This window comes from Littorina saxatilis, linkage group LG17 (assembly GCF_037325665.1).
Source record: "Littorina saxatilis isolate snail1 linkage group LG17, US_GU_Lsax_2.0, whole genome shotgun sequence".
In the NCBI taxonomy this organism is placed as follows: Eukaryota; Metazoa; Mollusca; class Gastropoda; order Littorinimorpha; family Littorinidae; genus Littorina; species Littorina saxatilis.
Genome location: NC_090261.1, coordinates 11,112,585 through 11,167,505, shown reverse-complemented (window position 1 = coordinate 11,167,505; position 54,921 = coordinate 11,112,585). Strand labels below are relative to the sequence as shown.

General features: G+C 40.1%; 1 protein-coding gene across 24 annotated transcripts; it reads right to left on the bottom strand.

Moving 5' to 3' along the window:
* Positions 1-613: 613 nt before the first annotated feature.
* On the bottom strand, positions 614-52,607 carry LOC138953803 (MAP/microtubule affinity-regulating kinase 3-like). Of its 24 annotated transcripts, none has more exons than XM_070325710.1 (24): positions 52,102-52,607; positions 51,808-51,978; positions 48,408-48,461; positions 45,576-45,624; positions 44,318-44,383; positions 43,775-43,845; positions 42,996-43,052; positions 42,517-42,652; positions 41,157-41,257; positions 40,198-40,317; positions 38,158-38,257; positions 34,616-34,699; positions 33,105-33,226; positions 31,218-31,419; positions 25,269-25,417; positions 23,942-24,055; positions 22,046-22,162; positions 19,506-19,744; positions 16,969-17,121; positions 13,967-14,197; positions 13,226-13,237; positions 10,957-11,031; positions 9,549-9,617; positions 614-6,318 (listed from the first exon to the last, which is right to left on the bottom strand). In XM_070325710.1, the coding sequence occupies exons 1-24, from the start codon at positions 52,162-52,164 to the stop codon at positions 5,982-5,984; spliced, it is 2,892 nt and encodes a 963-aa protein (XP_070181811.1). In that variant the 5' UTR covers positions 52,165-52,607; the 3' UTR covers positions 614-5,981. The 24 variants fall into 24 exon arrangements, with proteins under 24 accessions (XP_070181811.1, XP_070181814.1, XP_070181827.1 ...); XM_070325713.1 differs by having other exon boundaries at positions 31,230-31,419; XM_070325726.1 differs by having other exon boundaries at positions 31,326-31,419.
* Between the last annotated feature and the right edge of the window lie 2,314 nt (positions 52,608-54,921).

Here is a 54,921-nt window from a genome sequence, read left to right as displayed (position 1 = left end):
TTTAGCAGTTCTGTTTTTTTGTCAATTTTAACGCGGGAACCTTGATTTTGCGAATTTGATTTTGGGGGGTGTTTGTGGTATAGGTTCCACTGTATCGACACTACGTCATTTAAACTCATCTGTTTTCTGAATAAGTTAGGGGAATAAACGGCCTTTCCAGTCATATAATTGGTTTTACGATAAACGGCTTCATCAGAAAGGTCTGCCCTCAAGCGCATGTGTAACGGTTTTTTTTATGACGAGTAGTGTAGGTTAGTTGTGTTTATCAACACGGTTACGTTTACGCAACATTCATCAAATTTAAAGCTTGGATGCTAAAATAAGTTGCGGAAAGAGTGAATGCATGGGACTTGAATTAAAATAAAACACACTTTGTTGTGTATGGAAAAGAAAAAAATAAAGACAGAAAGAAAGGACATTACTGGGCTTACATTCCATAATTTGCAATTATCTTTTCAAACTACTGAAAACGTATGAAGAAATTCATAGAGGAGAAGCTTTCAAATAATGAAGAGCAGACTGATAAAAACTAGCAATACATGTAACTGAAAAGTTTCTCTGAACACACACACACAGAGACAGACAAACATCCACACAACCAAATGAACAAGTCTCACTTTTTTTTAATTGTTTTAATTGGGTTGGCATTATCTGTATTCAATTCTTTAAACATTTTATCTATCATTCATCTAAAAACTTTGCTCATGATGTCATCATCACAAGGAGAGATGGGGGAGGGGGGAGGAGGTTTGGGGGAAGGGGGGAGGAATAGACGAGAAGGAAGGGAGAAAGAGAAAGAGAGACACCAGAGAAAGGCATCTTAGCGCCTTCACCCAGCGATGAGCACAAGAAGAAAGTCTTCCAACAGTTCATGACCAAAGAAACCTGTACATCAGGGAGGGGGTTACAGCTTGTTAAATTACTTCTTGTTAGACTGGGAGAGAAAGATTCAGAAGGTTTAAGGAAATGGGGGTGGGGGGAAGGGATCGGGGAGAATTCTGGGTAGAGTCAGAGCAACGAAAAGTCGCTTACGTATGTGCACACATTTTTACCTGCTGACTTGACAAGAGAGAACAAAAACAGGGCAAACTTCTTACTTCATGGGGGTGGGTGGAAGGGATCGGGGAGAGTTCTGGGTAGAGTCAGAGCAACGAAAAGTCGCTTACGTATGTACACACATTTTCACCTTCTCACTTCACAAGAGAGAACAAAAACAGGGCAAACTTCTTGCTTCAATTGGGTTTTTTTTCTTTTATACATTACTAAGTCCCATTATCACACATACAAACGACAGACCCAAGTAAATCTGCATGAATAAGAAGTCAATAAATATGACGCTTGAAGTTAATGAGGAGCCAGGGAGGACAGATGATAAAAATTGCAATAAAGTCGGCCAGGGCTGATGCCTGAATTGCTACTGTTACCTTATTCCCTCCCTTATTTAGGGGGCAGATTACCATTGAAATGAATATCTTGAACGCAAACCGCCACACCAATACATTGGCAGGCAGTGCCAGATTAAAGGGGAGCTACCCACTGAAACGTGTGCGTGGTACTGAGTACACCATAAAGGTCACAATGTGTTACGAAATATCCAGCATGCAAGCACCGAAAATAGTTTTATTTTCGTTTCTGCTCCTCAACAGAAAAAGAAGTCACTTTGCAGCACACTCAATAATTAGCCCGTAAATATTGAACTCTGCAGAGACGTACACAACACAGTTATGGTAAGATTAAAAAATGGTCGTCTTTAAGAAAACACGTTATTCACGAAGATAGGAGTAAATTACAAATAATACTTGAAACACCCTGATGCTTTCATGAGGCTCCCAAAATACCAGATGTGTTTTCTGCATAGGTAGAAGATACAAAGTTCAAGATACTGGGATGGAAACATTTACACCATTCTTTGCTGCTGGAGGCTGCTTAAAGGAAATATTAAAAGAAACAAAAAGAAACTATACCTAATATGACCTCAATAAATGAATAAATTTACCTAATTTCATCATTACAATAAATCCCACATCTAACTGAATAAATTATGAAAAGCTTTTACATATTTGTATACAATAAAATAACAGTCTGCATTCAATTCAAAAGGTTCAGACGTTTTAAGGTGTATTTGCTGAATAAAATAACCATCCCTCGCTACCCATGAGAAGAATTTTCGTTTTAGTTGATGCTTCTTTTGAATATCCTAATCTGATCTCTAAAAGAAGCTACATATATATAGCTGGCCTGAGAATAACATCTCGCTCCCCAACGACCAAAAATGGTTATGGGGCTATCTTTATCTTTTTACCTTATAGCTACACTAGCACACATTGCTGAGAAGTACTTCTCCTATACGATCATTTCGGTAACACCAACAACTATTCTATGTCAACAACTTGCAGGCAGGAAGGAATGGCAAAAAAGTTAAACCACCTGGCTTGTTTGCTAGCTTTGGAAATAGATGAGAATCATGCACAATCTCTGTATCCAAGACTGAAAATAACACCTTTGTTCAAAATCACACATGCACACACACACCTCTCAAGCTTGGCACTTTCACTTCTGTCTTTTGTAACTACACAGTATCAAAGTGTAGCTGTCTTCCCTATCGTTTTGCATTCTCCTCTCCCCTCACGTCAGACGAGAAAGATCAAAATCATCCATACACTTTTATCCTGATGAAATCGCAACCAAGTCCACACCTGATTCCATCCAAAGAGTACAGTTCTTTGCATCCAACCTCACACAACCACAGGCCAACAACTTGGCAACAAAAAAAGCTGACGACAAAACAACTACAGAAAATCGAGACTGGTGCAAAACTTCCTATACATAAAATCAACGGAAGAAAACAGCGATTAAAACTGAATGATCAAATGCAACACAATAGTCTCCCTTGATGGCCATAAAGCAAGACTGGAGGGTGCGCCTACGACGGTGAAGTTCTCAAACGGAAAATTTGTGACAGCGAAGATGATGAGCGGCGGATGTGCTTTCTGTACAGTTAGAATATTGCAGCAAGGTCTGGCCACCCCTTATGTACACCTCTGCTAGGGCCTCAAGCATCTTCATACATGTCTCCTAAACTGGCAGTCACAAGTGTCTCTTTATAGAACAATGTACAAGTCTTGCTTCCCTCGCTGTCTCTCTGCACTTATTCAATCACACTCACACACACTCACACACACTCTCTCTCACACTCTTTTTTTTCTCTCTCTGTCTCTCACACTCTCTCTTTCAGACACACATGTACACACACATTTACTCTCTCTCTCCCCCCTCCAAGTAGTTCTCACTCATCTCTTGTTTTTTTTCTCTCCAGTTAATCAAATCTTTCAGTACACATACATGTTTGTCACATTTTGTTAGTATCCTCTCACCACAGGTAACAAAAACAGCACACAGTTCTCTTTCAGTATTTAACCAAGCACTCCCTAAATTCAACACCAAAAATAAGCATTAATTAGTAAAAACAGTGATGATGATGTGTTCTACACAAAACTTCAGAAAAAAAAGTTGAAATGTGTGAAACCAGCTCTGGTTACCCCAACCAACGTGTGCTCGAACATTTTATGTTCAGAACATATAAGCTAATGTGAACTGGCCACAAACTACAGTGGTGAGGCACCCGTTAGAAAGCAAGATAACAATAAACCACTAATAACGTTTTGCTTAGATACACATAAAGGGTTAAATGAAATGAAACTGCTGAAAGTGCCATCTTTCCCTCAACAAACACAAAGCGTTCTGTTCTGGTAAGAAAGAAAATCACACATTCTTCTCTTCTTGCAATGCCCAGAGCTGGAAGCAAACAGTAATCTTGAAAATCTGGCATATAGCGCAAAAAGAGAATGAATGAAAACAAGAGTGCTGAAGGTAATCCCTGATCTACCAGCACTGCTAGTATGACTGGAAATGTATCAAAATAGTCCTTGTTCAAGTTGCTTCTTCCAAGAAACAATAGCACAAGAACTCCAACCAAACTTGATGTCAATTGTTCTTTTCTTACACTGATGTGTAACGCTTCAGGATAAGGGAAAATAGCTTGAAAGGAAAGTAAGTAAAGATCACTTCAGCTATCAACACCTTTACATATCTGTCTTGTGAATAAAGGAAAAAAAGGTACCAGTAATGGACAAGATAAAAATGAAGCTTGGGAGAGGTCTCCTCACATGTCAAATTTACTCGCACTATTGTACACACACTACTCTTCTAGAAACACGCATAAGGAACCTGCTCATTCTCAATGCATGCGCTCACTTGCTCTGAAAACTTGATGAATGATTCTCTTTGATTGTGAATGGTGTGCAATGCATTTTAAGACACAGATATGTACAAAGGAAGAATCGGGAGCTGAGTTTGAAAGGGGGTCACTTTTTACATCCAATCATATACACTCATTGTTTATTCTGTACAATTTTACACGGTTTAGACGGACGCTCTTGCACAAGTTTCTGCAGAGCCCCCTCTCACAGACTGAGTGAACATCTGACAATAAAAAACACTATATATAATACAAAGGTCCCCTAGAACACACATTTTTTTTCCACGAACAGTGCTCCAAATCCTCAACAGAATCTGACCCTTCAAAGTTCAAATCCTTGGACAAGATAAGCGGCTGAAACTGGTGCAGTATCACAAGATAGCAACGCAAAAACCTACCAATAGTACAGTCCTCTGAAATTTGCTTTTCAAACCCATTGACCGAAAAGGCTTCCTACATAGACAATGAGACCTCTGCATAGCTGTTATCAAAGCCCCTGGTAATATAAACTCTGTATCTCTTGAGGGCCTGAAATAAATACTGCAAAGCTTCCTTCTTTTCCATTCCCTTTGCCCGCACAATGAAACTCCAAGCTGGGAATGCAGAGAGGTAGACAACATGACAAACTCAGAATGGCCTTCCTTTTTCTTTAGCAATATCTTAACTTCACAGCTTTTCAGTGGACGCAGAGCACAGTTTTTGCTCTGTGAAGAGAGCACAGGCTGTGACAAGCAAACGTACAGGTTAATTCCTGCTACAGTTTTGCCTGCCACTTTTTAGTTCTCTTCATTTAGCCTCCTGCTGGAATGCTTTACAGACGATTCCAGCTGGAGGCCCCGCAACATACATCAGGGATCCCGAACCAACCTGACTGCCACCTGCCTCAGTTAGGTATCAATCAACCTCAAGCAAACCACAGGTTAACAATATTTTCATTTCATACACTGGACCAAGCTGAGCTTTCTGGTGGACAGGACTTTATTGTGGTTGGCTCTCACGTCTCGCTGAATGACTGCAAAGTCTTGGTGCAACCTCCACTGTCTTGCCTGTAAGGACAGTGTTTGATACCGCCTCTAACAGCCTCCACTGTCTTGCCTGTAAGGACAGTGTTTGATACCGCCTCTAACAGCCCGCACTAACACCCAGTTTGCAGCAGACTTCTCTCAGGGTATTGTGCGCACACCACACAGTTGCTGAAACCACTGAGACAGTCCGAACGTTCAAGGAAACTAAGAGGAGCCACACATCATTCATCACCTGTGTAATGCAACTGTCATTACGTACTACCATGTTTTCAAGTTACGGAAAGTCTGCTAGGTTTTTAACGTTCAGCCACCGTCATAACAAGCACCATAGTGTACTTCTTCACAGCATGACTGTCGGTCCTATACCAGCAAGACTTCAAAAGAAAAAAAGGTTTTTAACTTCCAGCCATCGTCATAGCACATCATATCGTCACACAATGGCTATCTGTCATACACCTCCAAGATTTATTGTAAAAAAAAAAAAAAAAAAAAAAGGAAAAACTATGTAGGCTTGCAGCGATAGAGCATCGTCATCAGTCATATGCCACCTCAAGAGTTAAAAAAAGGACGCAGGTTTTAAACGTTCAGCCACCCTCATAGCTTCATCTCTTACAAAAAGCATCGCCGTCAGTCATATACCACCACAGAGTTACACAAAACAAACAAAAAAGACGCATGTTTTAAACGTTCAGCCAGCCTCATAGCTTCAGCTCGTTGGCGATTTTGGAAGCAATGTTCTTGAAGCCTATGGAGGTGCCTGAGATGCGTTTAAAGCGCACGCCGTTGAGAGAGAGGCGCGGCAGCTTGCACACTTCCATCTCCCACTGCACCAGGCTGTCTGTGTTGGGGTCGCCGTGCACACACAGCAGGAGGAATCGCTCGCGCTGCTCGTAGTCGCAGTTGTTGGAGTCGAGCACCTTGCGGATCTCCTTCATCATGTCGTTGGGGTCCATGGAGGAGGTGGTCTTCATGCTCCACGTGAAGCGCAGCGACCGAGGCTTGTTCATGTCCGGGTCTCGCTCGTTCATCATCGACCTGCACGGATAGAGAGGAAGGGTTTGAATAAGCTGCCACGTCATCTGGGCTAAGGTACACAAAGCAAAAGTGGAAGCCCCCCAAAAGGGCGGGAGCCAACCGCGGGGTCTGATTGGTTGAAATGATCACAAATCTCAATGTCAACCAATCAGACCTAGATACTGTATGCCCTGAAAAATTAAGGCAGAAAGGAAATCGTAGAGTTTTAAGTATACTTTTCTGGCGAGAGGGTATGCAAAGAGAATGCTTAAGCTTAAAGAGCCTGCACTTGAGTGTTGGAAAATTGACTGTTGAGGATCTTTTCCTTCTTCTGAAACAGGACAGCTGTTTTGTCATGCATTTCCTTTGCATGGTTGATTATTTTGCGGGAGTAATATGTTTAGTTTTCATTCATTCCTGTCCAGTGTAAGAAAAGAGCCATTTTAAAGAAAAGAAGTAGCACCATACACAAACTGAAAGATGTGCATTGAGTACAGGATATCTGTGAGATATATGGATACATGCATATTTTGCAGTTGCTTTTACAATCCAAAACCAAACCAAGTTCCATTTGGCAGAAGATATGTATTTTATATGTACATGTACTATGGGGAAATAAATCAAAGCTTCTTTCTTGTTCAAGGTTAGCAGGGTATCCATGTTATTTCTAAGCCAACATATGAATGCATGCATGCAATCCCTCTGTATTGAATATTATTTTGTCCCCGTCTGTCCCCAAACTGTTCATGCTTCCCCATGTGCTGGAACACAGCTGGAGTAAATGTAACGATGACATGACACAGGGGTGTAAACAGTCTAAAGATATTAAATGCGGTTTAGAACGCTGTTCTTTGTTATCCCTTCTAACCGAGCCTTCAGCGATTAGATTCTAATGTTATTCCTTACTTCTCTTAAAACACAGAAGAAATCACACGAGACAAATGTTCCAGACATAATAATGAATATACATAATTATACATGATATAATAAAAAGAATCATGTAATCAAAGGCAGAAAAGGAACAGGATTAATGGAATATGTATCGATTGGACATTGGATTTCCCTTCTTTGAGCCATGTGACGTCAGAGGCCTACAAAACTTTATAATTGGGCGTTTCAGGTTGACCAAAACTTTAAAGGAACTACAAAACACACGTACGTCATGTGTTTGATTGCATGTGTGTGTGCTGTTCAATGTCAAAACAACAACAAAGTCAGTACATGACGTGTGTTTTGTAGTTCCTTTGAAGTTTCGGTCAACCTGAAACGCCCAAATATGAAGCTTATGTGTTTGATTGCATGTGTGTGTGCCCGGGCTCGTTCAATCGTCAAAACAACAACAAAGTCATAGTACCTGAAAGGAATTCGATCGATACATAAATGTTATTTGCGTTTTTGACCAAAATATGACATTTTACACAGATCTCGACAGTCATTGTTCACCTTGATCGCTAGCGCGGTTTCGGAGGAACACTGACTGTCTCCATCTGTGTAAAATGTCATATTTTGGTCAAACACGCAAATAACGTATAATATCTATGTTTTCAAACTTTCCAGTTTCTCATAGGGATGGAGGGTGGGGCAGAAAAATAACAATAACAAGTTGGAGAGACAGAGAAATAACAGAGTGCAAGGATTTGGGTGTGGTAAGAATATTCACAAAGTGCTGCTGAAGGGAAGTCATGGACTGCATGTGCATATGACACATGAATGAAGTGGGCGGGGGGTAACTCTGAACTCAAACATGAATCACTTAACAGACCAATCACAAAACATGGTCACTTATCACAGGTTGAAGACATTGAAACAGAGACTATGTCAATACCAGCTTGCCTTGCCTTGCACTTCTAACGCTGAATTGCATAGCGTCTAATACCTCACCTGAGCTAAAAAATACTCTTCTGGCTACAAGTCAGAGAAAGCTGTTCATCAAATTCTCTAGTTGAAGGCCATGCAACAAAAAGTCACATCTGCGCTATACGTCACAGTTGTTTGCACCCCCTACAGAAGCCTGTAACTTGACTTGTGACGTGAGCGAATAAGTTTTAGAAGCCACCCCCTTCAGCTGGTAACTGCTCACAAGTCATGCATTTCAAAAGCGTTCATGCTTGCAAAGGTTTGGAGCTCTGTCAAACACGGCTAGTTGGCTGGAACTCCAAGCTGATCAAAGCGCTCTGCATGCACGCATGACTAGGACTAGAGCTAACAGGACTAGCATGAGTTTACTGTACGATAAAGATGATTTCATGAGGTATGGCGCCAAAAAAAAATAAGGAAATGAATTGAAACAGAAAACTGGACTAAGAAAATCAGTCTTCTCAGTTTTTAAACGGGAAAAACTGGCCTCAGAGAATCATTTACAGTTTTGAAACTGGACTCGTAGAATCTGTTTCATCTCAGTTTTTAAACCAAAAAAAATGAAACTCAGAGAATCAGTTTCCTCTAGTTTTGGTTCAATAAAACAAAGTCCAGCTCAGCTGAAAACTTCAACAGAAAAGAGGGTCATAGGCTTTTCCACAACGTGTTATCGCACCAATCCCCACATTTTGCGTTTATTTGCTTGACCATACTTTCTAGATCAAGGGTGCATATTTATATCTCTCCCAATGATCATATAGGTTCGCTCCAGACTGTATTTGTATACTGCATGCAGCACAGAGGTCACTGTGGCATCAATTACAAGCTTAACTTTACTGCTCAGCCCCAAAATAGAATCACAGCACAGGAGCATTCACTCTACTGCATCACAGCACTGACAAACAATAGCACTGACAAACAGCATTATGGAAGCCAGGGCTAAAAAGCAAGCTGTTGTGACATGCCTCTGCATATCCTCAGGATATAAGTAAACTTTTTCCATAAATCTGAGAAACATTTCTTCCCATGGTTTATTATCAAGGTACATTTGGAATGTTGTCCACTTTAGCAAGAAAATGTACATCTGTTGTCCACTTTAGCAAGAAAATGTACATCTGAGCAGGTCAAAGATGCAAAAGCGCAAAGTCATGGGGATGGGTGGGCGGGGTCTATATAAGGGCGGGGCCTGTAACTGTAAGGTGGGCGGACTTAGCAGTGTGGGCAGAGATCTGATAAAAATAAAAAAAAGTGGGCGGAGCTCTGATGAAATAAAGTGGGCGGGGCTGTAACAGAAAAGTGGGCGGAGCTCTGATGAAATAAAGTGGGCGGGGCTCTATTAGAATAGTGGGCGGAGCCTTGAGGGGGGGAGAGGGGAAGCATAGTAGGGTACTCACTGAGGATGCCTGGGTCGCCCGGTGGCCGAGGCTGACAGGTGGGGAGAATACTGTAATCCTGATTCAGTTCTGAAAATGGGGGTTCTCACATGTCAATCACTCAAATGCGCCATCTCACACACTGGGGTTAGTTAGCACAGGCACAAACACACACAGAACACTGTAAGCCAGTCATAAAGCACTTTTCTCTCACACACACACCACAAACACTGAGGACACACACGCATCTAGGTAATGACAAAATGTGGTCGGTAGTCAAGAGAAGAGGGAGAACAATAAGGGCTGGGGGTTGGGATGTTGCATTGGAAAAAGATAATGAATGGATATTTGAAACCCATGTAAAGAGCTGTATGTGTGCGTGTGTATGCGTATGTGTGTGTAGGCATGTGTGTGTGTGTAGGTGTGTGTGTCACAGATACATTGCCCTGATAGGCAATAATGATGTATATTATATGAAAATAAAATATATTAGAAATTCAAATTCTTACAATTCTCTCAAGTACCACCACTTCTTGATATTCTTGCAACCATTTACAGCAGAAATGAAATGTGCACAGTATAAGCTTTTGCCAGTAGTGGATTTATATACTTAATCACAGTTCAGAGAGATTTTCAAACAGGAGTGAAGGTTGTAAGCCATGGGTGATATTGCAATGAGAATGCCAAAGGACTAAAATAATAAAGAGTGTAAACTCAGCATACATTTCCACCGCATTATAACAGGCTCTACCGTGCACATGACCAGTATAAACATCTGAACATTGCTGCTGCAGCAAAAATGTACTTAAAAGCTTATCTCCAATAGTAACTGAACACTATGACTGTACACAGGACTGTTATGGGGGTAATATAACAGGTGTGTCCATGCAAGGACAACAAACACTGATGGATGGTTGTGCATGAAAAACATTGTGAATAAAAAAAACCCAGAGGACTGCAAGCTACGAATTCTTTGTTTTCTTTACTTCATATTATCTATCCACTTAGCACAACAAGGGTGATCAAGACATTTCATGCCACGATACCATTTGTTTTCACTTTCAACAGTCTCATAGATTTTTGATCAAGGGGAATGAAACAATGATTCTAGAGATGTTTTTAAGCTAATGTTGAGTTAATGAGTTTGATCAGGAATATTATGTCTATCCATTTAACTCCCCTGACAAACGCAATTCACCTAAAAAGTGATGTGCCAGCCTAATAAATACCAGTACAATTAGCCCAAAGTAGAAAGCAAGAGCTCACATAAGAGTTTTATCACATGGCAATGGTATGAAAAAAAGGTAATTTTTTTTCTCAGATGCAACACAGCGGTACCTGCGATGTGTGGCCTCTCTAATGAGAGGACACCTCCCTATAAAGGACACCTTCTGTTTTCTCTTGTTCTATGATCTCAATCAAATTATACCTGTCATGACAGGCCACCTGCAATGTAGGGCCAGTTTTGGCCGGTCCCCAGGGAGTCCTTTCATCGCAGGTACCACTGTACGGAAATCATGCTAGCATTAGAACATTTCTCAACAAACTTTGGTGCAAGTTAATCAGAAAAATATCAAAACTGGACTGAAATAAAGATGAAACGAAAACCTGAGCTAACACTGTAACAGCTCAGTATTTCTGCAAAACACTTCAAACACAAACAAAACGATACGAATGAAAAGAAACATAGATATGTAAAGTTTAAGTAAAGTTTCATCTTGACATGCACATACAATTATTCTAGTACTCTTCCGGACATTCAAATGTTCTGTGCAGACTAAGTTGTTCACAATTCATATTGTGAAAGGAAGCACCAGGAAGACATTAACATCTATAACTGATATGAAATACCACAGCGCTAATGATCTAGAATCTTGAGCTTCCGACAACAAAGTATGAGACAAGGTCATCGGCTATGAGAAAGCAAGAATATAAATCTACAAGACGAGACTACATATCAAATGAAAGGGACAGTCACATTTTCTTCAAAATTAACTTTCAAAAGTGCTATCACTGCTGGTTTTAACAAACAAAAATTACGTAGAAAAGACAGAGTGGTAGGTGTAATCTATCTAGTATCTTAGAACTTTTCGTCTGGAAACGCACATTTATAAGGTGGAAAACACTTTTTTCAAAGGTATAACAAAAAACTTTCAGTTTCTTGTCATAAACTTATGACCTTTTATCTCACAAATACTGAAAATAAGAAACAAAGAAACACTCTCGTTGGTGAAACTATGTCACACATTTCTTTTTGTCACACATCCGGATATGGTTAAAGCAAACTTATCCTACGGCTGGATGATTCTACAGCAAACTGTTAGAAGTTAAACACAAAAATTGGTGACTGTCTCTTTAATCTGTTAAGTATCCATTTAAATGATTATTTTATACTGCAAACCATGGGTAACACACAAAGCTCAGATATACCCAACAGTAAATTCTAAAGCTTCAAATAAATAATGTGGGAACAAAAAAAAAAAGACAACGCAAAATTACAAACAAGCACAGCATGCCAACATGTAAATACATGTAACTACATGTATTTTTAAAGTTTTCAACAGGAAATTTTTGCATGCTAGCCAATGAACGAAACTGAACGGAGTGATCATTTGATGCAGTTTAATGTACACAGATAGTTATAATATTGCTCATTCTGAACAACCTATCACAGATAGTTATAATATTGCTCATTCTGCACAACCTATTTCTTGCAGAATAAATGCTACTTCAAATCAGTGAAATCAAAGATGCGATCAAAACAATTCTTTTCTTTTCTTTTATGTTGGTTTTGCTTCTGATTTTTTTTTACTTCAAATAAAAAGCGCAAGTCTGTTGTAAGATAAGAAACAGACTGCGATGTAAGAAAACGTGCGCTTAAACTGCAACATGCAAAAATTACCTCTCTAGCTGAAGATTGCTTCTGAAGAGAGAAGTAAAGCTAGCAGGCGAGCGCAGAGACAGACAGAAACACTGGGTACAAACTAAAAACCAGGGACACTCTACAGGCTTTTGTCTCACAGTCTAAATCCTTTTCTTTTGTTCTTTTTATCCCTTATAGTTCTGGTTGTTGAGGGCAGCTATAAAATCAAGACAATTACAGAGTTTTGGGTCCATGTTCTTCATACTTATCACTTGTTCAAATGCACTGCCTGTTGTCCAATATCCTTGTTATATTAACTTTAACATTTACTCATGCACAAATGGACGAAATCTGTCCTGATTTTACCATTCAAATCCTCTCCCTTTTTTCATAAACATTACACTTTAGCTCATGCCATCCCTAGCTTAAAATTGTACACCAAGGCTGGGCAGGGATAGCTAGCGCATACTGACATCTATGACATCTACGCTGGCAGAAGCTATCACCAATATTACCACCTCTTCAACATTGCCACCACACAGAAATGAGCACAGCCAGCCACTTGGCACACAATCACAGTCCACACTAACCAACATACCCAGAGGTTAACAACATGTACTTTCTGTGCCCTAATAACCAACACTCAACAAATGTGTGAGCACCCTCTCGCACCAATCAGTGAACACAATTACGTACGTCAACACACAGCGCTTGGCCCTAATGCCTCATTAGTCTAATTACGTTTCAGGTCAGCCAAAGTAAGCATAAAATTCAAGGGGAAAAAAAGTGTAGACAAAAAATGCACAAGACACCAAAAAACTTGAAAACTCAATACCTCATTCCAGGACTGATTTGAGAAAATGGAAAAGAAAAATTCATATTTTTTAAATTGGAAATATTCAGGTTATAAAAAATAGAAAGAAATATTATGAATGACTGAAAAGTCAAAAATGAACCTCTCCTAAGAGTTATTGTATTTGTGTAGACAAGTCAATTTAATACGCACATACACGTTTCTCATCTATACATGTACATCTGTATCACATATCTTATGTTACCTCATTAGCAGAAGTATGTTAGTGTAATGAAATTCATGCACCAATGTTATAGGGTCAAAAAAGTTTGATTCCTAAATTTCACATTTTTGTAAAGGGACAGCAAAGCATAATCTAGAGAAAATCAATGTTACAAAAAGTTTGCGTAGAGAGGGAGGGCACAATGTCAAGAAATTCAATATCAGTATGGTACAACATCGAAAGCTCTGTAGCTTTACACATTCATATCTCTGTCAACCTAGCTAGGATTTTACTAAAAGCTGTCATACATGAACTGCTTAATAAGCTGACAGACAAGAATAGTTTAATCTTTCTGCTTCAAATATGTACTATCAGTATCACACATTATTTCCTGAATGCTGTGAATGTCCCAAAGCACAAACTGCAGTTAATCATAGCACCCTCAGAATCATGCTTCACAGACAGCTCATAAAGAAGATAACCAGAAAGACTCAGAAACACTCCCATATTCAAAAAACACACACAAACCCCCTTCACCAAAGACAGACAAGTGTCCTCACCTGCGACTGAACTTCTGTGTGATTCTGTTGAAAAAGGAGGGTCGGCCTCCCCCCGGCCCCATGGCGGAGGTGTCGACGGTGTGGGAGGGGGCACCGCCGGGGCCGTTGTATGGACTTTGGACCTGGCGCCGAGTGTCTTTCCCATGGAATGTGTTGCGAGCTACCGTGCCTCGCTGCAAGTTGGCACCTTTAGAGCTGGGGGAGACAGCCAGAGACTTGCCTGGTGCCGTCCTGCAAGAAAGCACACAGTATGTGTATGCTATCACACGCTGCAAGTCACTTCAAATGCCTTTTATGACTGCTTACACCACCAGACTTGATTTGATGTATCAACACATTGTTCCCCTCAGTCACTGTGTTTCTGTATAACCTAAATTTGCCTAGGAAACTGTTTAAGATGTGGTTGCTGAGACTACCCTCTTGCACAGATCAAAGAGGACAGTTCCCAGCTTATGCGTTGTTTTCCTTCTTCAGCAGGCTGGGATGTAGTACTAAAAAGCTATGCTCAAAGTCCTGAAAGAATCCTCCATAGTAATACCGTGGTACCTGTGATGAAAGGACACCCTGGGGACCAGCTGAAAGTGTCCCTACATTGCAGGTGGTCTGTCATGACAGGTATAATTTGTTAAAAATAATAGTCAAAGTGACTGCATGTGGGTTTTTTTTACTGGGAGGTGTCCTCTCATTGGAGGGGTCTCACATTGCAGCTACCACTATAGGATGATAGAGTGCTTCAAATACACAGGCATGGGAATTGAAAAAAGTAAAAAAGGCTGAACATTTGTAAGTAATATCAAATTTGATGGCGCGAAGCGTCTAGCCTTACTTAACTCATTCGCTGCGCGTCGGAACTGGAATTCCGACACCTGTGTTTAGCGTTGGCTGCGTGCCGGCACTTGAGTTCCGACGGATATCACGAATTTTTAACGGTGTAAACGGTCCTGCTGACCAAGGGAAACAACCCCTGCAATGAACTTCTATCTGTCTACAGTGGTACCATTCACTGTAAACAGTTCCTTCCCTTAAATTGTTGGGATTAATAAAAATTTTGTTGACGGTGTGCGACCCACGTGTTTTGACTTTTCCAAGATGGCGGATCGTTCTGCTGAGACGTAGTAACTTGAAAAGAGTGCTAGAACGTGTTATTCAGTACGGTTCTGATCTTGACCTCAGTGATGATGATAGTGGAGATGATATTTTAGATTCTGGTGACGATTTTGTGCCAATGGACGATCATTTGGGTGATGATTCGGGCAATGCAAGTGTCGATCATGACATTGTGTATGATGAACCCATGACGTAGAAAGTTTTTTTGTTTTGCTTCAAATTGGATATTTTGCGTGGATATGAAGACAACAAAAGGTATGTACTTTCAAATGTTTCATATATTTTCTAAAAGAGTAAGTTTCAAACTTTGCAAAAACATAAGGTATGTAAGGTTATCTTGTGTTGTTGATTTTTAATATTTTTTTCAAAATGGCTCTAAATCGCGCGTTGGCAGGGAACACAGGGGAAATTTAGCTGCGCAGCGAATGAGTTAAAGGGGTCCGGCATTTTTTTCTCTCCAAAGAACCCAAAATAGTGCAATTTGGTGTCATCTGAGCTCCAAGTTTGCCATTAAATTCAGTTTTCAGAACCATTTAAGCCTCCTCCATTTATTTTTCAGCGGAACAACAACAAAATAATCGGCGGAAATTTGCCTTTCGGCGGACAATTCCCATGCCTGAATATAAGGCCATGCTAGTCCAGCCAGGAGAGAAAGAAACAATTACACCCAGCAAGAACCTGGTCACTAAAAACTATTCAATTCCGCTTAAAGAGCACAGCGGAACCCCTTTTACAAGACCTCACAAAAATCTGAAACAAGAAGGGCAAAGCCCATACGACTCACATGCTTTACACATTTTTCCTACCAAAATACATGTGACCTTGACCCAAGGTCAAGGTCATCCAAGGTCATGCAGCACAAAGCTGTTAATTCAAGACATAGGAAGTACAATGGTGCTTATTGGCTCTTTCTACCATGAGATATGGTCACTTTTAGTGGTTCACTACCTTATTTTGGTCACATTTCATAAGGGTCAAAGTGACCTTGACCTTGATCATATGTGACCAAATGTGTCTCATGATGAAAGCATAACATGTGCCCCACATAATTTTTAAGTTTGAAACAGTTATCTTCCATAGTTCAGGGTCAAGGTCACTTCAAAATATGTATACAATCCAACTTTGAAGAGCTCCTGTGACCTTGACCTTGAAGCAAGGTAAACCAAACTGGTATCAAAAGGTGGGGCTTACTTTGCCCTATATATCATATATAGGTGAGGTATTGAATCTCAAAAACTTCAGAGAAAATGGGAAAAATGTGAAAAATAGCTGGTTTTTAGGCAACATTTATGGCCCCTGCGACCTTGACCTTGAAGCAAGGTCAAGATGCTATGTATGTTTTTTGGGGCCTTGTCATCATACACCATCTTGCCAAATTTGGTACTGATAGACTGAATAGTGTCCAAGAAATATCCAACGTTAAAGTTTTCCGGACGGACGGACGTCCGGACGGACGGACGGACGGACGGACGGACGGACGGACGACTCGGGTGAGTACATAGACTCACTTTTGCTTCGCATGTGAGTCAAAAATAAGGTCTTAACCCCTTCACTGCCCACCCCGTATGTAATACGTGGTCATTTTCGGTTTGTCCTACGCCCATAACCGTATCTCATACGTGGGATTTGTGTCAACAACATTTCAGGACATTTCTGAAAACTAAATGGGAGGTAACCACTGTCCAAGTACTTGTAGGGGTTCTAAACACATTTCTTTCCCATAGACCGTTCGGATAATGCTGTTATACTGTGGCAGTGAAGGGGTTAAAATGGAGTGAATCATAAAATGTGGGTCAGTTTACAGAGGATATACACAGAAAACCTGAGAAAACAGGGTATTTTATGGGGGATTCCACTGATTTTCATCTAAAGCCAGTAAGAAGTGAGAGACTTACGTGGGCCTGTACTCAGCGTCACCGCTGGTGAGGGGTGGCAAGTCAGTGACACGCGATGATTGCGACATGCTGGCAGACTTGGCGTGACCCTTGGGTCGTGCTGCAGGTGCTGACGTCACATCCGACGTGGCGCTGGTAGAGTTTGGTAAATGACTGAAACACAAGAGACACAGGTATCAGTTGGATTGCAAACTCGGCTTGAACACTTTGGCAAATGACTGAAAGACAGAAAAAAGCATTACTTTTCAATCAGGACTTCAAGTTTTTGGGCTGACTAAACAGTCCCAAGCGCTACAAGAATATTTTCCTGCAACAGAAAGAAAGTTGAGAGTTGGACTTTAAATTAAAAAGCAATTTACTGTTCGAAATCCACTTTCCCTGTGCCTCTTTCACTGCCCAAAAGATTACTTCTTCCTGAACAAAACACCAAAGAAAACAATCATCAATCAAACACCACACATGCAACGACGACAACAGCTCACCCTCACCTTCTGATATCCTGGCCATTAGTACAAAACATTCACAAATCAAACACCACACATATACGACGACAACAGCTCTCCCTCACCTTCTGATATCCTGGCCATTAGTACAAAACATTCACAAATCAAACACCACACATATACGACGACAACAGCTCTCCCTCACCTTCTGATATCCTGGCCATTAGTACAAAACATTCACAAATCAAACACCACACATATACGAGGACAACAGCTCTTCCCCACCAGACATGGGATTCCGAAAAAGTGATGATTAAGGAAAAAGAAGGTGGGGGTCTGGGGGCCGCAGAAGGCCCCCAGTAGGGTCCAGGGGCAACACCCCTGGTCGGGGTCTGGCTGAAGGTTTTTCGTGTTTTAGACACACAAAAATGGCCCTGAAATGCATATTTCAGCTTAATCATAGCCCCCCCCCCCCCCCCCTTTTCTCTTCCTTCCCATGTTTCTCAAATTAATGTTACGCTAAGACTCTAAATAAGGAGGAGAAAGAGAGAGAAAGAGAGAGAGAGAGAGAGAGAGAGAGAGAGAGAGAGAGAGAGAGGCGGGGGTGGGGGGGGGGGGGGGGTGGTGGTGGCGTGTGACGGTGTGGTTTCAATGTTCTTACCTTGTCGGTGCCAAACGACCCCAGTGACCGATTACCCGACTGGGTTTTCAGGATAGTCAGGTGCTTGTTGTTTTTCAAGTGGCTTTTGAGGGCAGTCTTTCCATTGGAGCCGTAGTTGATAACATTAACATCGTTGCACAAAGTGCACTGAGCTTTTCCCGGCAAGTTGATTTTAGCAAAAGCATCGCCAACTTTCAGTTTCAAGTCTTGTGTCTTCTGGCCTTTCTCGTATTTCCAGCTCAATGATACAACTTCATCGAGCCAGTCGAATCTCCAGAGATTTTTCTTGTACTTCTGCTGGTCAATTTCCCGGGCTAGAACGGTTTCGTCTCGCTTTAGCTTCCTCATCATTTTGGCAGGTGGCTCGAAGCGATGTAAAAATGGCGCCGAATCATTCTCATACGGTATGCTTATACTGAATCCCCGATAGCTACGTTGAAACGGTGACTGTAGGAGACAAAGAGCGCGTTCCCATACGGATCGACCAGCAACAGTCTGACCGTTTTAGGAACCAACCGTTCAAGAATAGTATGGAATGGAGCGTCGCGATCAGCGGACCGGCCGAAAAACTTGGGTCTATACCTACATATACCCCAAAATTTTCTCAGCAGATTTGCACGAATCTCAAGAATGATCCCTGAAGCCTAAACATTTACGGAATTCCGTAAATTTACGGAAGAATCCCATGTCTGCTCACCTTCTGATATCCTGGCCATTAGTACAGAACATTCACAAATCAAACACCACACATACAGCCTGTTCCAAAAGAAACGCAACCAACCTGTTTCCAAAATCAAAGTGCAAAATTTATTTCGCAAATAATATTTCATGAAGTTACATATTTCATTTTTGGTACATTTCCAAATCACAACATGTGGAACAAAACAGGTTTAACAATAAAAGTGGAAAACAATGACAATTGAAGCAAAATTTATGTCCCTTTTCTGACGCAGCTGTCTTTTCTGCGTTTAATAACGGATGTGTCCTCCACCAGCGTTTCTTTTGCAAATAATATTTCATGAAGTTACATATTTCATTTTTGGTACATTTCCAAATCTTTTCATGACCTGACTGACTGCTTGGGCCGTTTGGCCAGCGGCAAGCATGCCAATAGCACGCTCTCTTTCATTTTTAGACAAACGAGGCATTCTGCCGTCAGTCCAGCTGAAGAAGTCACTGCTATTTTCTACTGTATTGCCAGCTCAGTTGAAACTTGAGTTGTCCCTATGTCGTCACGTATGTAACTTCATGAAATATTATTTGCAAAATAAATTTTGCACTTTGATTTTGCAAACAGGTTGGTTGCGTTTCTTTTGGAACAGGCTGTATACGACGACAACAGCTCTCCCTCACCTTCTGATATTCTGGCCATTAGTACAGAACATTCACAAATCAAACACCACACATATACGACGACAACAGCTCATCCTCACCTTCGAATATCCTGGCCATTGGTGGTCCGGGGCTTATCGACAGCGGTCTGTGAGCGATTATCGCCCGGACTGAAGGTGCTTCGCCGGGGGATGCCCGTGCTGTGACTGTGGGACATGACAGAGTTCTTGGCGGCCGACGACGCAGAGGCAGAAGTGGTGGGGGCGGAGGCGGGGGCTGACCCAGGGGGGTGTGGAGTTTTCCGAACTGGCATTGTGGCTCGCGTGCCAGAGGGTGTGATCTGTTGTGGAAAACACAGTGACGGCACGGTCAGGCAACAACACTGGTAAAAGGTACATCGTAGAATTCCTTGTCCAGATATTTTTTTTATATATGGGTATTTTTCCTTGATTATATCACTAATTATCTGATTGAGAAGGATTCCTTTTGTATGTGACGTACGCTACCCAAGAAAGAGTGCTAAGCAATTAAGCAATAAATACAAGCCAAACAACCACACCAGATTCCCACTGTACATGTGGGGGTTTTTCTTCTGAAAAAACAAACAACATTAGAGTTAGAACAGCTTTTTTTTTTATATACATATATATATATGTGTGTGTGTGTTCAGATTCCCATTCAAGCAAGAGGCAAGATTTACAATTTACGCTGCAGATACAAGCACATATTAGTCTTGCTGCTTTATGACCCTCACCCCTGTAGTGTTGACAATTTTCAAATTTCACATTAGAAGCATGCTAAAATTCCTTTTATCAATCTGTGAAGTAGACTGTTAGAACATAGGTAATCAATGCTAGTAACTTATCAGAAATAAACACAACAAAAATTATCATCATCTCCACCAAGTGATGATGAATGGAAGAAAACCTAACAATGAAAGACTGGAGAAAATAGCACTGTCCACGGGACAGACAAGTATGAAGAGTCTCTACAATATTGACACATATTAACAATTCAGCAAAACCAGCCCAAATGCATATCAACAGCGAAAGAACCTCATGCAAGACATGCTGTGTGCTTGTTAATGACATGCACTATATTTCACCATAACAAACCCAGGCAGGCAACCCTTTTTGTTTAAGCTGTCTTTTATGGCAAACATGCTGATGATAATCATGAAACAACCCCCCACTTTTTAACTCATATTTTTTCCTTCAAAACTTTATCAAATAATCATTAGGTTTATTACATGCTACAATAGTACTGATTAACTTATTCACATCTTTTGTGAACTGACCATTAAATAATTCGAATCCATATTAGTTAATGAACAAATACCAATTATTAGCTGACAAAAAAAATCACCGCTTTACCACAGTTACTGAACGCCTACTAAATGTTAAAGGTAAGATCCTTGCTGTGTACTGTACACCAGCATGTTCATTACCACAAATCTGGTCAGGCTGTTACATGGGATAACGACATCGTTCCACTTGGACACATACCAAAAATGTACAGCTTGGCTGCTTTCTGTGCATAGTGGGAATTTTTGTCAAAAAAAAGTTAAATGACACCTGTGTAGGGCGGGGATGTAGCTCAGTCGGTAGCGCGCTGGATTTGTATCCAGTTGGCCGCTGTCAGCGTGAGTTCGTCCCCACGTTCGACGAGAGATTTATTTCTCAGAGTCAACTTTGTGTGCAGACTCTCCTCGGTGTCCAAACACCCCCGTGTGTACACGCAAGCACAAGACCAAGTGCGCACGAAAAAGATCCTGTAATCCATGTCAGAGTTCGGTGGGTTATAGAAACACGAAAATACCCAGCATGCTTCCTCCGAAAGCGGCGTATGGCTGCCTAAATGGCGGGGTAAAAAACGGTCATACATGTAAAATTCCACTCGTGCAAAAAACACGAGTGTACTTGGGAGTTTCAGCCCACGAACGCAGAAGAAGAAGAAGAAGACACCTGTGTAAATCTGTGAATTTAATTCAGCAAAAAATTCCAGTTTGCCAGGCTGTTGATTTGTGGTCCACGACCAAGTGGAAGGATGGTTCTATCCCACATAACAGCCTGGCCACATCTGTAGTTATCAAGTGGAAGGATGGTTCTATCCCACATAACAGCCTGGCCACATCTGTAGTTATCAACATGATTGGTTGTGCCACAAGGATAGTACACTGTATACCTTAAAACCACTTGGGAGTTTAAGTATAACAAATACACTTGTGTTGACTGCCCTCCCCCCAGAATATATATGTACACAAAAGCTGCAAATAAAGGAATATATAAAAAGTACACGGGGAAAACCAAACCAAGCTTAACCCAACTGAACCCAAATAATAACATACAATGCATGAACAGGATTAAATGCACAATGGACTGACTATACTATTTACCTTTTCTCCTTTCTTAACGTTCATATTAATCACTGTCCTCAACAGTTTTAGTGTTTTAGTGTCTCCAGGGCTGTGGTGCACGAACCAAAAGTGGGTGCCACCCAAACAGGAGAGAACAAACCGCGGGGTTTGATTCGTTGAAATCACAACACATCTCAGTTTCAACCAATCCAACGTCACGGTTGGCTCCCACCCGGTTGGCAACTTTCTCGTGCACCTCGGCCCAGATATCCTCTTTGAGTTTACCTTTGAATCAACAGAACCCTTAGAAGAAGCAGTCTTGGGTCGCCCAGTAGATGTAGTACCAGAATTTTCTTTAGACGGCGCAGACGATGCGTGATTCAAAGGCTTTCGAGTCGAAATCTAACGAGAAAATTGTCAAAATCACCGCCCTGAATCTTTCGGTGTCAATCATGATTATGAACAGTTGTTTGATTAAACATGAGTGAAAGATAGTGTGATTAGCAAATGAATGAGTATGCATTCCTGGTGCCTGAAGGGGAATTCTTGGTAGACAGTCGGTACCTTTCTTATTTTGTCCTAACTTTGGAGATTAAAAAAAAAAAGTAAAATGTAACCTTTGCTTCTCTCACATACTTCTTTCCACATCTTATATTCCTCTTCTCTACTTTGTTCCAAAAGTAAAACCCCACAGAACTGTGTACAATCTCTGTGCAACTTTTTACAGGCTTGACAGTTCATAAAGACTTCCTTCCTTTTCTCTTCAGGTTCCAGTTCTCTTTGCAACAAAAGCTAAAATGATACACAGCTTTCCTTGTAATGTCTTCCTTTATATTTTTCCTGGGGTACATATAATTTTCAGCAATGAAAGCAATGCTGATTTCAACTACATGTACATACACAAATTTAATAACCTTTACTTTTACTTCTTCCTGTTCAAAACAGAAGTTCATTCTGCTGCATACCCAGGTCACTTTTTTAAAACCATAGATATAGCTGAAAGCATTGCTCTAGTGCCTGCTAAACTTTTGCGATACATTCAGACCTCAATGTTAGGCTAAATGAAAGCTCCATTCTTCTATCTCTTTTGTGAAACTTTCAGGACATTTTTCTGAAATGTCCATTTCACTCAACGATCTTTTCCGTTGAAACACATCTCGCAACATATTCTGCCTCATGATGCTACTGGTCTTTTTTGCAAAGCAAATTTGCAAATGAAACATACAGTAATGTAATTCTTCTTCAGCGCAAATTAAGTTGGTGTATATCTATATATTTACATGCCTTGTGTGTTGTGGGTTAGTACGTTAGCACTGTGTTCTGTGCTGTGTGCTAGGACTGTAGAAATGAGATGCACAGCGCAAATGAATAACTGAAAAATGTACACAATGTGATGGTAGTTACATGAATGTGAGCAAAACAAAGTAATCGATGATTGAAAAAAAAAAGAAGCACACACATGAGAAGTGCAAAAACACAGAATTCTTAGCAAACAAATCTTTAGTTACTGATATTATTCAAACTCAAAGATTCAGCAAAATAGATTGGTATTAAAAATCAGGGATTGCCAGTAAAATGTAATCACACACTTGACTCAACGAAGTCCAAAAGAACTGTTACAAAAAAGAAAGATTGTGACAGTGAAGCCACCAGCTGGAAGGAAAAAATTACATGGGACTTGTTGGCCTGTTTTTGGTGGTTTTCACATTTTCCAGCAAACGTGCATTTCTATACTCTCAACTTACTTTGATGTTATGGCTGCTGTAAATTTACTTTTTTCACAAAAATCCTGATGTTCCTGTCCGGTTGAAAAAGGGACCAGGGCACTTTTTACATATTTCTTCTTCCTCAAAACGATTCTAGTTACTTTTTCTTTAATTTCACAAAGCCACCATTAAGATATGTGCTGTGATGAGTGCAAGTGGGACGGAGTGGATAGGAGGAATAATCACTTACAAATCATAAATGTCTGAACACTAGATCAGGGTTGGTGGTAGGGTATGCAGTTTCTTATTTTTCAACCTACAGTTCCACAGGCCCTCGCCTAAAATGGACTAAGGAAGTGGAGACAGATTTGTCCAACTCACATTAAAAAAAAGTCTACACATCAAAATAATGGGATGAAACAAAAAATCTGCATGGAAATAGACGCAGGTCGGTGGTTTGCGAGCTGTTGATTACCTTTGGTGAGTCTATGGATCCTTTCGAGGGGGTCTTGGGCCGAGTAGTAGAGGAGGACATTGAGTCTTTACTGCTCGACGTAGAGTGGTTCATGCTTGCCCGCCCCGACTGGGTCTAATCGAGAGAGACACACGCTATTGCAGCCATGTCACATGCAGGAAAAACCTCTACACAGCTCAGCTACACAGTGCAGGCATGAGAAATTATTAGGTCTCTTCCACACAGTTTTCAGTGTGAGTGTTATCTGGAATTTCACGCTGAGTTACAAGAGTGTTAAGCAAGTGTTCAATTTCAACACAGGGCACACTGCTGTAGTGAGGTCATGCTCAGGCCAACAGACAGGCAGAAAGATGGTGGCGCATGCCAGCAGAGTCAAGAAAATGCACAGCCGCGGAACCAAAGACAAGAACTTAGTCTCAAGGTTCACAAAAATAGCCTCATGCTGCAAACAAAATGTCAAATCAACAGCATCGCTCAAACAAGTCACAAAAAGCCTTTTCTCATGCCTGCTTGAATGTATGTAAAATCTGGGGTTCCATTTCATGAAACAAAAAGAAAACAAAATCTTCTGCATAAAAAAAAAAACTTAAAAAAATAAAATATCTCAAGGTAAAAACTGATTCTGGAGAAGAGAGGTTTTTAAATCGCTGTGGAACTTGAAGCTAAATAATAATTCTTCAACTACAAAGAGAACCAAGCCCCAAAGCTAGGTAGAGGGTCGTATGTGTTCGCCCTCCAGGTCTGCTACTATCTGTTATAGACACGACTGGGCTAAAAGAAATACAAGTTACAACACTGAAAGCAAAGTACCCCTTCCCAGCAGAATTTACAGCTTTATGTTCAGTCTTACATTTTTTTTATAATACTTAAAAATTATAGTTGAATAATCAAATTTTACCTGCAGTTTCCAAAACCAGTCTTACCTCACTCTTTTTAACGAACTTCAATCAACCCCCACACCCCAAAGAAACAAAAACAAAAAGGAAAAAGGTGAAGAGGGGGGACGGGCAGGGGAAAGCGGGGCGCTATCATTGGCCAAAGAAAAAACACAACTAAAACTTTTGCGATTTCAGATTTTTAAAAAAATAATGGAGGTAAACAAAAAAAATTAAACAAAAACAGAAAAGAAACCAACCAACCCCTTGAATCGCTACCACCCTTCTCTGTGCATCCACCAACAAAAATAATCTAGCCTTTCACTACAACCCCACCTCTACAAGTTCATTAGACACAACACACCAGCACAACATCAAGAAGAAGAGACTGAGAGAGAGCGAGCGAGAGAGCATGACTAGCGGAGAAAAGCGGCCAGCGCCGAACAGCCTACCTTGGGGGATTCCGTGGAGACGGATCCTCCGGAAGACGTCTTTGCCATGCGAGCGGTCAACGCGCTCTCCTTGGTGGTGGTAGTGTCGATGGTGTTCTGGCGCCGCGTAGAACCCTGGCTGGAGCCTCCGCTGGTGGCACTGCCTGTACCTGCCGTCGCCAAGGTAACGCAGGCAAGTTATTGTGTCGGCTGGTATGTTCATGGCTGATGCCAAAACATCAGTCTCATAGTCCTAAGCCTCACAGGTAAGAATTTTGTAACTGCAACCATTCCCTGACCTCTCTTACCTTTACTTAGCGGTTGTAGACTTGTAGTTGTCTTCAATGATTGGTTGCAGTGTTAAAACCTCAATCTCCTCAGCCTAACACGTCAGAACAAAACAATATTTTTCCTGCAACTTAAGTTTAAGTGTTTGTCATACATGTAAATAAAATCGATTGGTTGTTGTACGAAAACCTCAATCTCCTAGGCCTAACACGTCAGAACAAAACAATATTTTTCCTGCAACTTAAGTTTAAGTGTTTGTCATACATGTAAATAAAATCGATTGGTTGTTGTACGAAAACCTCACTCTCCTAGGCCTAACACGTCAGAACAAAACAATATTTTTCCTGCAACTTAAGTTTAAGTGTTTGTCATACATGTAATCGATTGGTTGTACGAAAACCTCAATCTCCTCAGCCTAACACGTCAGAACAAAACAATATTTTTCCTGCAACTTAAGTTTAAGTGTTTGTCATACATGTAAATAAAATCGATTGGTTGTTGTACGAAAACCTCAATCTCCTAAGGCTCACAAGAAAGAAGGAAATTATGTTTTCCTTGTAACTGCAACCATTCCCAGGCCTCTCCTGCTTTCACAAGTTCTAGTTTTTGTCATTATCGATTGGTTGTAGGCGACTCATCTAATGCAGACTCTTTATCAGTAACTGCAAATCTGGAGGGTGTTCATGAGAAGTTAGTTATGCAAAACAACCTGAAATGTCCAGTAATTGCTGTTAACTCTCCTTCAAACATTAGTTTCGTGTCCTCTTCCTATACATTCAGAATCACAAAGTTATTTTCCATGATCGACATTAATTTCCAAACCATCCAAGACATCTAAACTTTTAAGAAAGCATGTCTTTATGAAGTATTGTGTTCCTTCACATTGCATACGGTCAGAAAAATGCATGGGCAAAATGCCCTTAAAGCATGTTAATGCCAATGTTTGATGAGAAGCAGCACACCTTTACCTGTACATGCATGCCACCTGAACACAGGTTGAGGGAGACACAGACAACACTGCAAGGTATAGGCTAATGAGGTAAGCCACAAACAACTTTAGTCCATTTTGTAATAATCACTGATTGTGACAACACAAAACTTCCTGATATGGCGCTATTAGGCATCTGTGACCTCATGAGTGAGCAGTATCAAATTATCACACCATTTCATTTTCACAAGCGCAAACAAAACTGCAATAACTCTTTCCAGGACAGGTTCCCAGATAACTCTGTCACTCAGTAACAAGCGTTTCTTTCAGTCAGGTGAAAAATTAATGAACATCTCTTCCACCATACTGCTTAGATTTAAACTTACAATGCAAAAATACACTGTAGCTGTTGGTGGCATTACTACTTTGTACAATTTGAAGCCAACCTTTTGGTGAGAGGTGATACAGAACCGTGACAGCTCCCATCAAAAGCGGGTTAAAATAAATCAGTTCGTGAACACACAACAAATCTAACCGCTTAGATCTTGCTTTTCTTCATTGACAAATGAAGCAACATAACCCTTGTGTAGCATCCTTTTAGTTGTGTGCTTTTTGTCTCTACTTTTTACATTTAGTCAAGTTTTGACTAAATGTTTTAAGGTAGAGGGGGGAATCGAGACGAGGGTCGTGGTGTATGTGCGTGTTTGGTTTGTTTGTTGGCTTAACGCCCAGCCGACCACGTAGGGCCATATCAGGGCGGTGCTGCTTTGACATATAACGTGCGCCACACACAAGACAGAAGTCGCAGCACAGGCTTCATGTCTCACCCAGTCACATTATTCTGACACCGGACCAACCAGTCCTAGCACTAACCCCATAATGCCAGACGCCAGGCGGAGCAGCCACTAGATTGCCAATTTTAAAGTCTTAGGTATGACCCGGCCGGGGTTCGAACCCACGACCTCCCGATCACGGGGCGGACGCCTTACCACTAGGCCAACCGTGCCGAGGTATGTGCGTGTGTGTGTGTGTGTGTCTGTCTGTGTGTGTGTGTGTGTAGAGCGATTCTACTGGACCGATCTTTATGAAATTTGACATGAGAGTTCCTGGGTATGATATCCCCGGACAATTTTTTCATTTTTTTGATAAATGTCTTTGATGACGTCATATCCGGCTTTTCGTGAAAGTTGAGGCGGCACTGTCACGCCCTCATTTTTCAACCAAATTGGTTGAAATTTTGGTCGGGTAATGTTCGACGAAGCCTGGACTTCGGTATTGCATTTCAGCGTGGTGGCTTAAAAATTAATTAATGACTTTGGTCATTAAAAATCTGAAAATTGTAAAAAAAATATGTTTTTTATAAAACGATCCAAATTTACGTTTATCTTATTCTCCATCATTTGCTGATTCCAAAAACATATAAATATGTTATATTCGGATTAAAAACAAGCTCTGAAAATTAAATATATAAAAATTATTATCAAAATTAAATTTTCCAAATCAATTTAAAAACACTTTCATCTTATTCCTTGTCGGTTCCTGATTCCAAAAACATATAGATATGATATGTTTGGATTAAAAACACGCTCAGAAAGTTAAAACGAAGAGAGGTACAGAAAAGCGTGCTATCCTTCCCAGCGCAACTACTACCCCGCTCTTCTTGTCAATTTCACTGCCTGTGGCGTGAGCGGTGGACTGACGATGCTACGAGTATACGGTCTTGCTGCGTTGCATTGCGTTCAGTTTCATTCTGTGAGTTCGACAGCTACTTGACTAAATGTTGTATTTTCGCCTTACGCGACTTTTTTTCTAAATTCTTCTCTTCCTGATTCCTCTATAAAACCTCTAATTTAAATGCCTGCTAACACCACTATTTTAAATGCCTGCTAGCAGTAACACCAGCATTACTCAAAATCTACCATCCAAAATATGACAGACTGAAAGAATTCACAACACAATGGTGCTTTGTTGTTTCCGTTTCATTCTTACTTAGCACCATCAGACACACAGGGATTCATGCACATTTTAAGCACACATTTAGCACCCCTCTGCTCTGTTACCATGACAATCGGCATTATTTACAAACCACTGAATGGAAGCTTTTCCGTCGCTGACTATGACAAATGTTTACATTTTGAACACATGACTCCAAGTCTGGGCACTATCATCGATGAAAAAACCCAGAAACAACAGACATTACCATCAAAGCTTTTTGGTTTTCGCAATGCTGAATTTTGAACCACACAAATCCACAGCCACGGCTATCTGCTTCACAACTTTTGTTTTGCTCACAAACATTATTAACAGAAAAGCATGCACTTTCACATCAATCAAGCTAAAACAGGTGCAAAAGATATGCTCTGTCAGTTGATACTTTGACTAAATAATCTAGAAATGCTAAAGTACAACACTTTCTGTGACAATTCAAAACTATTTATCAAAGACAATTGATCCAGTTTGGACACAAGCCAAAAATTACCAGAGTAGATTACAAATATAACAGATACACATGGGTATTATTACCATATATATATACTGTATACACATGTATTCATACATTTATGCAGTCACACACACAAGCAATCATATGCATAGGCTGTAAATGTATTTTTTAGCATTTTTAATCCATAAACTTACTGGTGTATTTATTAACAAGGGGAATGGTTGCAGTTCTTCTTTAAAGGTATTTTACCATTATATTTTTCATCTGAAAGCTACAACAACACGAGTATCATGCTGCAATGTACCAACACAGAACAGAATGGAGTCATACATGCATTTCACACACCCTGTGTATAGAGTAGAAGTAACTATGAGTGACCAGCATAAAAATAGCCTTCAGCCAAGAAACTCTTCAATCTTTTCACAATTCATTTTCTCCAAACCTGTTTCATTCATATTCCTGACAATGTCAGTTCACACAAAAACAAGTTTGGATATACTTTTCTCTGTATGATAAATACTTTGCATCTTCAGAGATGTTTCACTGGATAACCTTGCAGCTATTGCAGAAGTGTGAAACTGATCAAATGTTGTCACACACAAAGAAAAAACACATATCTAGATTTCTTATTTCATCCCAAAAAAAACCACATAGACTTTGCACCTGTCCAAGGAAATAGACTTGGAGCAACCTAGGTGACATTGTTAATCCAGGTAGTACTACCCAGCCTTGAGAGAGTCTGGGCTTAAAAGATACTTACAAAAACAAGATTAAAAAAAATATAAGCTTCTGGTCGCATGCTGGTCATTCATAGCTCATTCTGCTACAGACACACTCACACACATTCCAGGGATGTTCTGCTAGGCACAAACAGTAAAGCTCCTTTGTCTGCAAAGCATTATATCAGTTAAAAAAAGAAGATGTCTGGAAATAACTCTGTTTTTTATGTGCTCTGGAAGAGTTGTATCCCTTGAAGGTGAGGTCAGATGTCAACAAGTTGATAATGATAGTGTCACAGTGTACCATGATCTCCCATCTGCATATTTTCAAAACTTTTTCTTCTGTGTTTATGGGCTGAAACTCCCACGACCAATCGTGTTTTTGCCCGACTGGGTTTTTACCTGTCTGACCGTCTTTACCCCGCCATTTCAGGGGATGCATGTTTGGTATATATATTCATGTTTCTATGACCAACCAAAACTCTGACATGGATTTCAGGATCTTTTTCATGCGTACTTGGTCTTACGCTTGCGTGTACTCATGAAAGGGGTAAGGCACTGGCAGGTCTGCACGTAAGTTGACCTGTGAAATTGGAAAAATCTCCACCCTGAACCCACCAGGTGCGGTCTGAATTTGAACACTCAACCTCCCATATGGGAGGCTGGTGGCCTATCCTGGCTATTGCCGACGTCATTTTCAAAAGAAAAAGTCATCATATTAAGTGGACAGTTCAAATGCTATGTCAGCTTGATACCACACCCTTTTCTTTCAAAAACATGCTCACTGATAGCTGGACTACCCAGTGAAAAGCCGCCACGCTTGTTTATTGATGGTTGTGTGTATAATCCAAAACATGTGCCGTCTTTTCACGTTCAATCGACAGCCAGGAAATCATTGAGACAAGGATCATGAGCTCTAATGCGCATGGTTCAAAAGGACGGTTGGTTATTGTTTTATTATCGTCCCTACAAACTTTGAGGCTATCCAGGACCGATGCAAGATGTTTCTAAAGAAATATCAAATGGTCACTGCACTAACTGCAAATCTGACCTTGTTTTTTCAGTGTGATGCATACAAGCGCTGGACTCAACATGATTTTCACTCATAGTATGAGCCTCATTTTTAAACCCATTAAATTCTCGATTGAGTTATTTCCAAAAATATTTTCTGCTTAGGCTTGTTCATACAACTGAAAACGTTTTATACAGCAAATGTTTCTACTCACAATATCAGCCTCAGTTTTAAGGGATACAACTCTTTCACAACCCATAACAATCTTGACAGAGTTAGTTCCAAACATTTTTTTTGCTTAGCCTCGTTCATTAAACTGAACACATTTTGTACAGCATAAGCACAGGGGTGGGGGAAATCAGTTGCCAACACCACATTTCTTTATTACCAAAATTATCATGATTTCATCACAAACACTTTTCCGTGCGTCTAGCAGAACGTCCTCCACAAACACACCGACAGGAAAGACGAGTAGTCAGCGAAACCAGCCGACCACCAGACGACAGTCAGGACAGAGGAAGGTGAAGTCTAACCGAAAAAAGCAAGCAAAAACAGTGATTCCCATCACTAAGACACCAACGTTTGTTACTACCGTTGTTCTCGCCCCCATGGCTGTAGCGGCGTTGTTTCTGAGAGCCCGTGCCGCTGGTGGCCGACTGGGATCGCGTGACCTTGTTGGGTGACTGACCGCTGGTGTTGTTCTCGCTGTGTGGCCTCTGACTGGACGGCATGCGGATCTGTTGTAACGATAAGTTGCTACCTGACCGGTCACTGCCTTCCAACTGGCAAAGGGAAACAGGTTAATGGAAGTCAGTCAGAAAGAAGAGGCTACAGGTTAGTATCACAAGCGTTTTGCATCCAATACAAATGTACAAGCCTGCCACCGCAACTATCCCTGCTGAAGATACTATTGCTACCAGCATCCAATACAAATGTACAAGCCTGCCACCGCAACTATCCCTGCTGAAGATACTATTGCTACCAGCATTCTATAGAAACGTACAAGCCTGCCACCGCAACTATCCCTGCTGAAGATACTATTGCTACCAGCATTCTATAGAAACGTACAAGCCCGCCACCGCAACTATCCCTGCTGAAGATACTATTGCTACCAGCATTCTATAGAAACGTACAAGCCCGCCACCGCTACTATCCCTGCTGAAGATACTATTGCTACCAGCATTCTATAAAAACATACAAGCCTGCCACCGCTACTAACGCTGCTGGAGATACTATTGCTACCATCCGAATTCTTGATAGTTAAAAAGAAAAGAAATAAAGAAAGAAAGAATAAAGAAATAAGTCAGTGGTAAAAACTTTGCAAAGCATCTCTCAAGAAAAGAACAGAACACTCCAGAAGAACAGAACACTCCGGAAGAACAGAACACTCCAGAAGAACAGAACACTCCGGAAGAACAGAACACTCCAGAAGAACAGAACACTCCACATTCCCTGCACCTCATTTGGCAGATTACGTACCAAAAGCAGCTAATAAGTGTACCATTAGTCACTAATAAGTAATGCATAATTCAGAAGCACTGAACTAAAATAGCAAAGAAAGTATTTAGTAGTTTACAGTTTCATTTTAAAATTGCATACACTTCATTAGAAATAAAGCATAGATTAGATTAAAGAAGAAAATGAAGAAAATTAAACAAAGTGAACATATGACTCATGAGATTATGACATACCAATCTTTCAAAATATATATTCCAAGCATTATCAGACATCTAAAGCCCTTCACCATCTAATATCAAATTCATTTTGCAAAAGCACAAATGATGTTATTCAGAAAAATGTAAGAAACCCCAAGTTTTGATTAGACAGAGAAAAAGATTTAGGAGAAAAAGACTGACAAACAAAGACTGAATAAATCCTGATCCAATGCTAAATTTGTCGTCTATACATTGCTCAAAACCACATGCTTAGGCATAGTTAAACATCCTACGGAACAAAATTCATATTCCTTCCACAGGTAATGTCCTTTGTGATTAACTAATATGAAAATGCCTCTGATTCAAAAACATTATTTAGCATGTAACACTTGAATTCACCTCAAGGCATGTTTGATTTCATTTTCAACCATGTTGATTGCTGCTACATTTACCACTGCATGAATTTTCTTAACCACATGGACTTATTGTCAACACTTGCACTCTTAGCACAATTCCCATATCAGTGCACCTCACTATCTTAGGTATTTGACTATGAGAGGGCTTTAACTTTAAAAACAGCTGCACATTTTCCTATTAGTATTACTGCATACAATTACATTTATTATCTCTTAAGAAAAAATGTGTCTAAAACTAAAAGTGATTCCAGTTGTCACAGGCAATTTATCAAATAAAGTTGAAACATGCTCTTCATCTAAGCTCACTATCCCCCCCCCCCCCCCTTAATCTAAAGCATGAGGGTGAAAGTGAAAGATGACAGACACTATGCAAAGAAGAAGCCAAACCATGCTTACACCACTCACTTCCACGGTTCGTCTCCCCAGCAAGAGGTACGTAGCGTGGATGTCGTCGTACTTTTGTAGACGTAAGGAGTCCTCAATATCTTTTCTATTGTAGCCCATGTTTGTCATCATATCTGCAGGAGAAAAAAACACAGAACACAATTGTTAAACAATAACAAAAAAAGATTTTTTTAAAAAGCGAAAAAGGAATTGAAATCCCCCCCCCCCCCAACTGTCAGTTTATCTAACAGAATTAAAAAGGCCGAGCTTGTACCTTCACCCACAAAAATAAAAACATAATGCATTGAAGTTCTTGAATCACTGCTTCTACTCTGTCAATCCGTGTAATAATTAAAGGATGTGTCTTTGTGAAGCAAAACTTGAAGTTCTTAACAACAACAAATGAAAAACACTAGTTTTACAAATACAATTCAATATTTGCAAACATTGCCTTAATTTCTTAAAACTGTCCTGATTTGATTTGTTATTCTGTGTCCTTATTTTCATTGATAAAAAACATAAGTGTTTTATCTGCTTCTTAACATCAATATTGATCAAGTGTCAAGCAACATTTGTGTATACGTATACTTTCATAATATCACGAATATTACTTTATAAGATGTATTTTTGCAACTCTTACTTCTTTAAATTAAGTATTATATCCAGCTTTTTTCCCTTGGCACCATCCCATCTCATATATATAATAAGCTAACACACATGCAATCATCTGATGCTCTTAGTCTTACATTTACTTTTAACAAGACTTTCAACAAACTAAAAACACAAGCAAACACATTGGAAAAAAAAATCACATTTCAACTAAAACACAAGATCACATGCTGATACCAATCACTGAATCAAAAACAAAAGCAGATTGATCACTGAAATGCATGCACTATCCTCCTTTCAATCTGTTTCAGATTTGTTTTAAACATTCTATTTTTATCATGATCTTTTGATATTCCAGTTAATTCTTTTACCTTTTCCACTCTACAACAATGAGACCAGACAAAGAAACATGACAACACTTACTATCATCTATCGCTAAATATGCAACAGCCTTTTTTTATGACAAAAAAATAATTAAAGAATGCATCAAAATCACGAAAGGGTTTCTTTTAACAAATAAAGAAAGCTCATTTCTAATTAACCTACGAATGTGTAGACACTCAAGTCACTTGCCTTTCAGTTTTAAAACAATGACGACTGTATCGCACAAACAGAATGATCAAATTAAACACCAATTCAGGTAGCTAGAAACAGATGTTGGTAGCCTGAGAAACAAACGACAAGTACTACACTATTTCCAGGGAAGCGGTAAATACTTTCTCCTTTTCTGTCATTACAAGTTACACTTACAGTGCTAATACTTATTTCCTCCCGGAGAATAAACTATCCAGTTAATCATTTTTTTTTTAGCTGATATTCATGATGTAGAACTAGAAGTACAAAGACATGCAAAGATGTTAGAAGAAAGAGGGACAACTAAGGACGTGATACTACACCAAAACTACTTTGCATACCATACATGTTCCTGACTTGCTTTTCCACCAAAGGGTCTGCCAAACTACTAGCGGACTGACTATCATCCTGAAAATAGCTTAGCACTGAAGAGAAATGGGAAAACACACGTGAGAGCAGATGGTGACAAGGTTAAAAGCATGGAATTGCATGATTACAGTACAAATTTGGCTAAGTCAGATGTAAAAACCCAAGCTCTTTTTTTCAAAATGTAATTTAACTCCCTGCTTTATACTCTTCCCCAGCTAGTCAGTACCCACTAAAGGAGAAAATTAGGCTGAACAAATGCTTTGGTTGCATGTTTCAAACAAAAACAAAAGTTAACAATTCATAGTGTTTGTTGAGAAAGCAGTCTGAACATTTCTCTTCAAACAGCGATTACAATTATTATTATAATTAGCTCAAAGGATATTCCTGAATCAGATCAAACAAAAGAATGATTCACATTGAAACTTCAACCAAAGCACTTTAATTTCTATTGCAAAACTCTATGAAATTGAAAGTGATTTCAAACAGAAAACAAAAATATGCTATTCTCGTAAAACTAATTATCTGAAAGAAATAACTTGTATTGCCTTGATGTTTTATTTTCAAAGTCAAGTCTCAATAGAAGAACAACATGCTTCCCCACCCATTCTCAAATTAATAACCTTAAGATTAATTCAAACTAAAGGTACAAGCAATCATCACAGCATTTGCATTTCAAAAACAATAAAAGCATTGAAACAGATTTCTACCTTGCCACCTTTAATTAATACTTTCAGCATTCAAAAATATAGAATCCATCCCTGCTTTTGGGGAAAACATTACTTTGTATGACTAATACAAATATAATCCTTTGATATACTTCTCCATTTCTTTTTTAACCAGCAGTCTGCATGCTTATTCATGGATCTTTCATCTAATATTATTAAGAGAAAAATTAGTAACACATAAATAATGCATGCACACTAGGCCAGCTATGCTAAACCTCAACAGAACAGACAGAAGACCCTGCCTTTTTTTTAAGAGAAATTAAACTTGAATTTTTAATCTTCAAGTTCAACAATCAACAAAGTGTTCTGAGCATGTAAAAAAGGGCTATGAAAATCATAATTGATTAATTTCTTGCAAATTATTCCTGGTGCTTTAATTTACTGCATTTTACTTGTATTTTCCCATGTATTTTTTATTCCAGAAAAATAAATAATAAAATAATCTATATTGGCATGCAATTCCGTTTGAATATAATGTTAATAAGAATGATGGTAAGAAGCCCGCAAGGTGCTTAAAAGTCTGCCCTTTAGTAACAGAAAAAGAAAACCTGTTGATACAAAACAGGTGGGCAACAAGAAATGAGTACAGAAAAGCCAAAAAAGTGCCAGAAGTATTAGACGTTGAGCTGAGCTTTCATGCTGATGCATCATCAAACACAACCGGGATGAGCTTTGATCTTGTCTTATTTTTTGTATCCTGTGCCACTCTGGTTTGTATGCTCAGAATCTCCTTTTGTGGATATCTGACCAACAATATGCATTGAATTTTCTATTCAAAGTTGTCGGAAATATCAAATGAAAGCTCAAACCCACTGTCAAAGGGAGATAGCAGTACTCATCTTTTGTTCTCTTCTCTGCAGCGATCAAATTATGAGAATAGCAAAACAAAACAAACCCCACTGATATTTCAATGATTATTTTCCAAGCTCTGTCACAAATGCTGTTTTCAACCATGAACAGTCAATAAGAAATCAATTCACAGCCTCTCCATACGCTGTTTCTGCAACCAGGTTTTGTTTCATGGTTTTGTTTCCATGTCTTAATTTTAAATTAAAAATGTGCTTCCAAGTAAGAACACTGCACTTTTGATTTCTGTTCAATTTGCGCACACAATATTGTTTCTTGGTATCGTTTCCAGACTTTACTTTAATTAAATCAAAATTGTACTTCTCAGCAAACTGCTCTTTTTTCCAAGTTTTATTTTGCTTATTTTTCTTTTTACTTCTCAAAGGTTCATTCTTTCAAGTTGTTTACATTTTCAGCTGCAGGAAACAAAAGATGAGTCTGCCTCTAAAAGCACAGCACAGTCAGCACCCCAAAAAATAAAAAATAAATAAACAAAAAAAAGGGAAGAAAAAAACTTCGGGAGAAAGAGTCTAGCAGTTTCGGGCACGGGCACATTTACCTATCCGGCTGTGATCAAGAGCGTCTTTCGACAGGTCTTTGAACGGCTTTAAGTCAGAATCTTCAAAGCCCATATTCATCCAGCGGTCTTTCATAATGCTCTGATCAGAAGATAAACATTCTTGTAGAAAAGCAACAAGACAACATTCAACACACAGCCCAATGGTGTAACGAGAGAGAGAGGACTCTAGTCAGCTACACAATGCCAGCGGGGTCACAAAAAAGAAGTGGAGCGAAAAAATTCGCTCGTGGTTCCCGTCAAATCTAGCACACAGTAAATACAGCTAGCAGGATTTTCTTGCAGACTAGCAGCACACAGGAATGAAACCTTGGTCTATTGGCACCACAGATTTTTTCCCGCAAGACCGTCTATCACATCCCGCAAGACCGTCTGACTCTTCCCCAGGTTACCCAGAATGCACCACATCAAGCTGTGTTCAGGGTGACATTTTAAAAGAGCTACAGAAAATACATTTCTTTCTCTTTTTTCTTCTGTGCATTTCTTTCTTCTTTTCCTCCATGCACAAGTGTGGAAAAACATGAACACGGTGAAGTGGAAAGATACAGAGGCTGAGGGAAGATGGAACTATTTGACAGCTGGGAAGATGTAACTATTTGACAGCTGGAAAGATGGAACTATTTGACAGCTAAGTCAATGGAAGATGTCGTCTAATAGATATTCAGCACACGAACACACCACAAAGTTGGTTTGAAACTGAACTAAAGTACTGGGGATGGGAGTGTGCCTGTCTTCATTCAAGGTTTTACGAACACAAACTTGGGGGTAGGGTACAACTAGTACCTGTGGGGAACTGCACTGGGGAAGGGTGATGGTGTGGATCAACGATTTGGTACTTTTCTTGGTGATGTTTTCCCTTTTTTTTTACAGTTAGTCAAGTTTTGACTAAATGTTTTAACATAGAAGAGGAATCGAGACGAGGGTGGTGGTGTATCAGTATGTGTGTGTGTGTGTGTGTGTATGTCATAGCTGCCAACCTTCTGAAGTCAAAATCCAGGAGCCAGGGGGACCGTTTAGTCTTGAATATGAGCAGGGAAAAGTTGTAAAATTCAGGAGATTCCCGGAAAATCCGGGAGGGTTGGCAGCTATGGTATGTATACATCGATTCTGAGAAAACTGCTGGACCGATTTGAGGTGGGGAGTGGTGGTGGTGGTGGGGGAGTAAAGGTAGCGGGAGGTTCCAGAACAGTGCTTGGGGATTGATGTGGTGCCAACCAACGTTAAAAGTGCTTTGTACAAGGCATGCAGCATGCATAGTCCTCTCTCTCTGTAGGTACAGTGGACGTACGCAAGTCAACCAAAAAGAGGAAAAAATAAAAGGACATAATGGCTGGTTCAGCCAGAAGATATAAATGTTGAACATTACCTATTCTTACTGGATCATTAATGTCGGGGGGTGGCTCTACATAAGGTTTTAGTTCATCATCTTCATAAGCTATATTCATCCACTTGTCCTTCATTATACTCTGTAGGGGACAGAAAAATGTGACAAGAGAATACGGCTTATCAAATGAGAGGGGCACACAACTTTCATCAGCATTCAGACTTTCTGCAACTGGCTTAATATTTATGCAAAAGACACTTCCAGTTCCACCGTTTCCTTTTAAAACAATTGCATAAGCATGATCAGACACAATAACATTTCTGTGAAAGTATATACTGATTTGTTTTCAACTTTTCATTGCCAGAGACTGAGAGAGCAATTAGCCTCAAATAAATGTTGGCTTTGTTTAAAATGGTGGATACCAAAGTTTCTGTCCTAGTTGGTTGTAAAAGCCCAAAAAATAGGGGTAAATCGAAACAAGGGATATGTTAAACTACAGACCAAAAAGCAGACAGATAACATCTGTGGTCTTCATAAAGATAGGTACAGGCACTGTCTTTAACCACAGAGGCTACCATCTTGCAAAGAGCGGACACGTTTCCAAGACAACTGTTTCACAATGTTGACAGCTTCTTAAAACAGCTGCGTTTTATGTTTAATACATGCAGGGATGGCCAAACCGTCCACCTGATCACCAGCGGCGAGTAAAAAATCTGGTCAAATGCAACACTTGTGGTTGTAACATCAAAGCCATAAACAATGCAGATGCAGCAACTGTGATATGTACTGGGCCAGTGACATTTCTGGCGGGCAAGTGACTTGCTTGAAGTTACTCTCCCGGCTGGCGAGTAAAATTTCGAGATTTGGCCATCCCTGACATGGCACCTCATCTAGAGAACTGAAGATCTTCATTAGCAGTTGTATGTTCAGTTTAAAGCTCAGAATTGTTGGAGACAAATCTTAGCACCAAAGTTTTGAAAGTTCAAAAATCACAATTTTCTGAAGCGAGTTTTAAAAAAGAAATCATGAATTCAATTTCAATATTACTGTTATCATTGTTATGGCAAAAACTTTGGCAAACGTTTTCTGCATGGAAATGTCTCTTGCAGCAAAAAAGAAAAACAACCATAATACTAATGTCTCAACTGAAATATGGATACATCATTTAACACAATAAAAAATATCTTGTAAATGTCATAATCATGTGACTTCTTCAAGCAACGGTCAATGAACATGAAAATGATTGAAATATTGCTCTTTGTCAATAACAATCTTATTGAAGTTATCTATAAAATTATACATTTTGTACAACCAGCATGGTTCGCATTCTCTCTCGTTAAAGGCAAACAAAATCAACTCATTTTAAAGGAACTGCTTAAATTTAGAACAGAATGAAACACAAAACTGTCTCCTGATGAAAATAATTGACAAATATTAATGGCACAGTCCTTCTTGTGTAACTAACTGATTTTGCTCACCATCTGAGATCTCGCCAGGCTTTTACATTAGACAAAGCCATCCCCCCACTTCCGCAAATACCAAAAATCATAGCTTAACTGCTTTTTCTACATATTGGGGTCTTAAAAAAAACAAACGCATTTCATAAAATCCACTGATGAAGGAATGTTTTGCCCTATGTAAAAAAAAGCCTGGGCAGATAGAAATGAGAATGAGATAGCGAGCAGGACTGTTTTCAAGGGAAGAACTGTACCTTCAACAGGCATGGGAATTCCAAAATAGAAAAAACTCTGAAAATAGGCCGAGGTCCGTGGGCCGCCTAGGCCCCGGCGGGTACCGCTCTGCCCCGTTGGGGAGACCAGGGGGGTTTGAAGGAAAACGAATTTGAGCATTTTAGACCACTATTTTTAAAGTTCTCGTGTAAGCAAATAATGGATAGAGAGACAATAGTATACATATATATTTTATTTACCTTTCTTTTGCCACGGACAATTTTTTATTTTCGCTGAAACGTAATTTCCTTTTCCAATTCCCATGCCTGCTTCAACTAGAATTATGAAGACAGCATGGCTTCTTATGAACAAAGGCTATCAAGTGAACAAAACTAAAAGGAAAGGTACCCACCTCCAGGCTTAATCTCTTCATTGGGTTGAGAACGAGGAACTTTTTGAGAAGGTTTTCGCAGTCTGTGGACATGTAGAAAGGTATCCTGTACTTTCCCCTCAACACTCGTTCTCTCAATTCCTGCAAACACCAAAGCAACTTTAGTACAGCAAGCACAGGAGACAATAATTGTGAAAGAGTGTATGCCTTTGCTTTTTGTTCAGACAAACATTGGAGGGCCAATCATTCGCATTGGGTGTGTCGAAAACACATGGACAGGAGCATGTGTGAAGTTATTTCATGGGTGGGAGCCCAAAATTGTTCCAAGACTGAACTTTTTTTAAGGCCGGGGTCCAGGGGCCGCCAAGGCCCCGGCGGGGTCCAGGGGCAGCGCCCTGGTGGGGGGTCCAGGGGGGCGAAGGCCCCCGGCCGAAAACGAATTTTATGAATTTAAAAGGGTTTCTCTGGCCTCTCCTGAGTTTAATTCTGATAAATAAGAACCTTGTTGGAGATACAAAAAGTAACAAAAACTAAAAATTTTAGGGACCTGGCAAGCATTAGAAACAACAAAAAGTGCACTATCAGTCCATTTGGCATAACACAGTATGAGATGACTATCAATGAGGGCGCAAAAAAAAAAAAAAAAAAAAAAAAAAAAAAAAAAAAAATTGTCAAAATTTCTCTGAGACGGAAATCCGTCTGAGACGGAGGAACTCCCACCCATGTTATTTGTCAGAGGAAAAGCAAGGGTATTCATTATTTTACAACCCATACAAACACAAAAGTTATTTTAAAAAATCGTCTATTCCACAAACAAAATCAGAGTAACCTAAGAAAAAACACAGACACACACTCTCTTATCAATGTTGAACTTGAAAATAGATTCATGAATAAACTCTGCAAGCATCTGATTTCAAAAAGACGAATAAAGAGTAAGATCAGACAAAACCAATGTCTGTGTGTTACAAGAGAACACTGACCTTCAAGTTTTGTCCGTCGAAGGGGAGAGAACCACTGACGAGGGTGTAGAGAATGACGCCCAAACTCCACACATCCACTTCTGGACCGTCGTACTTCTTGCCTGAAAAAGTCAATCAATAACAAAACATTAAACTGGGAATTATCAACATGCTGTGTTGCTCGCTGCCTCAGAGACAGAGGACAAAAGATCCGTTGGGCCTGGATTGAAAAAATGTGACATAGGTCTGAAAGTCTTGGCTTTGTGCATTTGCTACAAAAACTGATGGTCAGAAGACCTCCTGCACATCAAAACTAAGGATCTGTCGGCCAGCCAGCGGTCAGCCCAATGGGTCAAATCAAAAAGTATGCATCAATCATTCCGAAGACCAAGAGCTGGGAACAACACTGAACACGTCTTGCAGAAATAGACACAACAAAGCCAGCTTTACTTAGATATCTCATTCTCATCTGGCTTTGCATCCTCAGTCCCACTTGGAATCACGTCATTGCTGGCATGAGATTAAACAAAAAGAAACGTTTTCCAGTAAAGTCATATTTATACAAGAAGAGCAAACGCTCGATTGAGTCACTTTCGCAGTTCTGAATATTATATGAGGCATCAGATGGACAGGAAGAAATTGCTATTCACAACACAATGAGTCACGTTCACATAAAATTTGAGCCCGGTCACTTTTATAGTTTCCGAGAAAAGCCCAACGTTAAGTTGTGTGTTGCCGAACAGAAAAGGCTAGTTATCTCCCTTGTTTTTCTGATAACGTTCGTAAAAGGCTACAGATGTAAATACTTTGATGTAAAGAATAATCCTACAAAGTTTCAATCACATCCGATGAACTTTGTCAAAGATATAAAATGTCTAATTTTTCCTTTGACGCTGACCTGTGACCTTGAAAAAGGTCAAAGGTCAACGAAACCATCGTTAAAGTGTAGAGGTCATTGGAGGTCACGACTAAACAAAATATGAGCCCGATCGCTTTGATAGTTTCCGAGAAAAGTCCAACGTTAAGGTGGTGTCTACGGACGGCCGGCCGGACGGCCGGCCGGACAGACTAACACTGACCGATTACATAGAGTCACTTTTTCTCAAGTGACTCAAAAACTACCGGTGGTTATGTGTATGAAGGACAATGACTCTAGTGACAGTGACATCTTACTGGTCAAATCAGTTGGAGAATCTTCACAAACACCAAAAAAACATGACAAATGTCAAGAAACAAATTACACATGACAGTTGCAAATACTGTAAAACTAAAACATTCATAAAAAACAACAACTAAACAATACATGTAACACTGCCTCCTCTGCTAACACATTTATTCTTTCTGAGACATGCACACCTGAAGTTGGCATAAAATATCTTACCTTGAAACAACTCTGGTGCAGCGTAGGGTGGACTGCCACAGAATGTGTCAAGTTTGTTTCCAGGTACAAACTCGTTGCTGAAACCGTAGTCTGCTATTTTGATGTTCATGTCGCCGTCCAGAAGCAAATTCTCTGCCTGTGGAGGGAATAAATAATTGATGTTAATACATGCATCAAACGTTTCAGAGCAGTCAGAAGTAAATGAATAAATAATATTTGTACTTTTTATTTTTATCAATTCTCAGAAATTATCCGATACAAAGTCTCTACACCAGCAGATCTCTCTGAAATCTTGTCCTTTGTCTGACTTGCACTTTGCATCAGCCTCAATCCCAACCCAGTTCTTCAAATGCAAAGAGCAGAAGCATTCACAAATGTTTTTCTTGTTGGCACCTCTGTCCAGCTTTTGCATCATATTTTAGATTGGGAAACTGTCAAGGTATCATTTTGTTTCTAGTAAGTTGCACTCTTAGTCTTACCTTCAGGTCTCTATGTACAATGTGCTTCTGATGACAGTACTGAACAGCGGACACGATCTGCAAAGTACAAAATGGAAAAATTAACGTAAAACAACAGTCAAAGGTACACTCCAACCCTGAAACCCATGCAAAGCATGAACATTGTTCAAGTAACAATTGTTCATGTTAGCACTGGCTCACAGTCACACACACATTGAGGATAGCAAACGCCAAGCACTAAGTCAACAGGAGTCCTTTTGTTCTACTTGCTAATATCATCACATACTGAACCAATCTTTACTGGCCATCTGATCCAATCATCACAACAATGCCTCCCAGCAGAAATGAGTATGGTTCCCAGTCACTATATTATAAACATAAATAAATAAACTAAATTAAAACACTAAGTTATAGCGGAACCTCCCATGTAAGACACCACCCATTTCAATTCCCAACCCAACACAGTGATTACAATTGTCAGGATGAAACTGGTGGTATGAAATATTTACAGGTATACATGATTAACCGGTTGCTGATTTCATTTCTGGTATTTTCAGGATGTTACCAGCAAAGTACAACAAATATCTGGATAAAAAGATCTCTGCTAAGCCTCATTACACTCACACCTTACAGTTAATTATGAATTCCTACTCTCTTTGAGAATGCACCGTGCTGTACCAGCTGTCCCTTTCTCAAGTGCCAATTGAAACAGAAAACCTCGCCCCTAATAAGAACTACCAAGTTAGCAATACTAATATGTTGATCATTACCAAATGATCATCAAACATTTTAATTCTTACCTGTCTGAACTTTGCTCTGGCCTCTTTCTCCTTCATCCTTCCATGAGCCACCAGGTAGTCAAACACTTCACCTAAACAAGAGATAACAAAAAGATCAGTAACTTCACTCAGCAATCAACCACACAGAAAAAAGCAGACTTAAACGAACACAAAACATGAATGTTCTGAATCGTCAACAATTTTCCTTTGAGTTTGATTATGACCAAATTAAATACTTGAAACTTAAATTTTCAAATAATTTTTTTCCAGCACTGCCTTAGATAAAGAATCTCACTTTCTCAGTACATTCACTGTTATTCTAATTCAGTGAACTTTAAATTTCTGAGAAAGAATTAATCTGATTGCCGATAGTTTTTACAAAGCACTCCACCTTCAGCTTCTGTTACTTTTTTACATGAGAAAAGTTCAAGACCCTTGCTCTTTTTGTGAAAAGAGAGAGAGAGAGAGAGAGAGGCTGAGAATGAAAGTGAGAGAGGCAGACAGAGAGAAAGACAGAAGGAGGGTGCATACACACACTGGCACATACAACTCAGCAAAACTTACCTCCACTTGCATACTCCATGACAAGGTAGAGTGTCTTTTCTGTTTCTATCACTTCAAAAATTTTGACTGAAAAATAGAATTTGAAGACAAATTAATTCAACATGTATACAAACAAATCAAACCTATTAATACACAACCACATTATAGAATTAATACTGCAGCTAAAATTGAAAGTTGTACCTGTGCTGACGTCAGTAAAACGGCTATTTCAGTCAATATCAGCTTGTCAGCTTGTCACTTGGAATGGGACATGCCTGTGACGCCAAAGAGTTAACATCGTCCGTTTTTCAAGAATTTCAGTCAAATTTGTTCGCTACTAGTAATACATGTACATTATTGCTACTGCTAGGTTTACACATATTGAATGCATCAAATTTCAACGTAAGGTGCCCTCATCTCTACCAGAAAGAAAGAAACAAGTCGCGTAAGGCGAAAATACAATATTTAGTCAAGTAGCTGCCATTTTTCAGCAAGACCGTATACTCGTAGCATCGTCAGTCCACCGCTCATGGCAAAGGCAGTGAAATTGACAAGAAGAGCGGGGTAGTAGTTGCGCTAAGAAGGATAGCACGCTTTTCTGTACCTCTCTTTGTTTTAACTTTCTGAGCGTGTTTTTAATCCAAACATATCATATCTATATGTTTTTGGAATCAGGAACCGACAAGGAATAAGATGAAAGTGTTTTTAAATTGATTTGGACAATTTAATTTTGATAATAATTTTTATATATTTAATTTTCAGAGCTTGTTTTGAATCCGAATATAACATATTTATATGTTTTTGGAATCAGAAAATGATGGAGATTAAGATAAACGTAAATTTGGATCGTTTTATAAATTTTTATTTTTTTTTACAATTTTCCGATTTTTAATGACCAAAGTCATTAATTAATTTTTAAGCCACCAAGCTGAAATGCAATACCGAACCCCGGGCTTCGTCGAAGATTACTTGACCAAAATTTCAACCAATTTGGTTCAAAAATGAGGGCGTGACAGTGCCGCCTCAACTTTCACGAAAAGCCGGATATGACGTCATCAGACATTTATCAAAAAAAGGAAAAAAAACGTTCGGGCATTTCATACCCAGGAACTCTCATGTCAAATTTCATAAAGATCGGTCCAGTAGTTTAGTCTGAATCGCTCTACACACACACACACACAGACAGACGCACATACACCATACCCTCGTTTCGATTCCCCCTCGATGTTAAAATATTTAGTCAAAACTTGACTAAATATAAAAATGAAGAAGCCCATACCTATGTTGGGATGGTCCAGCAATTTCATGATTCTGACTTCTCTGAAAAGCTGCAACATAAAGAATATGAAAAAATTAAATCAGCATTCAAAACGAATAAAACTTTTAATTTAAGCTACGAAAAAGATATCTGAAAGTGAAAGCTACTGGAAGCATTTTTTTTAAAAGCTATGCAGAAACCCACGTTTAAAACCAGTGAACTTACTCAGAACACAACTCTGAAAAGTGACGAAAAAATAGATGAACCTAAGCTGAAAAACCCACCTCTAAATCCACCCAAACATTTAGCTCATAAATTTGTTGCACTTTATGAAGATGTCTTATATTTGACAGACACACAGAAATTACAAGTTTTCACAATCTTTCTATACTGTTCAAAAAAAGAAACGCATAGTTGCTACTTGCCAAATTTGTTTTATTTTTCGAAAAAATTAACAGAAAATCCAATATTTAGATTATTTGTTTGAAATTTGGTATGGACAAAGTTGAATGCACACACAGTTCATTTGCATCTTCAAATCAATCAGTCAATCAATACGATTGGGTGCCGAGGCTGTCAAGTCAGTAGGGGGTGTGACTGCCTTGAGCAGCAACAACTGCCTGGCACCTTCTGGGCATGGACTGGATCAGATGCCGGATATCTTGCTGTGGGATGGTGTCCCACTCCTCCTGAAGTGCCTGCAATAGATCGCGGTGATTTGCCGGCGCTTCTTCTCGCCTGCGCACACGTCTGTCCAATTCATCCCAGAGGTGTTCTATCGGGTTCATGTCTGGCGACATGGATGGCCAGGGAAGCACCTGGACATGGTGGTCGGTGAGGAACTGGGTGGTGAGTCGTGCTGTGTGCGGGCGAGCGTTGTCCTGCTGGAATATGGCATCCTGGTCAGCCAGAAGAGGAAGGGCGTGTGGGCGCAGAATTTCCTCCACGTATCGCTGGGCAGTTATGCGCCCTTGGACGTGCACCAGGGTGCTCCTTCCAGCGGTATTGATCGCCCCCCACACCATGACGCCTCCACCACCATGAACGGGTGCCTCATCCACACAGTTGGGCGCGTAACGTTCGTTTACTCTCCGGTAGACCCTCCTCCGACCATCATGTCGCTGGAGCAGGAAGTAGGACTCGTCGCTGAACCACACGTGTCTCCAGTGATTCCGGACGGTCCAGCGAAGGTGCTGGTTGCCCCACTGCACTCGGTTCTGGCGATGGCGGCGGGTGAGGACAGCTCCTCTCTGAGGTCTGCGAGCTCTCAAACCAGCTTCATGCAGGCGGTTCCGCACGGTCTGGTCCGATAATCGGTGTGGCCCGGGGAGAGCCTGGACAGAAGATGAGGCCGACAGGAAACGATTCCGGAGGTGGCGGAGCCGTATGAAGCGGTCGTGAGCAGCAGTTGTCGCCCTTGGTCTTCCCGCTCGTGGCAAGTCAGCAACGGAGCCAGTGGCTTGAAACCTGACCCACAGTCTACTGATGGTGCTCTGGGACACGTGGAAGTGCCTGGCGATTGCACTTTGACTTTGGCCTGCTTGTAAACGACCCAATGCAATTTGGCGGTCTTCTCTGCTCAATCGGGCCATCTTTCGTCGCTGAATTGTCGTCTGATTTCTTTGTGGCGAACAATCCGCTTTTATGGGTTTTGGAAGACATGGTGAGAGCTCAATATTCCCCGAGTTTCACGAGATTACACTGAAGCATGACGAGTGGTCATGCCAAATGAGCAATTTTGACATTGTAGCCACTGATAACGCATGCGTCACGTGCAGAGCTCACTTGTGGCAATGGACGAAAGGTCGACGACCAGATAAACATTTTCTGCAGTTTGGTGGATATCCTTGTAGCCATATAACTAAATTAACCAAATATTACAAGCTATGCGTTTCTTTTTTTGAACAGTATAACTCCATGAAAATAATGGGAGAACACAACAAGTCGCGTAAGGCGAAATTACTACATTTAGTCAAGCTGTGGAACTCACAGAATGAAACTGAACGCACTGCATTTTTTCACAATGACCGTAGTCTGCCGCTTGTGCAAAATGGAGTGAAACTGACGAGCCTGTTCAGCGCGGTAGTGGTTTCGCTGTGCTGCATAGTACACTTTTCTGTACCTATCTTCGTTTGAACTTTCTGAGCGTGTTTTTAATCGAAACATATCGTATCTATATGTTTTTGGAATCAGGAACCGACAAGGAATAAGATGAAACTGTTTTTAAATCGATTTCGGAAATTTGATTTTGATAATAATTTTTATATTTTTAATTTTCAGACCTTGTTTTTAATCCGAATATAACATATTTATATGTTTTTGGAATCAGAAAATGATGAAGAATAAAATGAACGTAAATTTGGATCGTTTTATAAAAAAATACTTTTAATTACAATTTTCAGATTTTTAATGACCAAAGTCATAAATTAATTTTTAAGCCACCAAGCTGAAATGCAATACCGAAGTCCGGCCTTCGTCGAAGATTGCTTGGCCAAAATTGCAATCAATTTGATTGAAAAATGAGGGTGTGACAGTGCCGCCTCAACATTTACAAAAAGCCGGATATGACGTCATCAAAGACATTTATCAAAAACAAAAAAAAAACGTTGGGGGATATCATACCCAGGAACTCTCATGTCAGATTTCATAAAGATCGGTCCAGTAGTTTACTCTCAATCGCTCTACACACACACACGCACACACACCATGACCCTCGTCTCGATTCCCCCTCCATGTTAAAACATTTAGTCAAAACTTGACTAAATGTAAAAATGATTCCGGATATTGAAACTACTCCACAACCAACGTGCACATGTCGAGCAAATCATTATTAATAATTGTTCTCTAGCTCACCTTTTGAAGACTTGAAGGATTCAGTTGTGTTTTGTCAATGATCTTGATTGCAACCTGAAACAGAACAAACATCCTCAGAAATGTTGTCAATACCATACATTCATTATGCTAATGCTATGCGTTATCTGACAGTTAATCACTGAAATGACATTTTAAATCTACTAAAATGTGTCAACGATCCATGCCTGGCTTAAACGCCCTCCTGCCTCATTCATTCATCATACAAAAGAGCTTTTAGTTTTAATGTGCAGTCCCTACCAATCAATAATATGAATAATTGTGAAACAAAACCAAATGTTTTGGACCCGGCCTTCATGAGCACTTTCCAAGTCTATTTTATTTGTGCAGTTAATCTAAAGGCTTCAAGAGCAACTATTTAACATTCAGCAGCAAAAAGTATTATCTCACGCCAGAAAAACATCACAAAGTGAATCACTGAGTTGAATGATTTATTCAAATTATTGACTTGACTATCAGTATCACATTCAGAGATTTTTTTAAAATTATTATGGGATGTTGCTTCTAGTCTTGACTGAAAGTGAGCGTACACCTAGCAAACGTCTTAAAAGTCACAGAATTATGTCAGGGAGCAAATCAATGTGTTTCCCAGTATTTTACACTCATTTAATATACTGGATATGAAACTGATGACCAAAAACTTACACCTCCCGATAGAAACTTTGTAAACCTTTTTACCAGCACTACAGACGCAACACAAACGATTGCAAGCCTGGCTTGTTTTTACCACTTGGCATCACAGAAAGACCAGGAGATAATTCGTAAAGTTGTATTAGCATACCATTACCAGTTTGGGCAGGGATGGCCAAATATCACAATTTTAGTTCGCCAGCTGGGCAAGTAACGTCAAGAGTCACTAGCTCGGCAGAAATTTCACTGGCCCGGTACATACCACAGTTGATCTGCAGTGTTTATATGGCTTTAAAACTCGACATTACAACCATAAGTTTTGCATGTGACCAGATTTAGCCAGCCGAGTTGCCAGGCAGTTTCTACTACTACTAGCCTGGCGGATTTGTTACTTCGGGCAGACGATTTGGCCATACCTGTTGGAAGATGACTACAGCACCGATCATACAGTTCCTTTTTAATGTCTCTATTATTAGTATTAGGAGGACACAAGAACAAGGAGAGGTTGCAGTTTTTGGAACACATGCATCCAGGGGGAAACGGTTTCCGTGGATGCACATCTTGATCTTCTGAATGAACCTAACATTTTCACATTACGAACCTTCCAACATTACAAGTCTTTTTTTCAACTTCACACTCACAGTTTAGTTAGACTTCCAGTTACACCAATGGATAAGATTGCTTTGATACAACAACTAGCTTCAGGACACTGTTTAATTTTAAACGCAGAACCATCTTGTTTTTCCAGCTGAAACCATGCACTGGTAGTGATACAGTGTTATCTATTTGACTGGCATTGTTTGGTATGGGGGAGACACTGCAAAACTGGCGTTTTTTAAGCATCTTAGTGTTCTCCTAATTTTTCCTTGTCTCAGTCTGACTGAAGAGCATTTACTGAACAAGGAAATGATCCACTATCACCACATAACCTAGAAACAGAATATAACTGCTGACCACTAAGCTATCATCTTATCACCCATGACAGGAAGAATAGTTTGTAAGCGTATGGCAGTAATCTACACTATCAGACTACTCAGAGCTCACAGTGACATGGCTTTTCCTGAGAGCTGATTAATACAAAATGCGACTTTATTCTTCAGGCACTCATGCCACATGTGAAAACGATTGCTCAGGTATGGAGGTACAGGACTGGGGTTTTAGTACAATCACAATGCAAAAACAGTAGCACCGTAACACCACAGTTACGATACAAAGGTTTCTGGTGATGTTCAACTTAAAAATTAAGCTCCTTTGTCTTGACAATTACTATCAGTATCAATAATGGTTAGGTTTCAGTTGTAATTCTCCTGAACACTCAACAGAGTTTCTGAAAATGTGGAATGCATAAACATCTGACTCTATGCATCTCATACTGTGAGTCATAGTCATACTGATTTTTACTAACAAAATACCTTCTATTCATCACAAATAATCTCTACCCCAAATTTTGACTATATTGAAATTGTAATCAATTGATGAATCAGTGTTGTTGCCAGCCTAAGAAGACAATAGGTCATTTGGACCTCCCTAAAAAAAAACAATAGGTCCAAATGTCCTAGCTTTAAAAAAACAATAGGTCCAAATTGTACCGCCATATTTTGTTGCAACTTTTAGCAACTTTTTTTGTTGGGCAACATTTTCAGGCTATTCGCGTTTTTCCCTATCCTTCTTATTCTGAACCTGTTTCAAGTCCTTGGCATTGCTTTGATGTCGCTTCCTAGTTTTAATTGTTCATAAACTTTGCGAGAAGAAAGATCCTGCCATTCCTGGCCTACCCTTTCCAATACAGTGCCCGGTGTGCGAATGTAGGGATCGTGCCTGATCTTCGCATAACCATGCTGCAGTATTATATTGATGAACTTTCCGCTGTTTGCGCCGTTTTCGGTAAATAGGTACACCGGCTGGATAGGGTATTGCCGTAAACGTAGCCTCGAGTGCCAATGACGAAAAACACGGACTCGGCACCGAATGCATTTTCACTCGAAGTGAACATGAGCATTTCGATCGGGGTTTGTTTTCCGACTTTGTAACTCCCATTCAATTCATTGCAGACCTTGTCCGCCTTGTACGAATATGCATCGGTCAGTTGACCACCAAAACGTAAAAACTATCGGTCCATCGACAGGATAAGGCTAGACCTGTCCAATGCGTCAAATCAGAAAGGAATGGTCAGAGACCGAAGAACGAGGCCTGGCAACAACACTGATGAATTGTAACTTGAAAACAGCAAACTTGAATTTGAGATACTACCAGGTTTTGCATGGTATAGTAGTATTACTGTTAGTATTAGTCTTAGTATACAGTCTTTAGTTTTACATCCACAGGTACTGAGGTATGCATACTTTTACTTTTAGAGCAACCAAGCTAGTTTTGCATACCACTCAACCCACTATGTTCTAAACACACCTAAAAAGATGCACATTGCTTTACATGGATGTATCAAAATGCACCACCCGTATGCAGATTGATGCATCATACAGATCATTGTGGTATTTGTTAGTGTTACTCTGTCGGTTGAAAGTGAAACTGCACGATAAATTGTTCCTGAAACTTGCAGCAAGCACTAATCATCACAGGTTTCATCTTCACCAAGTGATGTTCATTACCCTTTACCCTGCAGGTACCAGCCCCCCCTGACATTCCTAATCCCTATTACTATTAGTAGGCTATTAGTATTACTATTACTATTACCTCATTCGTGAACTCAGGACCAACAAAGAATAAAGAGAGCGGTTAGACTTGACAGCATTACCTCTTTTCCTGTTGGCACATGCTTGGCGAGTTTCACTTTTGCAAAGTTGCCTTTGCCGATGGTCTTGATGAGACGGTATTTTCCGATGTGAGGCTCATCGGAGCGGTTTCTTGGCACGGATGGGTTCACAATGTTCGTGTTGACTTTATCATCAGAGCTCGGCACAGTTCGCTAAAAGAACACAAACACCATACTTTAAGTATCAAATTACATCCGAAACAGTCGACGACAACAATCACCAATATCTGCAACATACAAACAATCGATTACCAAGAAGATCAAACAATAACTTACATGTCTATCCACAGGGACAGACTCATGAACAGTCTGAAGAGGAACTCTGGCTGTGGCCGACATTTTGAATTTATAATTGATCGACACTGGCTGCGAAATTTGCTGTATCCGCGGTCAGTATCGTCACTCTGCGCTAAAAAAGAATGACGACAGATTTTCTCTGATCATCAATGCACGTCTGCAATGCATCAATGCGCCTGCGGCCCGTAATCCGTCGAACTTGGCTGGGAAAACAGGTCGCTAGGGCTGTAACTTGATGCAAGTTGCCCTACAGGAAGCTGGATTAGCACACTTTGCAGCTCGACTCTGACAGTAAATCCAACAGAACAAGGACTAATCCATCCCCAGGAAACAAGTCTCCACATAGATCACCATCCTCGTCGGTTCAATCCTTTGTGTATTGAGTAATATCCATGTTTACGTCTTGGTCGCTTCCGAAAATTCACCCATCAAAATGGCTGACTTTTCCTTCCACGCCGAGGACTGACAGACGTGCGCATGGAGGTCAAGCGAACGGCGGCCCGCGATTGGCTCCCCTGAGAAGGCATGACATCATCCCGGTGAAAACAGCTGTAAAACAGTAGCAACAGTGCTCGTGCCGTTAGTTCGAGTCGATTTGCTTACATCGTCTGACAGACAAAGGAGAATCAAATACAGCTGACTCTATCAAAATTCATAACAGAAATATTGTGTCTATTTTTATTCCGCAAGATCGAGCTTATGATAATGGGCGAGGGAGATTTGCAAGCAGGTGCTCGCTACGTGAGTGAGCCGGTTTAGTACAGGAATGGTGGAAACGCCCACTTTCAGTCGAGGTCCCATGCTGCCAACTTGAGAGAGAGAAAGCACTGGTTCGCATCAAGGTAGCAGTCACTGTCACTCATTCGTATCTCCTAATGCCTCTGGATTCTTCTGGTGTAAGTATCCTGCGTGTGTAGTGGCGGTTGGACAATGTGAGTTGTGAGGCAAAAATACCGTCATTCAATGTGGATCAAAACTGACGTCATTCAGTGACGCGTGCGGCGATCCACACGTTATAATGCAAACCGATTCTTTTTCTTTCAAAAACTCTGCATGTAGAAATGCAAAATACAGAAGAAAAAAAGGAAAAGAAAACAGGGAATCGCGAGATGTTGACCGAGTATGTTCAATAATTGTGTGACTATGACGGAAGGCTGCTATTCAGATGGGGCATCCTTATCTGAAATAAGAGTGACACCCTTAGCAGTTAAAAAGAAACTGAAAGAGTTGGATGAAAATAAAGCCCAAGGGCCTGATCTAATCCCATCAAAGGTACTTAAGGAGTTGTGTGATGAACTATCTATCCCATTATGCTTGCTGTTCAACAAATCTTTGGAATCTGGAAATATACCAGGTGATTGGAAAACAGCGGAGGTAACCGCTATTTTCAAAAAGGGTACCAAGTCAGAACCAGGTAACTACAGACCAGTAAGCTTAACCTGTGTAACATGCAAGGTATTGGAGTCTCTTGTTCGGGATTCTATAGTGTCTTATCTCACAGACAATAATTTATATGCTGACTGTCAGCATGGTTTTAGAAAAAGACGTTCTTGTGTCACTCAACTCATAGAGGTCATGGAAGACCTCACAAAATTCGTTGATGAAGGTGAAGCCATAGATATAATTTACTGTGACTTTAAGAAGGCCTTCGATACTGTGCCGCATGAGAGATTACTCCTAAAGCTTGCATCGTATGGGCTTAGTTCCAGCGTCCTTCCCTGGATTCGGTCATTCCTGAGTGGCCGGTCCCAGAGGGTACGAGTTGGACAGGCAACGTCGAACCAAGCAGCAGTTCTCAGCGGAATTCCACAGGGCAGCGTTTTGGGGCCGGTTCTATTTACAGTGTTTATAAATGACCTACCAGATGTGGTTAGTGGTATAGTGAAGATTTTTGCGGATGATACAAAACTGTACAATAAAGCAACAAACAGTTCAGTCATGCAAAAAGACATACACTTACTTCAGGATTGGACAAATAAATGGAAATTATTTTTTAATGTTTCAAAGTGCAATGTTCTGCATTCTGGTAAAAAGAATCCCAAATATGACTACGTGATGACTGTCAATGATGCTATTGAAAAAATAAATGTATGTGATGAGGAAAAGGACATCGGTGTTGTTTTCGACAGCAATTTGTCATTCGACCCGCATATTCGAGGAGTTGTGTCAAAAGCTAATCAGAGGATTGGAATTATCAAACGAACGTTCTCATTTCTTGACAAGGACACCTTCTTAAAGCTATACAAAGCCTTTGTGAGACCACTGGTGGAATATGCAAATGTGGTGTGGAGCCCATTCCTCAAGAGACAGTCTCAGACAATTGAGAGGGTGCAGCGTCGAGCAACTAAAATTCTACAGGAGTGCCGGGATAAGTCTTACGCGGACAGACTCAAATACCTAGACCTCCACTCTCTGAAGGGAAGGAGGACAAGGGGTGACCTAATACAAACATATAGAATTATAAATGGGGTGGATGACATTGACATGCACAAAATATTCACATTCAAGCAGACAGACAACACCAGAAACAGCCACGGAAAAATCTTTGTTCAACACTGTAAGACTAACAAGCGCAAGTTTTCGTTTTCTCAAAGAGTTGCTAACAATTGGAATGCACTACCCGCTAACATAAAATTCGCACCCACAGTAGACGCCTTCAAAAACTTCTTGGACAATTCTCCAAAATTTCTTAACCTTTTTTACGACTTTGACTGAAAGCATTGAAAGAATAGGGATTTAGGCATGCAAAGTATCTGACAAAGAAGGGGCACCAATAAGGCCTCGCGGCCTTCGGCTAAC

Excerpts from the sequence above, each read along its gene's own strand:
- LOC138953803 (XM_070325710.1), bottom strand. The coding sequence starts at position 52,164 with ATGTCGGCCACAGCCAGAGTTCCTCTTCAGACTGTTCATGAGTCTGTC. Across the intron at positions 17,122-19,505 it reads AATGGCCAGGATATTCGAAG|TCATTTACCAAACTCTACCA; the intron begins GTGAGGATGAGC and ends CTTGTGTTTCAG. Across the intron at positions 14,198-16,968 it reads GACGCTGAGTACAGGCCCAC|GACGGCACCAGGCAAGTCTC; the intron begins GTAAGTCTCTCA and ends GCTTTCTTGCAG.